The sequence below is a fragment of the Corylus avellana genome, chromosome ca10 (assembly GCF_901000735.1).
Source record: "Corylus avellana chromosome ca10, CavTom2PMs-1.0".
NCBI lineage: Eukaryota > Viridiplantae > Streptophyta > Magnoliopsida > Fagales > Betulaceae > Corylus > Corylus avellana.
In genome coordinates this window covers 15,764,374-15,836,462 of record NC_081550.1, presented here as the reverse complement: position 1 = coordinate 15,836,462, position 72,089 = coordinate 15,764,374, and the positions used below count along the sequence as shown (strand labels likewise).

General features: G+C 35.8%; 1 protein-coding gene and 2 long non-coding RNA genes across 3 annotated transcripts; 2 read left to right on the top strand and 1 right to left on the bottom strand.

Moving 5' to 3' along the window:
- The first annotated feature begins 14,933 nt into the window (after nt 1-14,933).
- On the top strand, nt 14,934-17,216 carry LOC132163017 (zinc finger BED domain-containing protein RICESLEEPER 2-like). The gene is made up of 3 exons (XM_059573216.1): nt 14,934-15,129; nt 15,259-17,064; nt 17,158-17,216. The coding sequence occupies exons 1-3, from the start codon at nt 14,934-14,936 to the stop codon at nt 17,214-17,216; spliced, it is 2,061 nt and encodes a 686-aa protein (XP_059429199.1).
- A 15,173-nt stretch (nt 17,217-32,389) lies between these two features.
- Nucleotides 32,390-44,129, top strand: LOC132164279 (uncharacterized). The gene is made up of 3 exons (XR_009438366.1): nt 32,390-32,588; nt 42,568-42,679; nt 43,577-44,129. It is a non-coding gene; the product is annotated as an uncharacterized LOC132164279 (long non-coding RNA).
- Nucleotides 44,130-44,976: 847 nt separating this feature from the next.
- Nucleotides 44,977-49,235, bottom strand: LOC132164663 (uncharacterized). Its single transcript, XR_009438403.1, has 3 exons — nt 48,933-49,235; nt 47,841-47,952; nt 44,977-45,328 (listed from the first exon to the last, which is right to left on the bottom strand). It is a non-coding gene; the product is annotated as an uncharacterized LOC132164663 (long non-coding RNA).
- Between the last annotated feature and the right edge of the window lie 22,854 nt (nt 49,236-72,089).

Below are 72,089 nucleotides of genomic sequence, written 5' to 3'. Positions count from 1 at the left end.
CCCGCCAAATTTACTACGGGCTGCATGGGGTGGCCGACACCAATTCCTTAAATCCCACTCCAAGCGTGGCTCAACCCTCCCACACCCAATCGGTTTGCTCACTACCAGGGAGCCAAATTCCCTTCAATTTTTTTTTTTTTATTAATTTTTAAATTCAAATTAATAAAAAATTATTATATTGTCGTGGCAAAACGTTGCATTTTAACTAATCTAGCTGCACATAAGGAGTAAATTGCCAAAAAAAAAAAAAAAAAAAAAACTTCATTCAAAAATTTATGATATTTACCCTAAATGTAAAGAATAGGCACCACGATGACAAAAGTGAACGGATGAATGTGGATCTCATCTAATCTCAAAAATTTAAAAATTAAAAAAAAATAATAATAATAAAATAAAATAAAAAATAAAAACCATCTGGCCAATCTCATAGGAGCCATAAATTTTACACAATTTTTCATAAGTTTTGGGGGGAGTGCAGTCTTCCATATTAAATGTGGTTCTGCCCCTGCCAAAAGTACGTAAGAAACAAAAATTTTAATGGTCCCAGACTGTGACAATCAATCAGTCATATTACAAATTCTATGAGATTTCCTCTCGCAGCAGCTAGCTTTGTTAAAATATCTCCTTTTCAAATCCAAAATTGTCTTGTGAATCTCACCATGGTCCATCACTCTGTATTATTCAAAGAGAGTAACCTTATATTTACTTTCATTTTTCTATTTATTTTTTTATGCTTATAAATGATTTTGAAAGTTACTTATAAATAAGAAAAAATTGTGTAAAAAAATAAGAGTAAATATAGCTTTATTAAAAAATATCCAATTCTCAAGGAAACAAATAATAAAAGAAGGAAAAATGGAGTAGATGTTATGGTAGACTTTTTGCCCTAATCATAGGTTGTGTTTGTGAAAGGTTTTGCCCTAATCATAGGTTGTGTTTGTGAAAGGACTTTAAAAATGAAGTAGACTGTAACTGTAATAGATTTGATTGATGTGAAGAAAAAAGTAAGAATGTTTTGTTTGAAAAAATGAAATAATATATATATTGTAATTTTTTTTTAATTTTAAATGATAATAAAAAACTAAAAATGTTATGGTTGATTTTGAGATAAATAGTAAATTTTTTTATTTTATTTTATTTTTTATTTTTCAGTCCTTTCGACAAACAAACCCTACTCTATGATTATGGCAATTAATTTGCTAGTTTTGAGCATGATTCTACAGATTCATGTCGGCAGAAGCAACTACCAACGACCTTAAATGGTCAAAATCGAAGATAGCTTTCCCTTCGTCTATTGAAGAGTCCCCACGATGGTTTTGTCCGTTTGATAACATTTACATTCAAATTAACAATTTAGCAGCTAATAATTTAGTTGTAAATGTACTTGTGAAGTTTGTATTCACATTAAAAAATTGTAAAAAATAATAATAAACCTAAACTCATTATCTTAAACATTTAGATTAAAAATAGTGTCCTAATAATAATAATTTTTAAATCACAGTTTTCCTGATGATGACATGGCACGCTTGCCGAGCTACAACTCCGATACCTAAGTCCGAATGGGAAAGAGAAAAAATATTAACCACAAAGCTTAGATAGCAAGAATTGCGATTACCTTTGCATCAATCATATGACTTGTATTTATAAGCAAGGATAAAGTTCGATTTCCCACATATCAAGGAATCTTATCCCTTAATATCAACTACGCAAATATTTACATGTAGGATCATATTGTTAGCTGTTCCGTGATCTTAGTGGCCTAAAATCAGGGGATAAGCATTTGAGCTTTTGGGTCAAGCTAAGTTAGAGTGTCCAAGTGGGATTCGGTCGTCTTTATGATCTTAGATGTTAACCGGCGTATCTTGATTGATATAAATTATTTGGATTGTAAATGGATATGGTATCCTTTGAATAAACAAAATCACTTATTCATCAACAGCATTATCTTTCAGGATATCTGAGTTATTTCTGATGTAAGACATGTGTGTCCCCACCCCCAAGAATAAATAGTTTACTTTTAATCCTTTCCCTACTATGAGTATATTTACTTTTCCTATTAGAATTATGTTTACTTTCCCTACTAGGATTATGTTTACTTTCCTACTAAGATTAGATTTACTTTCTCTACTAGAAGTAGGTTTACTTTTTCTCCAAGGATTTCTCTTCTATAAATAGGCTTGCCTATTATGTAAAACTCAATCAATTGAATTATTATAAAATCAGAGAATTCTCTCTCAAATACTCTGCGGAGTTTTATCCTTATTTTAGCCTGCGGGCTTGTTTTATCTTTTTGGGTAGAAGACGAAGACGCTTCTCCTTGCAGAATCAAAGACGCTGCTCTTTGATTAGTTACCTTAGTCTTCCGCTACGTCAGTTGGTATCAGAGCAGGCTTTATCCTGATCATGACCAATCAGCGCAACGGTGACGATTCTCTTAACGACGCTGCTCGTGACAGGGAGGCTCCTTGGAGAGCCGAATTCCAAGAGCTCCAGCAGATCCAGCAAACGATGCAACAGGAGATACGACAGGAGATGCGCCAGATGCGGGAGATGATAGAGCGCATGCACATAGGTCCTAATCGTAATCACAGGGACAATGATGCCCATGATGACGATGGGATCCGAGTAAGGCCTATTCCTCATCAACCACTTGCACCTATAAACCGACCACCGGCCTATGACGATCCTAGTGACGATGAAGACTTCGCTGAAGGAGTATTCGGACGAGACATTGAGGTAGATCGAAGGGGAGAATTACGTAGAGGAGTCGGTCGTGGTGGCACAGGCTTCAGAGGTTATGAGCGCGGTAGAGCTGGCCATATGGGGAATGTCTATGACGGCGCTGGCTACCGGGATGCATATGGAGAGCAACCCAGACGTTAGGATCTTGGTAGGGAGGAATCCCACGAATACCGAATGAAGATTGATCTCCCATCATTCAACGGGCATCTTCAAATCGAAGATTTCTTAGATTGGGTGATGGAAGTAGAGAGGTTCTTTGATTATATGAGTATTCGCAAGGATCGCAAGGTGAAGTTAGTGGCATACAAGTTCAAGGGAGGAGCTTCTGCTTGGTGGAAAAAATTACAGATTTCTCGAGCCCGACAAGGGAAGGGACCTGTAACTTCATGGTTGAAGATGAAGCGGCTACTCAAAGAACGGTTTTTACCACCAGATTTTGAGCAACGGCTATTCCAACAATACCAAGAGTGCCGACAAGGAGGTCGGACCGTCCAGGCGTATGTTGATGATTTCTATCGCCTATCTGCTCGGAATGATCTCATGGAGACAGAGGGTCAACAAGTTGCAAGGTTTATTGGTGGACAGCCTGTGGCAATACAAGATAAGGTTTCTATGCATCCTGTCTTTACTTTGAGCGAGGCAGTTAGTTTGGCAACCCGAGCAGAGAAGCAACTGGAGAGACCTAGAGCACCAACATGGGAGCGAAACTCGAGTGATTCGACGAGACCAACACAGGGTTGGGGAAAACAACCTCTAGTCCCGACAGTCACACCAAGTCAACCAGTGACTTCCACGGGAAAAGGAGCCAGTAGCAGTTCAAGCACCCCGAGACAACCAGCCAACAATCCATACGCACGGCCCGGTCTAGACAAGTGTTTCAAATGCAACCAACCGGGACATAGGTCGCTTCAATGTCCCCGAAGGCAGATGGTAAACTTGATCGAACCCGAGCCAAAGGAAGGGTCTGAGAATGTAGATATTGATACACCCGAGTATGAGGAAGAGGAGTTGGCTAACGCTGATGAGGGAATCCCACTTTCCCGATCCTTAGTAATTCAACGTTTACTCTTGACACCGAGGCAAGAGGATCAATCTCAAAGGCACAAGATTTTTCGTACTCGCTGCACAGTCAACCAAAGAGTATGTGATGTGATTATTGATAGTGGGAGCGGGGAGAACGTAGTGTCGAAGGAGATGGTTTCAAAGTTGGGTTTGAAAACTGAGAAGCACCCAACTCCATATAAGATCGGATGGATCAAGCGGGGAACCGAGACACTAGTAACCGAGAGATGTCGTTTCACATTTTCGATCGGTAAGCATTACTCGGATTCTATTTTGTGTGATGTTGTCGAGATGGATGCATGCCACTTAATCCTGGGAAGACCATGGCAGTTTGACGTGAATGCCCAGCAGCAAGGAAGAGCCAATGTCTACACTATCTTTTGGAATGGTTGGAAGATAACATTTCGACCTTTACAGGAAGTCGAAAATTCTACTTATTCTAAGGGAAAGCCGGTCCTCCTATCCACTGGATCAGAATTTATAGAAGAAGTTAAGGAGGCCCGAGACATCATAGCATTGGTGACCAAGGGAACCCCAGGCTCCGTCTCACAAGAAGTTCCTGAGATAATGCGACCGATGTTAGAAGAATTCCAAGACATCATGCCTGAAGAGATGCCCGAGGGACTGCCGCCCATGAGAGATATCCAGCACTATATTGACTTAGTGCCGGGAGCAAGTCTCCCGAACTTGCCACATTATCGAATAAGCCCAAAGGAGAATGCTATTTTGCAAGAGCAGGTAGAGGGGTTAATTCGGAAGGGACACTTGCGAGAGAGTATGAGTCCATGCGCAGTACCGGCCCTACTTGTACCGAAGAAAGATGGGAGTTGGCGAATGTGCGTGGATAGCCGGGCAATAAACAAGATCACGGTCAAGTATCGGTTTCCAATTCCCCGAATAGGTGACATGTTTGATATGCTATCTGGGGCTAAGATTTTTTCAAAGATTGATTTGAGGAGTGGATATCACCAAATCCGTATACGACCGGGAGATGAATGGAAAACTGCGTTCAAGACTAAAGAGGGGCTTTATGAGTGGATGGTGATGCCTTTCGGCCTTTCGAATGCACCAAGCACTTTCATGCGACTCATGAATCAGGTACTGAAACCTTTTATCGAAAAATTTGTCATTGTCTATTTCGATGATATTCTTATCTATAGTCGCAACCGGGTGGATCACATGGATCACGTGAGGAAAGTGTTGGAGGTTCTCCTTGAAAATAAGTTGTTTATCAACTTAAAGAAGTGTAGTTTCATGATGGATCAGTTACTCTTCCTCGGATTTGTAGTCGGTGCCGATGGAATCCGAGTGGATGAAGAGAAGGTGAGAGCAATCCGAGAATGGCCCACACCCAAGTCAGTGGGAGAAGTAAGAAGTTTCCATGGGTTAGCAACTTTCTATAGAAGGTTCGTTCGGAATTTCAGCAGTATTGTAGCACCGATCACCAAGTGTATGAAGAAAGGAAAATTCAATTGGGGTGAAGAAGCTGAGCGAAGTTTCTCAATCATCAAAGAAAAGCTATGCACAGCACCTGTACTTGCCTTACCTGACTTTGACAAGCTGTTTGAAGTTGAATGTGATGCATCAATCATCGGGATAGGAGCCGTGTTATCTCAAGAAGGGAAGCCCGTAGAATTTTTTAGTGAAAAGCTCGGAGAAGCAAGACAGAAGTGGTCAACATATGAGTTGGAGCTTTATGCTGTCTTGAGAGCCCTCAAGGTGTGGGAGCACTACCTGATCCAACGAGAGTTTGTCCTCTATACCGACCATCAAACATTAAAGTTCATCAATAGTCAAAAGAATTTGAATCGGATGCATGCTCGGTGGGTTTCTTACATCCAACGGTTCACTTTTTCTCTCAAGCATAAGTCGGAAAAACTAAAACGTGTAGCTGACGCTTTAAGCCGCCGAGCTACCCTGCTGATCACCATGAAAGCTGAAGTGACTGGATTCGAGTGCCTAAAGGAGTTATATGAGGAAGATGAAGATTTTGGTAAAACCTGGAAGCATTGCAAGGCGGGGCAACCAATTTCTGAGATACATATTCAGGAGGGGTATTTATTTCGTGGGAATCGGCTGTACATTCCGAGGAGTTCCTTACGGGAACAAATAATCCGAGAATTACATGCTGGAGGTTTGGGTGGTCATCTGGGAAGAGACAAGACTATTGCTCTGGTAGAGGAACGGTATTACTGGCCGCAACTGAAGAAAGAGGTAGGTAATTTTGTCCGACGATGCCAGACTTGTCAGGTCGCCAAGGGGCAAACCCAAAATACGGGATTATACATGCCTCTACCAATACCAGAAGCACCGTGGGAAGATGTATCCATGGATTTTGTATTGGGTCTCCCGAGAACCCAACGAGGAGCAGATTCTATAATGGTAATTGTGGATAGATTTTCCAAAATGGCTCACTTTGTTGCTTGCAAGAAAACATCTGATGCTGTTCAAGTGGCCAATCTATTCTTCCGAGAGGTGGTTCGATTGCATGGAGTCCCAAAGTCTATCACTTCTGACCGAGACACCAAGTTCTTGTCTCACTTTTGGCGAACATTATGGAGGCGGTTCGACACAACATTGAACTTTAGTAGCACGAGCCATCCGCAGACGGACGGGCAGACAGAAGTTGTTAATCGAACTCTAGGTAATTTACTTCGATGTATTGCAGGTGACAAACCGAAGCAGTGGGACCTGGCTTTAGCTCAGGCTGAGTTTGCCTACAATAACATGGTGAATCGATCTACTGGGAAGGCACCATTTGAAGTCGTCTATGGAAGAACTCTGACACTTGCAGTAGATCTTGCAACTTTACCTAAGCTACCCGGTGTAAGTGTGGCAGCGGAGCATTTAGCAGAACGGGTGAAAGCTACCCAAGAGGGAGTTCGTCAGCATCTGGAAGAATCCTATGCTAAGTACAAGACGGCAGCAGACAAGGGTCGGCGATCGAAGATTTTTCAAGAAGGAGATTTTGTGATGGTGTATCTACGCAAGGGGCGACTGCCGACTGGTACTTCTGGAAAGCTGAGGAATAAGAAGTATGGTCCATGCAAGGTACTAAAAAGGATTAACGACAATGCATATGTCATCGATCTTCCAGAAGAAATGGCGATATCCTCAACATTCAACGTGGCAGACATTTTTGAATATTTTCCACCAGATGAGTCAAAACTTACCTCGAGGACGAGTTCTTTTCAAGAAGGGGAGACTGATGTAGGACATGTGTGTCCCCACCCCCAAGAATAAATAGTTTACTTTTAATCCTTTCCCTACTAGGAGTATATTTACTTTTCCTATTAGAATTATGTTTACTTTCCTACTATGATTAGATTTACTTTCTCTACTAGGATTAGATTTACTTTCTCTTCTATAAATAGGCTTGCTTATTATGTAAAACTGAACTCATTGAATTATAATCAAATCAAAGAATTCTCTCTCAAATACTCTGCGGAGTTTTATTTTTTTTTTAGCCTGCGGGCTTGTTTTATCTTTTGGGTAGAAGACGAAGACGCTTCTCCTTGCAGAATCAAAGACGCTGCTCTTTGATTAATTACCTTAGTCTTCCACTACGTCTCTAAAATAATCCAATGCTTCAGATTTATGGGAAATCAAATAAACATGACTGTATTGCAAAAAATCATCTATAAATGTGATGAAATAGAACCCCCATGTCTTGCCCTCGTATTCATTGGGTCACAAATGTCTGAACGGACTAATTGCAATGGAAAAGTTGCCCTAGTAGCTTTTCCAAACGGTTTTCTAATTGACTTTCCCATAAGACAATGTTCACATATGGACATAGACACTTTTACGAGATTGCCTAATAAGCTTTCTCTAGCTAATCTAGTCATCTTGTCTTGCTCAATATGGCCAAGCTTAGCATGCCATTTAATTGAATCAACGTTATCAGAAGAAGTCAATAAAGCAAACGATTTATCATAACTAGAATAATCCAAATCCAACATTAGAAAACCGTCTGAAATAAAACCACATCCATAATATGTTGTTCCCAAATATATGTAAACACAATTATCAAATACAAACTGAACACTAAATTTAAACAATGTAACTACATAAAGCAAGTTTCGACGAATCTTGGGAGCTTATAACACATCATGGAGTAATAGAGTGCATCCACCTCGCAAGTCCAGCTTGTAGGTACCAATACCGAGTACCTCCACGCTAGCTCCACTCCTAACTTTTATTTCTCGACTACCAACAGGAACTCGACGATACTCCACAAATTTGATCCGATCTCGAGCTACATGTTCAGTTGCTGCCGAATCTATAGTCCATATAGGAGAGGAGTGAGCAACCAAAACATCACTAGATACATAAACATAGCAAGAAAAGTCAGAGTACCTTCTTAGGCACATTGCACTCACGAGCGAAGTGGCCTTCCTTTCCGCAGTTAAAGCATACTAGCTTAGACTTGTCTTTTTTACCAGCGCGCTTACCTCTCTTGTGCTTGTAAGTCTTTGCCTTCTTGGGCCCTAGTCCAATAGCTCCATGTTTGTCATTGTTCTTGCGCTTAGGCCTATATGCCTTGCGCGAACTTGACTCAGCTTTAAGTTCCAAATGACGCGAAACATCATCAAAAGACTTAATGTTCTCATTGTGCATCAATTTTGGCTCATAGCTTCCTTGGAGCTTGGTAGTGAACGAATCACCGCTTGGACCTGCTGCTCATCAGTAAGTTGGTTTTCGGTTGCTTTGAGCTCGTAGATCATAGATGACATCACCCTGAGATGCAGCTTCAGTGTATGATCTGAGCGCATCTTGTAGGAGTCAAACTTCATGGTCAATTCGCGCAATCTAGTGGCAGAAGTGCCACCATACTTTAACTTCAGTGCTTCCCACATATCTTGAGCCATTGGATATACCTCGAACTCACCAATTATATTGTTATGCATGCTGCTTAACATAGTAAAGCGCGGACATTGATCTTTTTTGCTCCAATTCTCAAAAGCAACAATATCTCTTATGTTTTGTTCGGTATCCGCTTGCTCTGGTTTAGTGAGTGAATGGGACAAGGTCTCCAAGACCTCTTGTTCATTTAGGACATATTGAATCTTTCGATGCCATATGTCATAATTTTTTCCATACAATTTTTTCCGCTTATTCAAATTAGCTACAATGCCTTTTGAAGCCATATTACACACACACACACACACAAAAAAAATTGTTGCGATAATCTAAGTTAAATAAAAATAATTATTAACACGTCGTGAGATCGAAAAATCACTAAGCTTCATAATAATCTCATGTGCCACAAGTGTCATAAAAAATTAATATTTAACTTAATTTTTGCACCAAATTATGTATTGGAGAAAAAATAAATTTAACTCAACCATACTCCCACTTATCAAAAATAATCTAGGCATAATTTACTCATCAAAATAAATATATACCAATTCATGCCAATAAAATAAATATTGAAAAATAGTATGCATTCACATATATTAAGTAAAAATGAATGCTCTAAATAATGTACATCTGCCTATGGCCTAATGGTTTTGGGGTGTGACTTTGAACCTTGAGTGCCTAGGTTCGAATCCACCTCATATTTCACCATTTGGTTTTAAACAAAAAACATATCAAACAGGGGCGGGCTGGCCCATTTGGTTCTGTCCACAAGCATACAGAGCCCTTTGGATCTGGTTCGTGTGTCTTGATTGATCCAAATGGTCAACCTGCAATCCCCAACTGGTGGGTTCGTTTTTCTTTTAAAAAAAAAACGTGTAATGGGCCATGCCCATTTTAGATATATATATTTTTTTTAAAACAAAAAACCTACCCATTCATCTTTTTTTTTTGTTCAACATCACAGTCGCACACACCAAACAACACAGTGTTTCGAAGCATTGCCTGCCTCTGAAGACCACCGCTCCTCCTCATGCAGTAGCCCGACCACCGTTTGCCACGATTCCTCCCTTTTTTTTTTTTTTTTTTTTAAATGCGGCACAATCACTAATCTACACAATGCGGCTCCACAATGACGCCGTATGACAAGCAGACTTCTGCGGCGGCAACAGATGCCGCTGCTTCTATGCATGGTGATAGCTAGGGCTATAAATTAGCTGACACACTCGACAGCTCGCTTGCTACCCGCTCAACTAAGTTCGACCTAAACTCGAGCTCGACACTGTACAAGCTTGCTTATTACTATTGAAACTCGTTCAATTAGCTAGTGACACATACCCGACTTGCTCGATTAAGCTCGACGGGGGCTCATGAGTTCGACTCGTTTAGGGATCGTGAGCTCGACTCGTTTAAGTTGATAATCGCCCTGCTTGCCTGAGCTCGTTTAGGGAACGTGAGCTCGACTCGTTTAACTCAAAAATCGCATGGCTTGCCCGACTCATTTAGGGCTCGTGAGCTCAACCCGTTTTATCTTCCGACCCGACCCAACCCGCACGACAATCGACAATGCAACTAAAAAAAAAAAAAAAACCATGTTATTAATCAATAATAATCATAGCTTCAATGTGTATACAATTAACTAATTAAGATCTAAGGCTATAGTATAACTAACATTATATGGACTATGTTATTATTTATAGGTTTAATGTCCATTGTCCAATTCAAAAAAAAAAAAAAAAAAAAATAATAATAGTAAGAGAAATTATTTATAAACTCCTTAGGTCAACGTGTTTTTTTAAAAAACTCCCTGGGTATTTTTTTGGGAAATTTAGTCATTGGGTCACTCAAAACTACTAGAAAACTCTCTACCGTCAATTTTTGTTAACTGCCGTTAGTCCACTCAAAACTCCCCGTTTTATCTAATTAAAATATTAATTTTTTTTATTAATTTAATTAAAAAAATTATATCTAAAAAAAATTGAAGGGTGGCCAGGGGTGTCACCACCCCCCCAACCCCTATGGGCAGAGCCAGTTCACCGCAGGAGCCTGGTCACCATGGGTGTACTCACAGTTTTGAAGCCAGCCCCTCCACCTACGGTGGCTCACTCACACTTCATGGGTCGCTTTGGTGGAATCTGTGCCACCCCCCAAACCACTGGAGGGTCAAGCCACACCTATTAGGGTTGGGGTGGGCCGTAATATGTCCTCAATTTTTTTTTTTTTAGATTTAATTTTTTAAATTAAATTAATAAAAAATGAATATTTTAATCAGATAAAACGGAGAGTTTTGAGTGGACTAACGACAGTTAACAAAAATTGACGGTAGGGAGTTTTCCAGTAGTTTCGAGTGACCCAATGACTAAATTTCCGAAAAAAAATACACAGAGAGTTTTAAAAAAAAGCGCGTTGACCTAAGGAGTTTATATATAATTTTCCTAATAGTAATCATAGGTTCAATGTGTGTACAATTAACTAATTAAGATCTAAGAGTATAGTATAAGTGTATAACTAACATTATTTGGACTATGTTATTATTTATAGGTTTAATGTCCATTGTCCAATTCAAAAAAAGAAATAATAATAATAATAATAATCATAGGTTCAATGTGTGTACAATTAACTAATTCAGATCTAAGGATATAGTATAAGTGTATAACTAACATTGTATAGACTATGTTATTATTTATAGGTTTAATGTCTATTGTCCAATTCAAAAATAATAATAATAATAATAATAAATTAATAATCATAGGTTCAATGTGTGTACAATTAACTAATTAAGATCTATGGGTATAGTATAATTAACATTATATGGACTATGTTATTATTTACAGGTTTAATGTCCATTGTTCAATTCGAAATAATAATAATAATAATAATAATAATAATAATCATAGGTTCAATGTGTGTACAATTAACTAATTAAGATCTAAGGGTATAGTATAACTAACATTATATGGACTATGTTATTATTTATAGGTTTTTAATGTCCAATGTCCAATTCAAAAATAATAATAATAATAATAATAATAATAATAATAATCATTGGTTCAATGTGTGTACAATTAACTAATTAAGATTTGAGGGTATAATATAACTAACATTATATGAACTACGTAACTGTGTCATTGTTTATAGGTTTAATGTCCATTATTCAATTCAATAATAATAATAATGATCATAATCATAGGTTCAATGTGTGTACAATTAACTAATTAAGATCTAAGGGTATAATATAAGTGTATAACTAACATTGTATAGACTATGTTATTATTTATAGGTTTAATGTCCATTGTCCAATTAATAAGCTATTTAAAAACATTAAATTATATGGTACTAATTAAAAAAAAAAAAATTGTATTAAGTAGTATTTAAGTTTTGAACATTTAAGTACTGTTTAAATTTGTTAACTAATGTCTAATGGTATTGTAAAATAAATGCCAATAATGCTATAATTCCTATAAACTAAAACAACCAAACACATGTTTTTTTTTTTAAAAAAAAAAACTGTTTAGAGTTTTTTTATGGTACTATTAACTAACAACTTGTTATTTTAAATAAACGGTTGTTGTTGGATTGATTGAATTTAATTAAAGATCAACAGTTTAGATCATTTATGGGAAAACAGAGAGGCGAGCTCATCTATAATTGCGCACACGGTATAATTATTATTTTTTTAATTTTGAAAAAATCAAACGTTTATCTAGATTGATTATAGCCGTCCGATTAATTTGCATTAATCCGTAGCCGTTCGATTGTGGAAGTGGACGGCAGCTGTAAACCAGCCCACAAAGATATTTAGTCAGTACTCCACAATACACCATAGGGGTATTAATCGCACAGTCTTAACTTGAGTAAAATCAATAAGATCAGAAAAACGGTCAAAAACAATTCATGTGTAGAAAGGAAACCGAATTCAGTCAGTCATGCCGCAGAGAATCATTTTCGGCTTAACGTTTTTGCACGCAGCGCATGTATAACGAGATTGACGCGTCACGATAGCTTCCTGCCGTTCATTGTTTTTAGATTAAACTGCAGCCGTTGGATTGGAAAAATGGAAGACAGCTGTAAAGCAACTCCCACGTGATTATTATCTGGTGTTCCAAAATACACATGAGCTCACTAATCCAAAATAAATTTTAAAATCAATTTGAGAATCAACGGTCAAGATGAAATATTGAGTATACATTGCACCGGATTCACCAACTCACGCACACGGTGGATTAATTATCCAGTCTCGTTTCTTCACGCAAGCACGACAAACGAGACTGACAAGTCTGACTTGCATTTCAGCCGTCCAATTTTTGGCTATTAAACTTCAGCCGTTAGATCAATCTAATGGATGACAGTTGTAAACCACGCCCAACCTGAGAGTGATCTAGTGTTCGTAAAACACAGTAAGCTTGCTAGAATTAACTGATCGAACGACTAAAATAAAATCAATAAATTAATCTATATAATCGACGGACTATCTGAAAGGGTTACATGAGATTTTATTAGACACGACCGTATTTGATTAAAATCTTATAAACGCATAAGTGGGACATGCGGGCCGCTAGGAAAAATTTACAAAGATTGGATCAAATCCAACCGTTCATTACTAAAATTGAAATCAGATCGAACGGCTGGGACTCGTTTGAGAGAAAACTAACCTAAAAATCATCTATAACTCTCGTCTCTCGCTCAGTCGCTCGCTTTGTTCTCTCCAAGTCTCCATTTCACTTAGAACCCTAACGGGCCAGTAACCAATCTAACTAGAGAGGTAGAAACGATTCAAACAAAGAGACTAGAAAGGGAGCATTCAATGCATATCCATCGCGGATTCGTGGTTGGCTGAATACTTGAATGCTCGCAATAAATCCTTCTCAACCCCCTACCTACAACTCGTTCGTTTCAGATCCTCAATCGAGCCGCTGATGGATCATCTGATATCCATCCAGTGGCTTTCTAACCACTCGTACAAGTTTTGTGGGACAAACTCTCTTGATCTATCGCATGACTCCCTACTATTGCGAACCAGAAGAGTTCTCCTAGCCCGTCCAATCTCGCCACCTAATCCTCATTTTCTTATCTTATTTGCATTGTTTTTATTTGATTATTTGTGTTTTTTGAACTGTTCTTCTATGACATTTTTAGTTGTGGGGTGGAAGAGACAAAGATGATTGCTCTTGATCTGACTATGACGGAAATGGAAATCGAGTACTAGGCTATCAAGTACTCGATTGCCATTTTTTTATTCATTCCCAAATCCCCCCATGATCCATCCCCCTTATATACTCGAGTGTATGAACTTGATGTATCATGTATGCAAGACTTGCTTGCACGTTACTCGAGTTGTTTGAATTTATTTGCTCTTGCTTGCTGCTTGCTAACGAGATTCGAATCAGAAAACATTCTGACTTCTGAAGAGCCTCTTCTGCCTTTAACTTTAAGTTAAGTTTTTTTTTCCTGAACCCTAATTCCGAACTTTTAATATTTTTCGAGTATTCTTGATTTATTATTTCATTCTGTTTTACTATTTTTGTTGTTCAAAAATGCACTAACTAGTAACTAATGTTGCTAATTTTCATCATTTCAAGGAGTTTGGTAACACTGAATTTGCAAGCTACAACAGTTTGATTGTTTGAAGTTTCAGGTGTTTTTTTTAAAATAAACTTGTTCCGTCTGTTTTCATTAATGAATAGGAAACATAGATTATGTTAACATGAATTGCTATGTTAGAACTATGACTCTGACTCTGTTAACATGAATTGCTATGTTATAAATATGACTCTGACTCTGTTAACATGAATTGCTATATTAGAACTATGATTCTGATTCTGTTAACATAAATTGCTATGTTAGGACTATGATTCTGGTAACATGAATTGCTATGTTAGAACTATGACCCTGACTCTGTGAACATTTATTGCTATGTTATAAATATGACTCTGACTCTGTTAACATGAATTGCTATGTTATAAATATGACTCTGACTTTGTTAACATGAATTGCTATGTTAGAACTACGATTTTGATTCTGTTAACATGAATTGCTATGTTAGGACTATGATTCTGTTACCATGAATTGCTATGTTAGAACTATGTTTCTGTTATGTTAAAATGTTTGTTATGTCTATCTATGATTCTGATTTTTTAAAATGAATTAATTAAAATTATTTGCTATGTTAGAACTTAGAACTCATGATTCTGTTTTAACATTTGCTCTTTGATTACTTATTTTGTTATTTTATTTATCGATCTTTTAAATTTTAAAAATTATTAACAGTTATGGAGAATACATTTCAACTCAATGAATTCAATGATGTTGATTTGGGTGATGATTCACTTACTGCCGACCCTACTCTTGGATTTGGTGTGTCTTCTAGCACTAAATGCACACCAGATGAACATGTTAATCTGGTTTCTCCTGTTGTTGTTGAATCTGGGGATGGGGATGGGGCTGGAGCTGGGGTTGGGGCTGAAGGTGGGTCAACTATCTTCCAAATGAAGGAAAGGCAAAAGACTTCCAAAGTCTGGAATGACTTTTTTTCTATTACAATAAATGGTGTAAAAAAATTTCAGTATAATTGGTGTAAGAGGTTGTTTTCTGTAGGAAAATCTAGTACCACCTCCACCCTTAGTAGGCATTTAACTGCTTATGTGAAGTTTGTGGAGTTGAATAGCCTTAAGAAGCCAAAGACTTTGTCATTTGAACCTAGTGATGACAATGATGGTTTTGGGACCTTGACAAACTTTACTTTCAATGAGAAGAAAGTTAGAGAACTTGCTGCCCATATGGTACTTCTACATGAATATCCCTTTAATATGATGGAGCATGAACTTTTTAACAAGTTCATGAGGGCTTGCACACCACACTACAAAAAAATTAGTTGCGCCACTGTAAAAAGTGATTGCATTGCCACTTATAACATTGAAAAGAAAAAGTTGAAAACACTTCTAAGTGGGATTGATAGGGTAAACATAACTACTGATATGTGGACTTCCTCTCAAAGGGTTTTATATATGGTGGTTACTTGCTATTTTGTGGATTCTAATTGGCTCTTCCAAAAGAGGATTTTAAATTTTTGTAATGTACCTCCTCCACATTCGAGTGTTGTTATTGTTGAAGCCTTAAGAGACAATTTTATTGAATGGGGCATTTTGGATAAAGTATTTATAATAATTGTTGATAATGTAAGTGCTAATGTTGCTGCCATTGACATTTTGAGAGATGATTTTGAGTTGAGGGGTAGTTTGCCTACTGGGGGGCTTATGTTTCATGTTAGGTGTTGTGCTCATATTACCAATTTGTTGGTGCAAGTAGGGCTTTCAGAAATAAGGGACATAACAGATTCTGTTAGGCAGGGGATTAAATATATAGTGGCTTCTGAGAGGCGGTTGAATGCATTTAGTGATATAACAAATTGTTTGGAGTTGGGTTGTAATAAACTTATTTTAAATGTTCCTACCCAATGGAATAGCACCTACTTGATGTTGGAGACTGCAATTAGGTTCAAGGAAGTGTTTCCTAGATACCATAGAGTAGAGCAGGCTTTTCTGTGGGTGGTAAGTCCTGAACAGTGGGATAAGGTTGAGAATGTGAACCAAGTTTTAGTAGTTTTCAATGATGTGACCGATGTTGTCTCTGGAAGTGACTACCCTACATCCAATCTGTTTCTACCTGAGGTGTGGAGAATGAAAGAAATTGTGGATATTAAGGTTGCGGATAGGAATGAATATATAAGATTAATGACAGCTAAGATGAGTGATAAATTTGCTAAGTATTGGGGTGACTCTAATATGTTGATGGCCTTAGCTACTGTGTTGGATCCTAGATACAAAATGAAGTTGATTAGGTTCTGTTTTCCTATCATTTATCCACTTGATGTTACTGGTGATTACATAAAGGGTGTGCTGAATACTTTGGAAGAGTTGTATGAGGTTTATGTTGCTGCCCATAATGCATCTATCATTCAACAACAAGCAGTTGCTGAAGTCAGTGCTACTACTTCAATTGCCTCTATTATAAAGGTAGTTCCTAGTGGTAGATCACGGTTTAGGCAACATATTAGAAGCAATGACATCATCCGGCCCATAAAAACTAATTTGAATGTTTATCTTGAAGAAGATGTATTCATTTCTGATAGTGAGAATGGTGAAGATAGTGATGCAAACTTTGATGCTTTGGGATGGTGGAAATCCAATGCCTTAAAGTATCGCATCTTATCTAAGATGGCACAGGATGTATTGGCTGCTTCAATCAGTACAGTTGCTTCAGAATCATCTTTCAGTGTGAGTGGTAGAGTTATTGAACCCCATAGAGCATCATTATCAACTGATACTATTCAGATGCTCTTATGTGGTTTAGATTGGGTTAGAGCAGTTCATGGCATTAAGAAAAAATCTCGAATACCTCTAAGTTCCTTTTGATTATGTTATTTTATTTCTTTCCATTTCCAAGCTATTTTTTACTTATGATTTCACCTTATTAACTTTGTGTTTGTATTTGTAGAAAATGGTGGAAGTGGAATTGCCAAATTTGCCGTGAATGCTGTTTTCTCATTTTTGTGAGGGATTCTCTGAAAAACTAAATTTGTATACTGTTTTTCTTTGCTTATTAAATATGTAATTTGAATGTCACATTATATTTTGATATTATGTTCTGTATTAATTGTTATATTTTGCTGGCTTTGTTGGAACTTGGAATATTGGACATTTGGATAACCTGTTTTAAGCTTTATTATAAGTTATAAGTTATAACTGCATGGAGACTCAGAATTGAGGTAATATACTTTGTTCACTTTTCCAGTTTCCTTTTGTTGTTTTCAAGTTGATCTACATTATATATATTGGTTTTTCTTATGTGTGTTTAGGTTTTAAGCTGTTTAGCTGTTTAGTTGTAGTATTAGTTTATAAGTCTATTAGCCTATATCATGTATCAACTTGTGTCCATTCTGCCCTCCCATTGTTTTTGCAGATCTGGTTTTTGAATAATCATTAAAAGGTCCATGTGAAATTTTTAATTACTAAATCTTAAGTGATAATTCTCCCTTGACATCTTGCAAAGGAGTTAAAAACATCTAACATTTTTTTTTTCATTGAATGCAGTGATTGTGTCTGTGTGGGCCTGTGGCAACTAGGGCTGTGTAATTTAGTTGCATTTTTCTCATTGGTCTAATCTTTTATCTCTTTTTTAATTTGATTATATTAACTTGTTCATGTAACTAATTTTAAATCATTGAATGCAAGTTTTTTATGATTATGTTATTTTATTTATTTCCATTTTTCAAGGTCTTTTTTACTTATAATTTCACCTTATTAACTTTGTGTTTGTGTTTGTAGAAAATGTTGGAAGTGGAATTGCCAAATTTGCCGTGAATGCTGTTTTTGCAGATCTGTGAGGGAATATCTGTTTACTGCTTTCCTTTGCTTATTAAATATGTAATCTGAATGTCACATTATATTTTGATGTTATGTTCTGTATTAATTGTTATACCTTTACTAGCTTTGTTGGAATTTGGAATATTAGACATTTGGACAACCTGTTTTAAGCTTTATTATAAGTTAGAACTTATAACTGCATTGAGACTTGGAATTCAGGTCATATACTTTGTTCATTTTTCCAGTTTCCTTTTGTTGTTTTCAAGTTGATCTACATTGCATATATTGGTTTTTCTTGTATGTGTTTTAGCTGTAGTATTAATCTATTAGCCTATATCATGTATCAACTTGTGTTCATTTTGCCCTCCCATTGTTTTTGCAGATCTGGTTTTTGAACAATCATTAAAAGGTCCATTTGCATAATCTTAAGTGATAATTCTCCATTGACATCTTGCAAGGGAGTTAAAAACATCTAACAATTTTTTTTTTTTCATTGAATGCAGTGACTGTGTGGGCCTGTGGCAACTAGGGCTGTGTAATTTAGTTGTATTTTTCTTATTGGTCTAATCTTTTATCTATTTTTGAATTTGATTATATTAACTTGTTTATGTAATTAATTTTAAATCATTGAATGCAGAGACTCAGAGAGCCAATTTGTGGCAACTGCAAGTGGGAACCAAAATTGATGTATTTTATTTTAAGTAATCTTGTTGTTTATGTTCATTTTGAATTTGCTTGTAATCTTTATTATAGGTTCATTTTGAGTTTGCTTGTAATCTTTATTAAGGTTCATTTTGAATTTGCTTGTAATCTCTATTATAGGTTCATTTTGAGTTTGCCTGTAATCTCTATTATTGGTTCATTTTAAGTTTACTTGTAATATCTATTATAGGTTCATTTTGAGTTTGCTTGTAATATCTATTATTGGTTCATTTTAAGTTTACTTGTAATCTCTATTATATGTTCATTTTGAGTTTGCATGTAATCTTTATTATTTGTAAGTTCATTTTCAGTTTGCTTGTAATCTCTTATTGGTTCATTTTCAATTTGCTTGTAATCTCTATTAAAGGTTCATTTAGAGTTTGCTTTGTAATCTCTATTATATTTATATGTTCATTTCCAATTTGCTTGTAGTTTGTCACATGGCTGTTTGCTGATGTTGATACAATCATACAATTATATTAAATTTTTATGATGAATGTAGTGTTTTTCTTCACTGATTTAGACTTTTAGTGATTTGAATTTTTACCTTTTTCTTTTTTACCATTAAACAAGCCTTAAACGGGCCGAGCCACACATTTAAGGCTCGTGTGACCTGTTAACCGGGCTTGGGCTCAAAAAAATTGGAACCATTAAACGAGCCTTAAACGGGCCGAGCCACACATTTAAGGCTCGTGTGGCCCATTAACCGGGCTCGAAAAAACTAGAAAGAAATTAGCTTCTAATTTTCAAGTTCGAGCCGAACCAAGCGAGTCGAGTACTCTGCTCAGCTCGAATTTCCCATTCTAGTGAACCCAAACTCGATCCTGAGCCAATGCAGTTGTCCAATGAGCCGAGTTCGTGCAATGGTTTTCTAGCTCGGCTCGAGCTCGAGACCGGCTCGATTATTTGCCCTCTTTAATGAGCCGACCCAGTATTGGCAAAGCTCGACTCGGCTTGGCTCATTTACAACCCTAGTGATAGCCACACCACACAGGGCAGCGTGTCAATTTTTTTTTTTTTTTTTGGAGCAATTCTCTTCCTCTTTGGGGACATTGTATTAAAAACTAACTCATCGATAATGAGTGTTGTAAGATGCGGTGGTGCTTTCATCACTACAATTTTCAATCCGGTGATATGCGCGGTGGTGCAATGGTGATGTAGTGAAATACCGTCAGAAGTGGCATATGCAGAGTCACTTTGATTCAGTAAATACAAATATACACAATGTGTGTGTGTGTGTGTGTGTATATATATATATTTTCATGAGAACAATAACAATGGCTCTGATACCAATGTTAGAAAAAGTTAATTATGCACAACGGAATAGAACAATACTTTATTTGCACTGCAATCAAATATTGTTCCACGTGATTCTTCAATTAATTTCATCTTTTTATTAGCGGCTGGAGTAATATTCACAGAATTCATAGTCTAAGAGCACCAATGAAAAATATACTAAGAGAGAGTTGTTTGGTATTTATTTTGTTTCCTCAATCTCTCAACCCATTCAATATGAGAGTATTTATAACATCACCCATTTAGATGAAGAGAGCAGTTTTTGTTTTTTAGAATAATTGACAAAGTCAAGTTCCTACTTACAAGCCATGCGTTATATTGCCTAGCTTTGTATACGTAGGGGCGTGCCTATGTGGACGCCTCTTTTATTTTCAAAAATTGCTTATGCAATCTCATGATGTTATTGATGCATCTTAATTGCACAACTTTGTTTTAGCCTTTGACCAGTTGCCCAGCCCTCATGTTTTAGAGCTTGATCATTATTCTTATATTTCAGATTTGCACAATATGGACTCAACCACTCTTGATTGTATCTCATCTTCACCACCCATAGCTACTACCTCTCATCCAAGTGAGTTTGCACCTTTGCCATCTTCAGCTACCTTATCTAATCATCCTATGGTCACCAGATCAAAGGATGGCATGAGGAGACCCAAGACCTTTTGCTAACTATAAAATTTTTTCTTCCATCAAGCACCCTTTGATGGCCCTTCACTCTCATATCACCTCCACCAATCTGTCTCCCACTCCCTCACAGTTTTCTCAAGCAATGAACTCTCCTCATGGGCAGCAAGCTATGAGAGAAGAGGTCGCTGCTCTTCAAGCAAACCAAACATGGACCCTTTGTCCACGACTTACAAAAATTTTATCACCCATAAATGGGTTTTTAAAGTGAAGCGAAAGGCTAATGTTACCCATGACAAATTCAAAGCACGATTAATGGCTAGGAGTTTTGAACAAATGGATAGGATTGGTTACGGGGATACCTTCAGTCCCATGGTTTAAGTCCTCAACCATAAGTGTTATACTTGCTCTTATTGTCCATTTTCAATGGCCCACGAGACAATTAGATGTTTCTAATGCTTTCTTTCATGGAACATTAGATGAAGAGACCTTTATGGAACAACCTCAGGGCTTTGTTGATAGCAAATTTCATGAGTATGTCTTGCAAACTACACAAATCAATATATGCCCTCAACCAAGCCCTTAGAGCTTGGTTCAACAAGTTGGCTAGTACTCTCCTCAATCTCGGGTTCATTAAGTTCAAAGTTGAATATTCTTTTTTCCTCTTCCATGAATCAAATGTACATCTTTATCTTTAGAACTATGTCGATGATAATATATGATGTTTTCTTTTTTAAGCAAAAATATCAATAATAAGATACCACTTGCAATAGGACGAATCCTTATAGGATAGGGCTATATAGAGGGTGTCGAACCTCAAGGACTGCACTAGTGTTGTAATCAAGTGTTTCAGAATTAAATATAACTTAATTAAAAGATGATTTTTTTTTTTGGAAACTAAATGCATAAAAATGAAAGTAAGAGTAGATTGTGAAGAGAGAGAGAATAGAGGGTTGATTTCACCACTAACCGCATAATAATAGTCAATTATAAATTAATAGGAAAAATTCATACTATACATGATATAAGGCTAGTCTCACTCGAGTAATCAAGAAAATACCATAATCAATGAATAAGTATAATCAATCTTCGGTTGGCATAGACCGTCTGCCTAACCTCTAGATGCGGTACGGTCCGTCTTTCCTAGGTATGGACTATAAAATATTTTAATAAGTTACACATAATCAATGGATAAGCATAACTCATCTTAAGTTAATACGAATAGTGTACCTAAATTACACTAAAGTAAGGTGTAGACAAATTCATCTTCCTTAGGCATTGCCTACCAAATCCTATTGATCATATCTCAATTAAAACTGTTGTCTTACAATCATTCATACAATCACAGAAAATATGAAAGATTGAGTTCAATCAATATAAAAAGATTTCTAAGACAAGAAATTTTTTTCATAATGATTGAATATAAGCATTAAGATCAATTCTCACAGTTATATAATCGTCATGCATATAGAAAATCCTAAATTAAAATATAATTAAACCATTGTTACTTGAAAATGGATACATCAACACCCTATTACTAATTTAATTGCTCATGCTGGTGTTGGGATGACCTTCTACCATGTTCATCTTCTCTTCAACTCTTCAAGCCTCAAAGAAAATATTTTATCTCTATTATTTCTCTCAAACCCAAGCACACTCTCTTCAAAGATTAGAGGGTTAGTTATAGGGTGTAAAACAAACCCTACAAGCCCTAGAAATCTCAGAAAACTCATAACTCAGTCTCCTAGTCTAATTAGGAGACCTAAAAAGGCTTTCTTTATCAATTTCAGCATTTTTTGGACTCTTCAGCACGAGTGCACTCGATCCCACTTGTGGTGCGCTCGAGCGCACTTACGTACATAGGCTGATTTACGCTCGATCCCACTTATGGTGCGTTCAAGCACACTTACACACATGGGCTAATTTACACTCTTATATTGAAGGACGATTTTGGCATAGAAAATGTCTAAATTAGGAAATTTGTATTTTATAATTATTTGTATTATTTGGAATTAGCTTTCCACTGCCAACAATTATTTGTATTTTATAATTGTTGGGATGACCTCCTGCCATGTTTATCTTCTCTTCAACTCTTCAAGCCTCCAAGAAGATATTTTATGTCTATTATTTCTCTCAAACCCAAGCACACGCTCTTCAAAGATTAGAGGGTTATTTAGAGGGTGTAAAACAAACCTTACAAGCCCTAGAAATCACAAAAAACTCGTAACTTAGTCTCCTAGTCTAATTAGGAGACCTAAAAATGCTTTCTTTATCAATTTAAGCATTTTTTGGACTTTTTAACACGAGTGCACTCAATCCTACTTGTGGTGTGCTCAAGCGCACTTACGCACGTGGGTTGATTTACACTCGATCCCACTTATGGTGCGTTCGAGCACACTTACGCACATAGGCTAATTTACGCTCTTATATTGCAGGACGATTTTGGCATAGAAAATGTTTGAATTAGGAAATTTGTAGTTTATAATTATTTGTAGTATTTGGAGTTAGCTTTCCACTGCCACTGATTTCACCTCAATCTGATACTCAAGCATAAAGTTATGGTCAAAATACTGAGACGTGCAGAATCCAAAATTTAATCCAATCCGATTTTAACTCTAATTAGAGAAATTTCAATTTAATCATTTCATTTCATTGATTAAACTTAACCACATCATATAGGTCATCTATCATGATTGGTTAGGCTTAATCACATCTTCTAGGTCTTCTCAAGGTGTGCTTTAAGCCCAAAAAGCAATGGAATTTCTTACATCTTTATTAAAAACCTGAAAACACTAAAACAATACAAAATCAAACAAAGAACAATGCTAAGGAGTTAACATATGTGAGTTAAGAACTTGAATGTGCAACATTTAGCGTTTATCTATATATTCACTGGAAATCATTTGCCGGGTATTGTTCATCTCATTACTTGTTTAAAGTAATTGTTTGCCATGAAAGATCTCAGTCCCTTGCATTGCATCCTTGGAATACATGTGCAACACCTACATGATGGACTACATTTATCTTAATCAAAATATATCTCTAATGTGCATGATCGAGCCAAGATGACTGGTGAAAAGCCTGCCAAGACACTTCTCCCAACTTGTTCTAAATTGTCTAAACACGATGGAGATCCCCTTGAAAATGCTTCAGAATATTGACATCTGGTTGGAGTACTGATAAGCGCCGCATGTTGCACATTCAAGCCCCTTAATTTGCACATGTTAATTCCTTAGCGTTGTTATTTGTTTGATTTTGTTTTGTTTTTGTGTTTTCAGGTTATAAATAAAGATGCAATTAATTCCATTGATTTTGGGCTTAAAAACACACTTTGGGATGATTAAGCGTAGCCAATCATAACAGAGGACTTATATGTTGTGGTTAAGTTTAATCAAATAAAGGAAGGGATTAATTCGAAATTTCTCAAATTGGAGTCAAATTGGATTGGATTCAAATTTGGATTCTGCATATGTCTCGGTATTTTAGCCATAACTTTCAGATCAAATATCCGATTGAGGTGCTTCAAGCGGCGTTGGAAAGCTAACTAAAATTTCTACAAATCATTGTGAAATATAATTTTCCTAATTCGAAGCGTTGCAATGCCAAAATCTCCCCGCAAGATAGGAACGCAATTTTGGGCGAATCCTATTCCGATTTGGACTTAGGTTTTCTTTATCCTAATTGGACTTGGACTTAAATCTCCGAAATTTCTAGGATTACTAGGGCTTCTAGGACTCTCCTAAGCCCTATAAATAGGCCTCTAATCATTGAGAAAAAAGACACACCGCTTCCTAGAGCTAGAAATCAGAAAATTGTCTTTGGACCTTAGAAGATTATGAGTGGCTAAACCCCTTCGTGGGGTGTTGATGTAACCCTATCCAAGCACAATGGTTTGATTGTATTTAATTTCTAGAATTTCAATTTATGCTTGTTGATTGTATAACTATGAGAATTACTACCTTTTGATTCTGTTCTTAATTATTAAATGCAATTGTTCTTAAATTCCAAAATCAATATTTGTGAAATTCTTCTTTTGTCTTAGAAATTATTTTACTCTTGTTGATCTCAAATCATTCTTGTTTTCTGTAATTATGAGAATGATGGTTATACAATGGGTTTCATTGACATATGATCAATAGGATTTGATAGGCCATGCCTAGAGAAGACGGATTGTACTACACCCTAGTTTAGTGTAATTTAGGTAGACAATCTGTGCCAACCGAAGAAAAGTTACACTTATTCATTGATTGCATGTATCCTATTAAAGAATTTGATAATTTATACCTAGGAAAGACGGGTCGTACCGCATCTTAGTGGTTAGGTGGACGTTCCGTGCCAACCGAAGATAGATTATGCTTATTCTTTAATAAGGTAGTTTCATGTTTATTTATAACATGCATAGAATGAATTTCTGGGATTAATTATGATTAACTATTGTTGTGCGGATAGAGGTGAAGTCAATACCCTACACTCTCTCTCTTATTTTAGATCTCTTTTATTTTCATGCACTTTACTTTTAAAGAAAATCAAATCAAATATCATTTTAATTAAGTTAATTTTAATCTTTCGAGTTTGATAATAAAACCCCTGCAGTCCTTGAGGTTCGACACCCTCAATATAGCCCTATCCTACAGGATTTGTATTATTGCGAGTGGTTATTTTTATTATTGCTATTTCTGGACACAAAAATGCCACATCAAGTACTCTAACCAGACCTAACATCTTATTTGCAATAAATCAATTGTGTGAATGTGTCAATTCATGCACTCTCCAACCACTATACACTAAACTACAGCCAAAAGAGTACTTTGTTATCTCAAGGGATCAATCAACCATGGTCTCTACTTCGGTAGCGGATCTATTCAGTTTTAATGCTTATAGTGACTTCGACTGGGTAAGCAATCCAGATGATAGGAGATTCACCAGAAGTTATGCTCTCTTTCTTGGTGTTGGGGCTATCCCACATCTGTTGTGTAAGGGACTGGTAGTCGATTTATAAGTGTAAGGAAAAGCCTCACCCCTTAAGCTAGTTTTTGGAGTTGAGAGAGTCTCAAAGCCACCCAACACTGATATCAGAGCCCCAGGTTCAACCAACAAGTCTCGGCCACACAAACAGTTCATGGGATAAACAGGCTGTCTTTACTTCGACCTAGGGCCCGATGTGTGAGGGGGAGATTGTTGGGGTTATCCCACATCAGTTGTGGAAGGGGCTGGTGGTCGATTAATATGTGTAATGGAATGCCTCACCTCTTGAACTAGCTTTTGGGGTTGAGAGAGACCCAAGACCATCCAACACATGATCCATGCTTGATCAACTAGAGTGCCAAGAAGTAGCCTGTGGTATCCAAATCTAGCACCAAAGCTGAATATCGATCGTTAGCATTGGCCACGACATAATTATTTTGGCTTCGAATGTTGTTTCAAGAACCCATCTTTATCTTCATACTCCTCACACTTTGATGTGACAACTTAGGTGCTTTATCTTTGGCCTCTAATCCCGTACACCACACTCGCACTAAGCATATTGAAGTAGATTATTAATTCATTAGGAAGAAGGTGGTTAACAAGGATATCAACACGTGGTATCCAATCTTGTTCAGATTGCAAACATATTCACTAAAGGGCTTACTACCTCAAGATTTCTTCGTGATAAGCTAAGAGTATGTTCCCCACTCATTAGCTTGCGGGGGGATGTTAGCGCAAATCAAGCAATCTCAACAAATGAAGATTGCACAACTACTGGCCCTACAAAATTGGAAAGAAACTCAGTAATGCACAAGGCAACTCGCAGAGACACAACTGGTATTCATGCAGGAAAGGCAAGTATCATTAACAAGCAACATGTTGAGAGGACAAATATGATGAGGCATATAACCATATTCCATATAAATGGTTTAGGCTAGGAAATCAATAGCTAAAACAATCAACCCAGAGATACCTAAGAGCAACAATTTCAAAGTACTGCCTTATTTGTTACAGAAAAATAGATAAGAAATAATCAAGCTAGACAATTAAAGCAAGCTAGATCAAGTTGAGAATTGCATTTAAAAATGGTGCAATTATTCTATACCTATTAAATTAAAAGGGAAGCTTTTTAGACAACTATAACATGTTCATGCAAAGGATTTAGTTAAATTACAAATGTGAAGAGGGAAAAGTGACTACACTTCAAAAGGGCAAAAAAAAAAAAAAAAACTATGCAAGTATGTATACCTGCACATGTTTTGGCAGCCATGGTACCAGAAATTGATAGCACCATGAACATGGAAATCTTATAAGGGCATATATGTTCATACCTTAAACTCAAAACACATAGGACCACTGCAGTAATTGCACTTGGGAATATCAGCTTTTGATGGTTGGCAACTTGACAAATGACCAATGATGACAGGCCAAATTGCTATAAATTCTTATGCAGCATTGGTTGCAAAATCAATAATATTTGAGGAGAACAAAAATTATATTGTGTAACTAACAAAAGCAATAACTAGTTCATGTGACTCAGCCTGGAATTAAGATAGGGTAACAGTAATGTTATATGTATTGTTACATCAGTCAAGCGGGGCAAGAGTGAGATTTTTTTTTTTTTTTTTAACGAGAACTAATATAAAGATTGATGGACATTGCAATGCACCTCTGTCAAGTGAGATGAGAGTGAGATAATAATGTAATATATAACATTATTTGTTATAATTAGGAAGCATATCATTAACAAGTTTTGAAGAATAGACCATCACTGTTTAAAGTATGGGTGAAAAGGCGATTAATAACTGTTCGCTAACTGCTAACCGCTTTTGAAGGCGATTAGGAAAATTCACTAATCGTCTTTATATATATATATATATATATATGATGTCGTATGTAATAGGATATTATCATATTACTATAAAAATGACGTCGTTTTTTTTTTTTTTTTAAATTAACTTTTATTTTTTAAAAATTTATTTAAAAAAAGAAACGGTTTAATGGTTATTAAGGTTATTAATCGCTATGGCGGTTAGCAGAGGCGGTTAGTGAATTTTACTAACTGCTTACGGTTAACGATTTTAGCCAATAACAACTAACCGTAACCGTTTTTTCACTCTTCGTTTAAAGAATCTTAAACTCCATGGCTCCAACTTCATTCATTAATTTATGGTAAGTCTTATCATGCAATTTGCTGAATGATTTTCTTAGTCTGATTTATTATTAATATAAAATAGAAAAATAGTTTTTTTTTTTTTTTACATGTCCACACAAGCTAGTGACATCCGCTTTATAAGACGTAGTCTCCAGCCGATTAAGCTACCTATTGAAGATAAAATAGTAAAATAGTTAATAATATATTTATAAACAAAATTTAAATATGACAATATTTATATTGATGCTAATATATCTATTTGTCATATTTAAATATATAGCGTCTTCCCAAACACTACTACAAGCGACATGTTACATAACTTACAAAATTATTAACACTTATTGTATAGCACAAGCTGCAATAAGTGGTCTACTAAAATACACATTAAAAACTACTAGAATTTATACAATTGACTTAAAGTAAGTCAGCCCTTCCAACAATTGGGGCGTCATATCAGTCCTATGCGCCATAGATTGGACACACATATAGACAAGCATCTTCTTCCTTTTCCTCAACCACATATATAAAAATTGTATAGGAAAAAGTGTGAGCCTACGATTCAGTAAGTTCAAGCAAACTATTCAATTAATATGAGAGCCATCCTTTATTTGAAAATGTATCTCATCACCAGTATTTACTAAACAGCCATGTATGCAGGGTTTTCACAAATAATTTTTAATAAATCATAAATGTATAGCTAAATTGTAAACTAGGTGATAGACAATTTGATACATAGTAATAAATCAAAATAATCTTTCTTTGTATTTTCTTACTACATAATTAACTTCACATTTCATAATATCAAGCGATAAAACAGTTCATAACATAGATCCCAAGTTCGAGACTAACAAAAGCAATAAAATATGACGTGGCATCCAAAAACATAGGTACCACGCCACGTGGCGCCCACGTGTAAAGGTGACGTGGCGTTCCGTTAAAAAACTTAACGGAATCTTGACAGGGGTACAAAGTGGGTTTATTGGCTTACTACAGGTACCATTTGTGATATTTTTGAAAACACAGGTGGCTATTTGATTTTGGTGCAAACCACATGTACTGAAATAATATTTAATCCTAAAATAAATTAACGAAGGTATATTCTTTGCTATATGATAAAAGAATATAAAAGAATGCTTCTTAAGTTCCATCATTAGCCATATTATTTAATAAGAATATGTTTTTTGCTATACTATATAATTAGTAGTGATAATTATATTTTATATACAAAACATTCTAAATTTCTGACTTTTTGTGACCAGCGAGACTGCAAGAGTATGATTAGGTGTGAGTGTGTGACATTGTGAATTCGTAGATTTTAAATAAAATTATAAATGAATGTATTGTTTGTAGGTATGTTTTTTAAAAATTGTGATTTAAAGATATAGAAAAAATTATATTTCCAAATCGTAGGCAAGAGATATAATTTTAAAAATGCATGATTTTAAAAAAACAAAATTATATCTCTTGCCTACGATTTGGAAATATAATTTTTTCTATATCTTTAAATCACAATTTTACTAAATACTTAACTCTATTTTAAAAAAATAAAAAATTTTAAATAACACATTTTAAAATTATTATTTTTAAATCTCTCGCAAATTTTAAAGGGTTAAATACTTCAAACCCCTTTAGGGTTTAGTAACTTTATTTTTTTCCCATGGGGGTTTCACTTTTATCACAAGACCCCTCTGGGGTTTTGGTAAAGACCAATTTAGTCCATCTGTTAGTTGATCGTTAAGATTGACACATAGACCAATTAAATGTTGATACGTGGTACCTATTTAATTTTAATTTTTATTTTTTTAAAAAAAATTAACAAAAAAAAATGTATTTTTTTTTTAAAAAAAAAATAAAAGGAAAAAACTGGAGTAGCCGAGCCACCCCCAAATGGCCAAGGGGGTGGCCGAAACCACCCCCAGAACCCACTGGGGGGTGGCCGAGCCACCCCCTTGGCCACCCCCAGTTTTTTTCTTTTTTTTTTTTTAAAAAAAAATACATTTTTTTTTGTTAATTTTTTTTTTAAAAAATTAAATAGGTGCCACGTGTCAACATCTGATTGGTCCACGTGCCAGTCTTAACAGTCAATTAATGGTCAACTAACGGATGGACTAAATTGGTCCTTTATCAAAACCTCAGGGGTCCTGTAATAAAAGTAAAACCCTAGAAAAAAAAAAAGTTGTTAAACCATAGGGGGTTTTAGGTATTTAACCCAATTTTAAAATCACATAACCAAGGCTTATCTTATCGCTATAATCAGGCGGGTAGCGTTGCGCGGTAAACTTGGAGCTCTCTTCAACACCGGAAGAAGATCTTCAAGGTCGAAGAACACATCGGTGTCTCCATCGCCAGCCTCACCGTCGACGACCGCGTCCCCGCTCCGAGTGCATCAGCCACTGCTTCACTAATCGCCTACGAGTCCCCGTTTCCCGTCGGTCGCCTCTTCATCCAGCTCGCCGATAAGGCTCAGGTCGGTGGTGGTCAAGCGCGAAACCCATAAGTTTCTGAATTGCTTTCGCTGTGCTTTTCATAGTTGGTGAATGTTGGTTGTTTTGGGGGAGTGGCGTCGTTGGATAGTGGAATTGCGGGGGTTTAGGGTTTTTCTCATTGTGATTAGTTGTTGGATTTATGCCAAAAAGTTCTCCATTTTGCTGATTCCTTTTCTGTCAAGAAATAATTTCGTCCTCTCTTTTCCTCTGTGTATGTGTCAATGCTTGTCTTAAATTTGATCTCTTTCAGTATTAAATTATTTTAGTTGGTTTTTCTTCACCCTGATATGCCTGTATGCTCTTATGCCTTTATAAATGCTCTGTTTTCAATTTTGATGCAAAGTGGTCTCTGTAACAAATCTTTAAGAGAAAAAAATCACTCTCTGTTTCGGCTCTGTTTTCAGACGACTCTGAGGTTTTTCAGTAGTTCCGCTTCTGATCTTGTTCTCACTGAACTACAAAGTTTGGATAGAGAGCTAAGAGCGTGAAAAGTTTGCGCTTTGTGTCGGTTTGGTCGCTAAGAAATTAGGGGAAAACCAAATGGCTGGTAATAGTTTGAACTTTTGGGTTTTATGGTCTGTTTGGTTGCTGAGAAAACGAAATTTTGATTTTTAGTCCTATTATATAATATGCGTATATTTCGGTACGTATAATACGTTCCCTTTTTTCCTCTTATTCTTAAACTTTCAAGAATTGAAAAGTTTAATCCAATGGCCGTTTGGTTCTGAGTATTCATCTTAGGTTTTCACTTGTTTGGAGGCTGAAAAACGAGAGGATCTAGAAGACAATAAAATTAAATTTGACTGGTAAGATTTGTGGTGGTTATTCTGGTTTAAGTTTTTATTTTATGATTTCTCTTCTTTCTCACATTTTCTTGGAAACCAAACAGACGATGTATAAATTCCAGTCTTATGTCTAGTTTCCATGCTTTTTGAAAGAAAGAAAGAAAAAAAAAAAAAAAAATCTGTTATATGCTTCCACGTCAAGGATTTGGTGGGATTATTAAACAAAACCCAGTTTATTTCAGGATACATTTTGGTTGAATTATCAAGCGTCACTTTTGATCTTTGTAATAAATCATTAAAGAACAAAAAAAGTCACTCTCGGTTCAAGTATTCTCTCATGAATTTATAATACAGATATGATTGGTTGCTCTTAAGCTCTTAATTAAATTTTGCACAGTTACTTCTAGTGTTTCTTTCTCGATCAACATATTCAAATGCTCTTTTATATTCAATTCTATTGAGTGCCCTTTTACTATTATGCATTTATTATCTTATTCACAAATGGGGCTGGTAGTTAAGCTTACAGCAAGTTTATCTATCTACAGGGAAAGGGACTTGTTATGACCATAAAATTTCGCATCTTGAATCAAGGGCTAGCTTAATTGGGTGGGGATTATGTCTCATGAAACGGAAGTTACTATTTTGAATATTCTTTTTTTTCATTGTTAGAATATTAATTAAATGATTAATTTATACTTTCTTATATGCTTAAATTTTTGTAATAAACGGTGATTTAACCTGGTATTAGAGCAAATGTCTTGAGTTTGAAACTTGTCTCCATCATTCACCTCCCATTTCAACTCTTATCGGCTTAAACTTAAGGATAAGTGATGATTTAAACATAATATTTGTGGTACAGGTCACGAGTTTGAACTTTATCTCTGTCACTCACTTCTCATTTCACTTAAATATCTTACGTGTTGGGTCTCTCTTATTAAGGAAGAGTTTGAGCCCACACGTGAGGGGGAATGTTGGAATGTTAATTAAATGATTAAATTTATCATTTTCTATTAGCTGAAGCTTTTTGAATAAGTAGTGATTTAACTTAGAATCAGAGAAAAAGTCTTGAATTTAAACCTTATCTCTATCACTCATCTCCCATGTCATTTAAATATTCCACGTGTTGAGTTTCACTTGTTTAGTTTCCCTTGGGGTCAATTACTTATATATAAATAAAAATAATAATAATATTTTATATGGAGACCACTGTTGTAATGGTGGTTTCAGTTTCATTTGGCTTATATGTTTTCATGTTGCATCACTTTTACGCAATTTTCAAACTAGTCTTTTTTTTTAAAAAAAAATTTTTTTTTTAATGAACCATCATCATTGCCAATTTTTTAGCGCAATTATAAGAATATATAAATAAGTACAAGAGAAAATATTGGTTGGGGCTGGCTTTGTGTGATGAGATCAGAGTCAAGACACCTGAAGCAAAAACTTAAGTTGAAAAGGCTCCAAAGAGACCTGCCGTGAAAGCTACCGAAAAGAGTAATAAAGGAAGGGGCACTAGATCCTGTGGCTGAGAAACCTCACCAGCAAAGTTAAGGTTTGAAACTTTTTCTCTATGGTGAAATCTTTTATATATATTGTTGGAGGCCCACATGAGTTTTCTTTAGTCGAAAAAGCATTGCAATTCTTTTAATCTTTGTTTTACATTCCCTTTTGCTGTCACTTTTTCATATTTGTGGCTTAGTTTTAAGAACAGTTCTTGAATTTATTGGACTCCTAAACCTTTTGATGAAAAACATTGTTTTTAGAACAAAAAAGCCAATGGCTAGAAGTGTTGGCAGACCCAAGAATATCAGTAACAGACGCAAAAATGCTGCAGATATATGATTTTCTGCAATTTCCTGCTAGGTTGGGCTATGAACTGTGGGCTAAAAACTTAAAAGTAGTAGCCTATTGATTCGTTTTACTTGTCTTCTGAAGAGAGTGCTATTTTATGCAACTTTTATTATTTTCTGTTGATTTTTTGGATCTAACAGTCTTCATTTGGTGTGATCTTCACGTTCTTCGAGGCGTCTCTAATTCTCGACCTTTGGGCTCCTACAAAATAATAAGAGCGTTAAAGGGGTCTACGGGGAAGGCTCTATAGACCCTTCGATGCTTAAGTTAGCAATCGTATATAGGGTCAAAATGTAACCAGAGCTAGCAATGTATTGAGAAATAATGACCAATGCCCCTTACTGATGCCTAGTGTTCCCTTTTATAGGATTTTATCTGCCTAATTACTTCCTCGATCTTCTCCCTTTAGATAATGGAGAGATAAGGTGAGGTAGATGGGATAATGTAGGATCTTATGAGATAATTGAGGGCTATTGAGAGATAGTAGGACCCATAGTGAATTTTATCCCCAACAATTACCCCCGATTCCCATGGCTGACTTGTCCAGCTAGTCGGGTATCAGGAATCTTATATGTACTTGCAATGGAAGCCCTGGAGCTCCCGAAGCTGGCTCTTCTGAGGCTAAAGATTTGTAAAAAATCTCTAAAACATGTTTAACAGGAAAAAGATTTTTCGCTCGACTTTATTGTCTCGCTTGTTCTCTTTATCTTTTCACAATCTTCACAATCTTAAAAATGAAACTTATGAGTTTAATTTTTGTGATTGCTTGATTGAATGCTCGACAGAGTGCCTTGGCAGAGTGTTTTTAGCCGAGTGCTTGACCTCAGAGAATATCTAAGAACTTTGTCAAGAGTTTTTGTTCTAGGCCCTTTGATTTGGTCCAAGTTCGGAAAGCACTTTGACACTATGTCCCAAATGTTTCCTCAAGAGAGTGCCTTGGGGATATCTTACCGAGTTGTTCTCGGGAGATTGCCTCGACTGTCGTTCGCTGAGGGTTTAGCCTTAGAATTATCCTGCATGGAGGATTTTTAATTCTAAGTTCTGCTGAGTTTGGACAAAGTGTCTTTGGTTGTATCTCTCGAAGAGAATGAGCTATAGCCTCTTTAGCTGTATTTCTCGAAGAGAATGAGTTATAGCCTCTTTGGCTATATTTCCCAAGGATTGGAAATGTGCCTTAGTTATGTTTTTCCGAGTTTGATCTCGAGAAAACTCTTGGGCTTTTTCCCGAAGCAGTGAGATCTTCTGACTGAAGTGCCGAGCCGCTATCTCCCGGTGTGCCGCCATGGTTACTTGGGGTGTGTCCTACTTCTCCTTCAACAAGTGAAGGTGTAGTTTGAGGCCTTCATCATTGCACTTGTGCCAAAAGGTATTTACGCGGAAGCTTCTTGATCCAATCCTAGCTAAGATGACTGCTTCCCTTGCGCTGCTCACCAAGCCGTCTCTTCAAAATTTTCAGGATGATATTCAAACTAGATACCCCCCCATTCCTGGATATGTCTCTCGGGATCCTTTTGTTCGGATTCCTCGGAAATCTCGGGATCATGTGAACTTTCGGGGGGGTTCAGCGATGGTGAGCAAGGGCGGATCAACCATGGACTCAGCGAGGTGCGATGAAGCTTGGCGATGTCGAGGCAGAGCGAGGTTCTGCCATGTTGAGGTAGAGCGATGCTCTCGGCCATACTAAGGTGGAGCGATGCTCTTGACCATGCTAAGGCGAAGCGATGCTCTCAGCCGTATGAGGCGGAGTGAACTCGGCCATGCTAAGGCGGAGCGATGCTCTTGACCCTATGAGGTGGAGTGAACTCGGCCGTATGAGGTGGAGTGATGCTTGTTCGTATGAGGTGAAGTGAACTCGGCCATATGAGGTGGAGTGAACTCGGCCATATGAGGCGGAGTGAACTCGGCCGTATGAGGCGGAGTGAACTCGGCCATATGAGGCGGAGTTGTGCTCGGCCGTATGAGGCGGAGTGAACTTGGCCGTATGAGGCGGAGGTGCGCTTTGCCGTATGAGGTGGAGTGAACTCGGCCATTGTAACATCCCACCCTAATGACACACAATATTGTTCGCTTTTGGCTCCCCTCGAACCAGACTTCCCTGGAGGTCACCCATCCTGGTACTACTCCAGCAGAAGCACGTTTAACTGCGGAGTTCTGATGGGATCATGACCATCACGGCTGTAAAACGCATTGTTGTCATTAAGGGTGTAGTATACATTTAAGCACATTCTCATCTCCATACCCAGGCGATGTGGGACGTTACAGCCATGCTAAGGCTGAGCGATGCTCTCGGCTATATGAGGCGGAGTGAACTCAGCCGAATGAGGCGGAGTGATGCTCGGCCGTATGAGGTGGAATGAACTCGGCCGTATGAGGCAGAGGTGTGCTCGGCCGTATGAAGCAGAGTGATGCTCGGCTGTATGAGGCGGAGTGATGCTCAGCCGTATGAGGCGAAGTGAACTCAGCTGTATAAGGCAGAGGTGTGCTCGGCCATATGAGGCAGAGTGATGCTCGGCCCTATGAGGCAGAGTGAACTCGACCGTATGAGTGCCACAAAGTGTTTTTTCTAAGCCATACTGTGCTCATTTTCCTTTGTTATTCATGATCGTTGCACAAAGTTGAAAGAGGAAACATAGAGCATATTGCACTAAAATTGAGTAATAGCATGCCTTTTATGGTGTATGAAACACTGTAGCTATCAAGCCCAAGCAATCATAATCCTAGGAAATCAGATCTAAGGATGTAGTATTATTCCAATCCGGCATGCGTTTTTTTTTTTACAACCATTAAAGCATATCTTTATCAGAAACATTCTTGGATTATTATCTTTTCATGAAAGCCATGAGCATATGTATTTAGATTTGTAAATTGTGCTTTGATTTTGGTACAAGAGCATTTACAATCATATATATATATATATATATATATATATATATATATTAATGACAATTAATGTAAAAAGAAATACCACTTATTTCACATCTAAATAAAATAAGTTTACAAGGACTTATCTAGCGGAGTGAGGCTCGATCCGCGGGAAGCGGATTGATGCTCGGGCTTCGGGAGCTGGAGTGATCCTCAAATTTTTACTCCTCGGATTTCGCTCCTCAGATTTTTACTTTGGAAAATTTTTCTCGAGTTTGTCTCGAAATTTCATTCTCGGACTCTTGAGGCAAAAGCTAGCAACCTTCAGACGAGCTTGTGACAGGGTAGGTGACCTTCAGTCGAGCAGTTTAGTGACACCAGCCACGAAAGTACTGTTTCTTCTACATACAAGAAGAGGAGTGGGTGACAACTATTGCTTCGACGTGAACTACTTTTTTTTCAAACCTTGTAGAAGGTTCTTTTTTGCTATAGGCTTTATTTTTTAGCTCTCTTCTTTTTTCATTGAAAATTTTGATTCGAAATAGAATGACTTTCATCACTGCATGTTTCGAAATCATTATTTTCCTTAACCTGTTGGCGAAATGGATTAGATCTCTCAGATCTGATGACAGCAAACACCAATTTGGTGTATGCGGATTGCAACATAGTGGATCTAGGATCCATGACTATAGATCTATGTAGATCTGACTCCAGCTGGTTGTCGTATTGCCCAAACGCTTGATTACCACCAAAACGGATTTTGATTTTGCAAGAACGTAGTCTTTTCCCACAGATGGTGCCAAACTGTTGATGCATTTTTTGGATCTAACAGTCTCTGTTTAGTGTGATCTTCACTTTCTTCGAGGCGTCTTTAATCCGCTATCTTCGGGCTCTTACAAAATAATAAGTGCGTCAAAGGGGTTTACGGGGAAGGCCTCGTAGACCTTCCAATGCTTAAGTTAACAATCGTATATGGGGTCAAAATGTAACCGGAGCTAGCAATGTATTGAGAAATAATGACCGATCCCCCGGTGTTCCCTTTTATAGGATTTTATCTGTCTAACTGCTTCCTCGATCTTCTCTCTTTAGATAGTGGAGAGATAAGGTGAGTTAGTTGAGATAATGTAGGATCTTATGAGATAATTGAAGGCTGTTGAGAGATAATGGGATTCATCGTGAATTTTGTCCCTAACATTTTCCATGTGGGGAAGAAAGTTGTCGTGTTATTCAATTTCTATACTGACAAGCCTGGCAATCTTGATTTCAAAATCCTCAGAAAGCTAGTATTGCCTGATGGGTCAGTGGTCATTTTTGTTTTTTAAATATCATCCAATCACATCTAAAATTATAGTTCCACCCATGATCTTTGTAGCTTCCACTTAAAACTCCTTGCCAAATATACCGTCGGCAAACAACTGGTACCGTCGGCAAACAAATGGTATCCTCAATTTCTCACAAATGGTACCGTCGGCAAACAACTTTTCCTTGTTTTCACTTCAAAAAAAAAAAAAAAAAATCATCCTCCTTTCAAAATTATTACCAAACAATTTTTTTCATTTTTTTTTTCCGCAAGAAAATTCAAAACTCATTTTTCGTACGCGTCAAGATTAAAATTTTAGTATAATAGTCACTGCTTAGGATATAAAAGCTCAGTGATCAGATGGGGATTATGCACCTAACACCCCGATGTTAGGAATGAGGAAACAAAGTTGCCTAATAGCCACGCTTAATAGCTTAAAGTTATGAAATGAATAAATTATTAGCAACCTTGCGGTTAAGTAGGGTAACACTTAGCAAACTTCAGGGGATAAGTAGGAGTATAAATTTATTTATGATGTTATATATGTTATGAAATGTTATGCAAAGTTATACTTAAATTATGATGATTTTTAATTTATGTTTTACTTCCTTTTTTATTTATTTTTTATTTTATGATGGGGAGCCTCAACAAGGTAGGACCCTTTAGACCCATTTTTGTAGAGTAAACTTCGGACCCGTGCACAGTACCCTCAGAAGTTTTTCTACACGGATTAGGGTAAATCGCTGGCTTTTTACATCAGGGAGTGTGGCCCCAAGGGGTAGTTTGCACCTAGCAAGTCTTGAACTTAGGATCTATGTTATGAATTGTTTTACTGCTTGATATTATGAAATGTGAAGTTAATTATCTAGTAAGAAAATACAAAGAAATATTATTCTTATTTATTACTATGCATCAAATTGTGTATCACCTAGTTTACCATTTAGCTATACATTTATTAAAACTCATTTGTGAAAACCCTTCATGCATGGCGGTTTAGTAAACATTGGTGATGAGATACATTTTCAAATAAAGGATGGCTCTCATATTAATTGGTTAGTTTGCTTGAACTTATTGAATCGTAGGCTCACGCTTTTTCCTATAAAATAAGATGCTGATTTATATGAGTGTCCAATCTATGACGTATAGGACTGATATGACGCCCCAATTGTTGGAAGGGCTGACGTACTTTAAGTCAATTGTATAAATTCTAGTAGTTTTTAATGTGTATTTTAGTAGACCACTTATTGCAGCTTGTGCTATACAATAAGTTAATAATTTTATAAGTTATGTAACCTGTCACTTGTAGTAGTGTTTGGGAAGACGCTATATATGTATAATGTTTCATGCATAAGTTGGCATTTAAGCCATTTATTGATTTTTACATGAAACAGTAATTACAGCTATTTTACATAATTGAGGTAATGCAACTGACTTCCCCAATAAAGCTTTCCAAGTGGTTTAGCTACTTCTTTTTAGCAAGGAACTTCTCCTTAGGATCTTAGTCTGGATCATCTGAATCAGATTCTTCCTTGGATTCAGTTTCCTCCTTAGATTCAATTTCCTCCTCAGATTCGTTTTCTACTCTCACAGAATCCCCGGTTGAATTTTTTGAACTGACTTCTTCCTCAGCATAGAATTTCTCTTATTTGTTCATCAGTCTATTCAAAGGGTTGTCCATAATCTAGAAATCTTCGGATTTTGTTCAGAATTGGCCCACAACCAACTGGCCAAGTGCGCATGACTCGTTTCGTCCTTTTGTAGGTTTGTATTGTCATAGTAATTGTTTGCAGAAAATGTCTACAAGTGAAACTAGTAGTAAAAAGGCAAAAGGACGAAACGAGTCATGCGCACTTGGCCAGTTGGTTGTGGGCCAATTCTGAACAAAATCCGAAGATTTCTAGATTATGGACAACCCTTTGAATAGACTGATGAACAAATAAGAGAAATTCTATGCTGAGGAAGTCGGTTCAAATAATCCCAACTAGGGATTCTGTGAAAGTAGAAAACGAATTTGAGGAGGAAATTTCTGAGGAAGAAACTGATTCTGATCCAGACTAAGATCCAGTTGGTTGTGACAACTCTGAAGAAACTTGCCATGCGCACTTTTTCCGAGCAATTCAGACATCACAACAACTTAAATTAAATTCTAATAATAACTAAAATTGACATAAACTAAGAATTATACCTAGCACTCCCACCTGAAATAGCTCCTAAGATTTAAAGTCTAATTATTATTATTATTATTATTTTAAGTTTAGGACATAATTGGTATAAGGTGTAAAGAATGAAATAGTGGAAAAGTGATATTTACAGCTGTTTTTTTTTATTTTGTGTAGTCGTGAAGCAACTTGTAGAGCATTTGAGAACGGTTTAGAATGTTTTAGAGTTTGTGAAGACAGTAGGCTGTGCAACCAGTTTTTCTTCTTTCCATATTTTTATTTTTGTTTTATTAAAAATATAAGCCCACCTTTTCAAGACGGTCCAAAAAAGTTTTGTTTCAAACTCCACCAGTTCACAATATAGCAATCAGCCACAATTTGAACCATTATTATTATTATTATTATTAAATATCCAACAAACACTTACCCATTTAATAATATATGTTGCAGGTGTATTTTTAGTGTTTCAACAAACATTGTAGGTGTGATAATATATATTATAACTTTTGTATAATTCCTAAAGCTTCAAAAATTTCATTTCTCGTTTAGCTTTTAGTTCAATCGGTCTATTTCTCAGTTTAAATCGATAACATCAACTTAGACATCAAATGTAATTTTTTTTTGAATATATTTGCTTTAACTAAAGATCAATATTTATACTAAAATATTCTTAATCATCATAATAAATTTCTTGGATGTTACACCCAAAAGCTGTGGGGTGGTTCGGCCACCCTCTATGGTGGCAAAAAATATTCATAGTCGTCATAAATTTTTTTATTTTTTTAAAAAGATTTTTAATGTTTTAGTATAAATTTAGGAAATTTTATTATTTTAAAATCTGAGGTTGCAAAAAAAACACAAGTATCACCTATAGTGGCATGTCTTCCAAGGGACATGTGTCGCATTTTAACGAATAGTGATCTAGAGCTGTGTTAAAAAATTAGATAGAAGTAACAACTTGGTATTTCGTCTAACAACAAGTAACATATGTGACACTTTTGAAATCGAGAAGTCTTGTTTGATTTTGGCCCTAACCAGAAGTACAAAAATTGCGTTTAACCCTTTTAAAAAATAAGGTCAATAACTTTTTTGATATCTCGGTTTTAACGTTTTTATTTTTTCTCCCTAGGTTTTAAAACCACACAAATTTGGTATCTCATAGGCTTACCTATGGGAAAAAAACAAAATCAATACATCAGTTAGTTTCTGTCAGTCCCAATTAATGGAATTCCATCTTATCTCCATTAATATCGCGACACATATTCTAAAAATTAAAAATAATTTTTTTTTTTTTTTAAAAAAAAAAAACTAAACCTATAAAAAAATTAAAAAAAAAATAAAAATTTTATGGGGTGGCTGGCCATCCCCATTTTGGCCTTGGGGGTGGCTCCCAATGCCGGTTTGGGGGTGGCCGAACCATCCCAAGGGCCAAAAAGGGGGTGGCCGAAAACAACCACTTTGGCCTTGGGGGTGGCTCGGCCACCCCAGGAAGCCACCCCATGGGGTGGCTGCCGCCTTCGTAGCCCTTTGGAGTGGCCGGCCACCCCATAAAATTTTTACTTTTTACTTTTTTATTTTTTTATTTTTTAGAACACGTGACGTATTATGAGAGTGAAACGTGAAATTCTATTAATTGTGACTGACGAAAACTAACAAAAGTATTGATTTTATCTTTTCTCATTACTAAGGTACCAAATTTGTTTGGTTTTAAAACTTAGAGAAAAAAAAAACATAAAAACGTTAAAATTAAGATAGTAAAAAAGTTATTAACCTTAAAAAATTATGATAACATCTTGTGGATGGTAAGATATCACTCGCAAACCAATTTTAAGAAAAAAATAAATAATAAATATAACATTTCACTTTGAGTAATGATTCAAGTTACGCGGCGTGCGTGAACAGTAACGCACGCCGCTGACGTGGCATGTGCCACGTCGTAACCCTGTTCATAAAAAAACAAAAAAAAAAAAAACAAAAACCTGCGTTCAAAACTTCAAAACCCATCCCATTTTCATTTCCCTCCAGCTTCTTCTGCACCAAAACCCAGCCCCGATACCCAATTTCTTCCCAAAACCATTTTCTCCCCCCACCGGCGTCGTGATCTCATTTCTCCACCGTGCGTCCATCTTTCTTCCAAGGCCCTCATTTTCCCCCTCAAAATTCTTCCCCCAAAATTCTCCCTACCCTGCGATCGAGGACCTGCTCCACAACCGCCGGAAGTTCGCTGCTCGTTGCTGCCCAAGACCCATCTCGACGCAGCCGCTCGTTGCCGCCCACGCCGCCGTTCATCGAAGCCCTCTCTCTTTGCTTCCTCCTCTGAAAGGTTTCAGCTCTCTCTTTCTCTCTTGCTTAGGGTTTATGCACAGAAAAGCAAAGCTATAACTCTTTCTCTCTCTCTCTCTCACTCAGACACACAAATCCACAAATGGAAAGACAAAGAAATAGGTTTTATTTCTTTATTTTCATTTATTTTTCTGGGTGAACAGCCGAATGGGAATGCGATTTGGAGTTGATTTTTGTTGTTCTTTGTGGATTTTGGGTGTGAGTGGCCGACTTGTTGAAAAATTGGCTCATAGTAGTCAAAAATGAAAGACTTTGTCTCTTTGTCAAAGTTGTCATGCTCCTTATCTCCAAATACACCGTATGAGGACTTCTTCAATAAGGAAGTCTCTGCACCTAAGAGTTTTAACTGCACTTAGCCTTGCATTAACTCTTTTGTTATTCCTTTTGTCAACAAAGGAAGCAACTGCATTAACTCCATTCTTTCTTCATTTGTCAACAAAAGGAGTAGCCATTGTTTTTTGACTTCTTGTACATTGTGCTTATAAATATCCATTGGCTTCATTGCAAGAAAGAGGTCGAGAGAGTGTGCTGGTTTTTCTGTAGAGATTGAAAAACATTTGTATTGCTCTGCAGAAATTAGGAAGAACCAGTATTGTTTTGAGTGTGAGGAAGATTTGGGTGTATTTGGGGATTTGGGTTTGTGAGTGTTTTAATACTCTTTTGTGTCTCCCCTTTTGAATAAGTGAAATCTCTCTATTATTGCACCGTGGATGTAGGCAAGTTGCCGAACCACGTAAATCTTGTGTTCTTGTTGTTATTGCTATTTATTTTTCCTTTAAACGCTATATCATGTTTGTTTCGCTTGATTGATTGTGTGAGAGATTCGCGACCTTTCGCACAACACGACTATGTGCTTGGTTTGAGAAGTTTTGTTGTGATCTTTTGGAGGAGCCCAATGGGCTTTTGTTTGATGAAGTTTGAGTAGCTTTTGTTGTTTAATTTTGGTTCTAGAGGGCCAAATGGAGTGAATATGTTTTTGAAAATTCTTTTGGTTGATTTTGTTTGGGATGCTCTAGGTAAGCACCGAATGGGAGGGAGGAAGAATTTGGATTCTTTCTCTAACATTGGCCGAATGGATGTTGGTTGTTGCAATTCTTGAGTACTACTAGTGAAATGTGATATATAAAGGTGAGCCCTTGGATTGGCAATTAATTGCATTGCTCCAGATTTTTAGTGTGGTATTAATGCCTTCTATTTTGCAGTGTAGTCCCTTTTTTTTTTGGCATCGTCAATGCTGTTTTTTCTATTTCAGGGTTTATGTTCATATTTAGATAATTATGTGTTGCAACCAGCTTTTCCATAACATCACTATCACTTTTTTTTCCCCTTCTTTAAGGGATTTCTTTGTATATTTCCTGTATACTTGGGGTTTTCCTTGTATTAATAAAACTTTCGTATTACCTATCAAAAAACATATTAAAAGCCCGGTATGTTGTATCAGATTACATGATTTCGTATTACTCTACAGTTAAATTGTTTCTTGACTCTCATTTCTTCTCATCCTTTGGCTCGTCTCATTTCTTCTCTTGAGGACCAAAATGTTGCCCCAAGAATTGAATGATAGGTCATGTCTACAATTTGGTTTAGCATATTTTGTCTATTTGATGCGTTGTTCATGGGTCCTTGGCATATACATACATTCATAGTAAAAATGATCATAATTTATGTCAAATTTATATGATTTTTGCCGTGGGTCCTTTACAAATTCATGCAATTTCTATCATTTACTGCCCTTGACACTTGTGATTAATTTGTATTTCAAATGGCTCTCATTTCTATCTTTAAACCACACTTGTAATTTATCATTTCTATCATGTTGTAAAATTTTCTTGTGTCTAGGCATTTGTGGAATTCTCTACTTGCAACACATTCTTTCTTTTCATCCATTACTGTCTGGATGGAGGATTTATAATTAATTTTAGCAGAGTTTTCAAATAAAATTACACCGTAGAAATCAAACATGTCGGCTTGTTAAGACTAAGCTCTCTTTTGTTGCTTTTTGAGTAATAGACTTATTTGATATAGGTACTCTGGACTTGTTGGAAATGCATCTCAAGTAATCCTAAGATTTTGGAAGAGGTCAAAGAAGAGAAAGGAGCTCAAACAGTATGATGTCCACAAAGATATAGAAGTTCAAAGAATGCAATAACTGGATGGAAGAGAGTTTGTAAGCGGTGATCTTTACCTTGCTCTTTTGTTATAATAAATTAGTCTTGGGTTACTTACCAAAGAGGGAAAGAGTAAATGGTTTTGTAAAGGGTGAATATAGAAGTTCAAAGCAATGTGGAATCAATTCAAGGAAATTAGTTATTAGCTAAGTTGTTGAGGAAGATTCAAGTTCTCACTAATTTAGTCTTTTTCAATTTCTTATTCTATTATATTTTGCAAGGTGGGAGGAGGTCATATGAAAAAAGTGTATGTTCATTTAGTACCCGGAGAATATTTTGTATATTTAATCACAACATTCTAACAATGTATATTTTGTTAGAACTTATACTCTACTAGTCTGAATATGCAAAATTGGTTGGAGTTGCTCCTGAGAAAATGGTGCTTATTGTACTGTACAGGGAGGCACATAGGGTTGACTCTTATTGTATATACTTATTCTAAGGTGAATGCATTTTAATGTAGTTATGAATTTAGGCCTACAAACGAGCCGAGCCGAGTTTTGGCAAACTCGGACCGGCTCGTATTAAAGGATATGTAAACGAGTTGAATTTGAGCTCGAGCTGAAATCCCCTTGTTTGAACTCGGCTCGCTGGGTATATATGGTAGCTCGAGCTCAAGCTTGCTAGAAACACACTTTTGAGTCGAGCCAAGTACTCGAGTGGCTTGAGCTCGAGGTAGGGCATTTTTGGCTCTGCAACAAAGAAGAAGAAAAAAAAAAAAAAAAAAGAAAAGAGAGAGCTTGAGGATAAGAAAGTGTAAAAAAATAAAAATAACATATTTAGAAAATTTTGAGAAAATGGTTGAAGGAGATGAAAAATTGGTAGGGAATGGTGATTTCCATTCCCCCACAAAATGTGAGAAATGTTTAAATTTTGCAACAAAAAGTGAGTGCTAAATGATCAACCTATTTGTCTATGTTTTGTTAAAAATGATTTTGGTAATCAATTTTTGCAAATAGAGAATCACGTTATGTGGCTTACCAATCTTTGACCCAAAGCTTTCCTAGCTAATATTACCTAATATTTGAGTAGTCATTGTAATTGCCACACGACTAGCCATCTGAACGATAGTCCAAACAAAAATTCAAATTCTTATTAACTAGAAATTTGCTACCTTTCTTTCTTCGGTTCATGTTTTGAAGATTAACAATGAAAAGGATGGCCATTTAAAATGAATCTATCTTCATTGCTTATGGACTTCAACAAGAATAATATTAAACTAAAATCATGGGCACATACGTGAGCAAAGTGCTTCCACAAGTAATATGACTTAAATAATTTGTCCAAAGAATATGACTTCAATAATTTGTCTGCTTCTCTGGACATTAATCACAATTACAAAAGTTGCTACCAACTGTTCAAACTTACCAAAACCATATACCATTCCAATTGTTCCAACTTACAAAAACATTCCAACTATTTAAACTTGCAAAAATTATACATCATTTCAACTTGTTCAACACTTACAAAAACTATACACCACAATCAGCCAACTATAAACTCAAAATCTTTTAACATTTACTAAAAGCATTAGCTAAAAATAAGAGAGCCTCCGTACAAACAAACCAACAGGCTCAATCACTTGGTCAAAGAGGCTGAAACGCATATTCTGCAACAAAAGAAATTCGTAAGTTAGCAAAATAAACAAACTTGTTTTTTTTTTTTTTGAAAAAAAAAAAGGAAAAAAAAGAAGAAGGTAGATTACAAGGGTGTCCTACACTGGCTCAAGGTTTGGACTTCTAGCAGGTTCTTTCTTCTTTTTTATTTTTTTTAAAAAAAAACTATCAACAAGGTAAGTGGGGCGTGTCTAAAAAAAACAGTGGAGTGGGGGTGAGGCAACACACCACCATGCGTCTTTTTTTTTTTCCCCAAATTACCTAAATACCACTTAACTATTATGGATATTACACACGCTATCTAGACTTTCACATGAAAGCATTTGTTTTATAATTTCACTCATCTTTAGCAACTCATCCATCTCACAATCATTGTTCTATATGCATGTTCATTGCAGTGACATATTACTCAATAATTGCTCAGTAGTTGAATGAGATCACTACAATATAAATAGAACATTTGACTAAATCAGTGAATAAAAGGAAACATGGCTCTAAATTCTTGTATAAGATCTAATGCAATGAAACAAAACTAAAGAAAAATAATAGAGAGGCAAACAAAACTAAAGATCGCATTTTATGGGACAAGTGAACAAGTAGGAAAAGGGAGGAACTTCAATGTTGACACTACTAACATGAATTAAACAAGAAGCGGTGAAATGTGAGCATGTCAATCTATCCAAAACTAATAATAGTAAGATCACAAAAAAGGTAAAACAACTGATTAAAATATGGTGTTAAGAATGCTAATCAAATCTTAACCAACCTTTATTGCCAAATAAAAACAAATTTGTATGTGAATCCACAACATTGATTCTCACCAAACTAGAAACGAAAAGCATATTAAGTGACAGCTGATGAAATGGAGATAAATCCATGGTCTCTTTTGAAAATATAAATTATTGTCATACCATTTAAGAACAAGGTAATTAGAGAAATAAGCAAAACAACACTTAAAACCTAATTGCCAACATACAGATAGTCACCTTAGGGTACATCTAAGTTTTTAAGACATGAATACTTCATAAATTAGCACAAACTATGAACTATATTTCTCATACCAATCAAGTATCTACCTTTACATTAAAAATAATCCAAAGGAAAATAAATAGATGGATGAAATACAGAAGCATGTGGTTGTTGTATCTTTACCAGATAATTTTTCATGTAGACCCTCACCTTTATTTCTCATAAGCTAATATTTTGCAACCTAACAAATGCTATAGTGCAACAAGCTAACATTGTATTTTTCATCTTGTAGTCTAGCAAGAATGATAACGATGCAGGTCGATAAAAGTTTAATAAGACTAGAGAAGACCCAACATTTTTTATGTTAGTTCATTCTCTTTTGAACACAACATATGCACTTTTTACAATATACTGCAAGCGGAAAAGCTTATTTCATCTAAACAAAAGGCCCAGATAACTTCAATCCTATAGTCTTTTTTATTTATTTTTTCCTTAACAACTTCAATCCTACAGTCATTGTAAGGTAGCATGCTCTCTTCAAAACGACAAATCATGTAATCTGAATACAACAAACCAGGCTTTTAGCAATTCTAGGCAATATGTTTTCTAATAGGTAATACGAAAGTTTTATTAATACAAGAAAAACCCCAAGTATACAGGAAATATACAAAGCAATCCCTTAAAGAAGGGGAAAAAAAAAGTGATAGTGATGTAATGGAAAAGCTGGTTGCAACACATGATTATCCAAATATGAACATAAACCCTGATATGGAAAAAACAGCATTGACAATGCCACAAAAAATGGACTACACCGCAAAATAGAAGGCATAGATCTTGACTTTCCTATAACTTAATGATGCTGGGGGTTTATACAGCTTATGCGGGACCAGCAGCACAAAGGAGTTTGTGGAGCAGTGCATTAACAATGCGGAGTGCTTGACTTTTGGAGTGAGGAAGCAGAGCAGAGGCATGGGTGGCTACCTAATCAACAGCAGATAGCAGAAGAACTTCTGGCTCTTGGCTTAGGCCTAGACTCCTCCTAGCCATTATGACTAATACATACGGGAAGATAATTTCTAATATTAGCTTCTTAGCTTTACTCTCTGTAACTACCAAGTACTGACTAGATCTCTCTATGTATTAATCAAGTGAAAATAAAAGCTCTACCTATCTCTCTCCCAACATTGACGACCACTCTTTTCGCCTCACTCTACTGGGTGGTGGGTATGCCTTGGGGCTATTGCAAAACAATTTTACAATATGCCTAATTCATCAAATTCTAATCCTGTTTCTCCTTTTTATTCTCTATTCAATTATTGTTAATGGAGTTGGGCTCATTCCATGAGCAAAAATACATGTAATTGTGCAGTCTTGGGTGGTGAAGGTCATAAAATGCCATAAGCATATGAATTAATGGAAAGTTATGGATCTCAACACATTCAGACCAAAATTATGACAATATATAAGAACCTGAAGGCATTAATACCACACTAAAAATCTGGAGCAATGCAATTAATTGCCAATCCAAGGGCTCACCTTTATATATCACATTTCACTAGTAGTACTCAAGAATTGCAACAACCAACATCCATTCGGCCAATGTTAGAGAAAGAATCCAAATTCTTCCTCCCTCCCATTCGGTGCTTACCTAGAGCATCCCAAACAAAATCAACCAAAAGAATTTTCAAAAACAAAACATATTCACTCCATTTGGCCCTCTATAACCAAAATTAAACAACAAAAGCTACTCAAACTTCATCAAACAAAAACCCATTGGGCTCCTCCAAAAGATCACAACAAAACTCCTCAAACCAAGCACATAGTCGTGTTGTGCGAAAGGTCGCGAATCTCTCACACAATCAATCAAGCGAAACAAACATGATATAGTGTTTAAAGGAAAAATAAACAGCAATAACAACAAGAACACAAGATTTAGGGGAGACACAAAAGAGTATTAAAACACTCACAAACCCAAATCCCCAAATACACCCAAATCTTCCTCACACTCAAAACAATACTGGTTCTTCCTAATTTCTGCAGAGCAATACAAATGTTTTTCGATCTCTACAGAAAAACCAGCACACTCTCTCGACCTCTTTCTTGCAATGAAGCCAATGGATATTTATAACCATAATGTACAAGAAGTCAAAAAACAATGGCTACTCCTTTTGTTGACAAATGAAGAAAGAATGGAGTTAATGCAGTTGCTTCTTTTGTTGACAAAAGGAATAACAAAAGAGTTAATGCAAGGCTAAGTGCAGTTAAAACTCTTAGGTACAGAGACTTCCTTATTGGAGAAGTCCTCATACGGTGTATTTGGAGATAAGGAGCATGACAACTTTGACAAAGAGACAAAGTCTTTCATTTTTGACTACTATGAGCCAATTTTTCAACAAGTCGGCCACTCACACCCAAAATCCACAAAGAACAACAAAAATCAACTCCAAATCGCATTCCCATTCGGCTGTTCATCCAGAAAAATAAATGAAAATAAAGAAATAAAAACCTATTTCTTTGTCTTTCCATTTGTGGATTTGTGTGTCTGAGTGAGAGAGAGAGAGAGAAAGAGTTATAGCTTTGCTTTTCTGTGCATAAACCCTAAGCAAGAGAGAAAGAGAGAGCTGAAACCTTTCAGAGGAGGAAGCAAAGAGAGAGGGCTTCGATGAACGGCGGCGTGGGCGGCAACGAGCGGCTGCGTCGAGATGGGTCTTGGGCAGCAACGAGCAGCGAACTTCCGGCGGTTGTGGAGCAGGTCCTCGGTCGCAGGGTAGGGAGAATTTTGGGGGAAGAATTTTGAGGGGGAAAATGAGGGCCTTGGAAGAAAGATGGACGCACGGTGGAGAAATGAGATCACGACGCCGGTGGGGGGAGAAAATGGTTTTGGGAAGAAATTGGGTGTCGGGGCTGGGTTTTGGTGCAGAAGAAGCTGGAGGGAAATGAAAATGGGATGGGTTTTGAAGTTTTGAACGCAGGTTTTTGTTTTTTTTTTTTTTGTTTTTTTTTGTTTTTTTATGAACAGGGTTACGACGTGGCACATGCCACGTCAGCGGCGTGCGTTACTGTTCACGCACGCCGCGTAACTTGAATCATTACTCTGAATTCACTTTTTCACCCGACACAAGCATTTGGGGATGGTGGGGTCGAGGTGTCAGTTTGGCCTCTTGCCGCTTAATTATAATACGGACTTTCTGCAATTTTACTATTGATGCACGTTGTTGTACTGTATGTAGAACTAAAAGTTATGCTACTTTTGTTTTACGGTGAAATAATTTTTAAAAAATATTTTTAGTATTTTTGGCTGTTTGGTGTGACCAATGGCAGAGTCAAAATTGTAGTTACGGGGTTAATTTTTTTTTTTTTTTTAATGAATGGAAAAAATTAAATAGTTTAACAAAATTCAATAATTGTTTAAAATATATAATTATAACCCGGATTTGCTCTCTATCACTAGGAAGGATAAAGTTTTTCTCCAAATTAGGTTGGAAGAACTTTCTTCGACTCAATCTATAAAAATAATATGTGTCACTTTTTTTAATAGCATGTGAGATGCACATGAATTTTAATATTATTTATTCCAACTTTGTCCATACTATTAAAAAAACATGTACATTCCACATGTTCAAATGACACATATTATTTTTATAGATTGGATTGAAGGAAGTTCCTCCAAGAAAAATGCTGTCCTTTGTTAAATATATCTCAACGTGAACTCTTTTAGAATTTAATTTAAGCTCAATTGAATTATGGTTGTTCTCCATATCTTAAGTAACTATAATTATTTACTTCATAGAAGTAAAAATTGTAAAAAAAATTATATATATTTATAAAAAGAAATTAATTTAATTCAAAATATAAAATCTTAATCAATATAAAAGTTTAATTACGTGCCTGAAATTTAAAAAAAAAAAATGCAATTGATATGAATTGTTGAGTGGCTTGAAGAAGAAAAAAAAATAGCATACTGAAAACACGATTTCAGAATTTAGAGTTTTGTAGAAGTCTAAATCGCTATTCACAAATTTATTTTTTACTGTTAATGTCCTTTGTCTACTGCCCGGCCTTTCCTTCTGGATTGAAACCTTACATACTCTAGGCTTTTATTTTTAAAATTGCCTTAATTATTATTATTTTTTTCTGCAAGTAAGGTTGTTTTATTATTATTATTATATTTGGACTTTGGAAATCCTTTTGGAATTTGGTTTCTCAACCCAATCAACTGACGGGTTAAAAAAAAATAAAGTGTGGGATGCAGGCTTTAAGGGTTTTTTTTTTTTTTTAAAGAGAGTTTTACGTTGGGCCCATAAAGAGTCAAACAATAAAACTGTAGGCTTTTTTTTTTTTTTTTTTTTTTTTTTTTTAGTTTAAAAATATAGGCTTTACGTTAGCGTGCGTGTGGTAAAAAAATTCAAACAATAAAACTTAACTAAACGGTGCGTTTCATGAAAGGGTATCATGTGTCGTCGAGTTCTTCCCTTTTCTCTGAACTAAACCTTAACGTTGAAAGGTAGAAACTATGGCAGAAAAAACTTTAGAACATCCTGGTGCTTCTTGATTCGCTTGTGCCTCTTATGTGGTTGTCAATTGCCCCTGATGCACGGCTAATGGTGGGCAACTAGAAAATCTGGAGGATTTTCTACCTAGGTAAGGACAATTTTTGGGGGTTGAGGGGGGCATTTGATCCCTCTCTACCCCCTCCCTCCACCCCGGGTGTGACGTAAAATAATAATTAACAAAAAAATATTTTTGTTTGAGTGAAAATTTTTCTTTAATTTTCAGAAAATTGTTTTCATTTTTAAAAATTGTAAATCATTTTTCGAGTTTGAGCATCTCATTCTCAAATCAACAAACCCCTCCGAAACCCACCAGGAACTGCCCGAGAGACCCTTTCAAGACTTAACCGAGACCCAACCGGACCTACCTGGGACCCCGCTGGGACTCGCCTGGGACACTACCAAGACCTACCTAGGACCCCGTCGGGACTTGCCCAGGACTTGCCAGAGATTCCGTTGGGACTTGCTCGAGACCTATTCGCGACCCCACAAGGACTTGATCAGGACTTGATCGAGACCCACCTGAGACCCCGACAAGACCCAACCGGGACCTGCCCGAGACCCCGCTAGGACTCAACCAGGACCTGCTTGGGACCCCACCATGACCCGCTCGGGACCTCACCAGGACTTGACTGGGACTCGATTGGACCTACCCGAGACCTTGTCTGGACCCGATCGAGACCAGGCTGGGACGCACCTCAAGACTCGACCAGGACCTCGACAGACATCGACTGGCACTCAATCGAACCCCACCAGGAATTGACGTCGGAAAATATTTTCCTATAAATTACAGTATTTGGAATGTGCGAAAAATTAAGTTAGGTCCCGAGCAAGTCCTTGTCGGGATCTGACGTCGAAAAATGTTTTCAGCAAAAAACATTTTTCGGTATTTGGTGTGTACACAAAATCACTATATATATATATATATAGCTACTGTTCATAGCATTATTCAAGCACTATTCACCCGACAGAGCACTGTTCATCTACAGTATTCAACTTTTAATTTTTATTTAAAGCTCATTCTGCTCTTGTAAACGCAGCTCGGGTTTTTCCGAACTTTGAAATACTCTTTTCTCTTCCCCCTTTCTGATCATCAGTGAAATCTCACAATATGTATGTCAGAGTTTCATCTATGTATTACAGAATATTCATTCAATGAAAGCTTCTTCAAGCTAATTTTACAGCATCATATTTTCGTAAGTCTTTATTTTCATATATCTTATTTTCATTATGTATATTCTTGAATATATGTTTCCAATTGAAGTAGATTCAACATTTCATATTCATATTTATGTTTATATCTTTGTGTATCCTCATAGATATTCTGTTCATATTCAGCCCAGAATCTTATCTGCAGTTTAAATTCATCATTAGGTCTTCAATTATTCTGCTTATGTCAACTCGTTCTACGAGTCCCCTCTTGGTATCAGAGCCATGTGTAGATCTGTTCATCTTGATGTCTATTCATATATTTGTTAACTCTAGAAAACAAAATTGTAAAGCAAGTATATTTTCAGATGTTATCTTTAACAAAACCTTTAAGTTCTATGGGATGTACGCTTTGTGCCGTTAGCGCAGTTATGTCGGGTAGGCTTGTAAGTTGGGAGGACACACAGTAGGACACACGAATAGCTATTCCAGAACACTTAAAGATCCGTTAAAGATAAGCATTTGGAAATAGAAAGTCTTCAATTTTGTTGTCTTGTCCTTAACAAATATTTTGAATTATGTCTAGGTTGTTTAGATCCACATCTTCTATGAGCTCTAGATCTAGTTTACCTTTTTTACCTGATATAATTAATGAAGAAGAATATAACATTCCCGAAGCAAATATAGATTCACATTATGGGAACATACCCAAGGTTCCAACTAAATAAATTTATAAATCAAGTTTTTCACCCTTGTCTTTTAACAATGATTACAGCGTTAAAACAATTGAACAAGTCTATGCTTTAAATAAACATCATGATACATGTCAATTACTTTCTAAAGAAGTAATTAAAAAACTTAAAGAAAAGAAAATGAATTTCCTTCACGTAGGATTAATCCAAGTTGTGGTAAATCCCCTAGTCCGTCTAGGAATTAATGCCTCTGTACTTTTGTGTTTAAGAGATGCAAGACATAAAGATTACAGCACTAGCATGTTAGGAGTCGTTGAATCTAGTCTTCATAAAGGACCAATTCATTTTGACTGTTTCCCTGACTTTACTTTAAGTTTAAGTGATCCACAGATCTTAAAAGCTCTAACTTTGAACATTAAAACAGCAGGTTACAATATGTTAGAAGAAAGCCAACCTTTAGCATTAATTTACAGATTTTATTATAAGTCAATGAAAACAAATCTTAATATGCATGCTCTTGTTAAAAGTCCCAAAAATAAAACTTTACTTATACAGACACATTCTTGTGATGCAAACATTAGAGTACCAAAATCAGTAGTCTGGTCCGAAGTAGAACTCCCATCAAAATGGTTATTAGAAAATGAAAACATTCCAACAAAAACAGAAAATACAGCATTTGATCTAAATTGTTTACAACAATACTTAGATGGTATTGTTGGGTTAAGTTTTGATAGACCAAGACTCAGCAAACCACCTTTCATGATAAAAGAAGCAGCTTTCCAAGATACACCAACAAGCCATAGAAATTCACAAGATACAAGCCGTAGAAACTCTGCCTCTTCCTCCGTTAATATTGAACCTTTAAGAAGAGATAAAAATTTAAAGTTAAAAGGTATAAAAGTAGAATATGTAATAAGCTCCTCATGTTATACAGCTAATCAAGAAATTTTTGAAGAAGAATGACCAAATTCCCCAACACAAACAGATATAAAAGAACCTCATTCACACCCACAGTTAATGACTATAAGTAAACCATTTACTTTAGACCTCCAGCCCTTAATAAAAAACTATAATTCTACTAAGAATACAGAAAAGATAGAAAAATATAAGTTAAAATATACAAAAGAACAAAAAATAAAAATCTTTGCAGAATGGGAAAAATTTATGAATGAACATAAGTTACATATAAAATTCTTTGACTTTATAAAAATTTATGAAAATAAAAAATTAAACATGTTAATCCAGTGGGAAAAGGCGGAAGTAAAACAATAATAGAAGCAAGTCACCCTCCAAAAGAACCAATCTTCATAAACTTTAAAGGATCAAAAATTTTAGCCTCCCCTTTTAAAACTTCCAAAGATGACGAAATAAAAAAGATCATGGAACAAAACAATTACACAAACCAAAGCCTCATAACCATAGAAAAACAATTAGACCGAATAAAAAACAGAATTACACCCCAAACTAAAACTCAAACTGAAAAGAAAAAACCCCATTACGAACAACCCCTCTTAAAAATTTCACAACCCAAAACATTATACTTAAAAGATAAAGACGAAACCTGTCTTGAAAAGGTCAATAATATGCTAAAACAACTTGAAAATGTCAAAAGTAACATGCTAAAATAACTTGAAAACGTCAAAAGTGAAACCTTGCCCTCTAAAACTGTCCAAGTCATTAGAAAAGACAAATAAATAATCACATATGAAACAACAAGTGAAACACAAAGTTCAGAATCTGAACAAACTACAGATCAAGAAATACAACAAATTGAACAACAATTCAGCGAATTCCAAGTTAATAGAATGATTAGACCAACGCCTAACACCCCCAATTGGTACTCTAGACCTACACCACCAGACATTCAATATGAAGCTTAAAAGCTTGGTAGGAAAAATACCTAACTGAAGCAGATCGTACTAAAAAAAATATGCAGTTCAAAAAGATGAAGAAGGAATCCCAATTTATGATGAAGCACATAACAGAGAAATCCCCGATGGAATTAATGTTTTAATTTAGACCATAATGAAACATTTTACAGGAGCTCCTAGTAATGTTACATCAAGAATTCATTACCAATTAAGCAACCTTAGGTATCCAACCTTAAGTGATTTTAGATGGTATAAAGATGTTTTTATGTCAAGACTAATGTTAAGAAGTGATTGTAAAAATGCCTTCTGGAAAGATAAATTCATCAATGGTCTACCCAACCTATTTGCTCATAAAATCCGTGAAGAATTAAGTAATAAAACTGGAATTATAGAATAATATAATCTCACTTACGGAGACATCATAAGTACAATAAGTAAAATATGATTAAAAATGTGTATAGATATAAAGATAAATAAAAACTTGAACAAAGAAAAAGAGAAGCAAAATATGAAATGGGAAATTTTTGTGAACAATATGGTTTACCTCCTATACCACTCTCTAGAAGAAAACATAAGGATAAATACGTAAAAACTAGAAAACCCTACAGAAAAGGTTATAGAAAGAACAAAACCTTTGAGCCAAATGCATATTACAAAAAAAAATAAAATAGCAAGAAAATCTTACAAAAAACCAAAAAACGAAAAATATGACAAAAAGAACGTAAAATGCTTCAAATGTGGAAAGACAGGCCATTACAAAAATGAATGCAAAGTAAAAGATAAAATTAACCAATTAAAAATTTCCAATAAAGAAAAAGAAGATTTGTATAAAATCTTAGAACTCAGAAATTCAGATTCTAGTGAAAATGAAGATGAAATTTTTAACACCTCAAACAGATTATGAGTCAAGCCAAAATTCTAGTAGTTCAGAAATAGAACTAGGTTGTAAAGATTCATGTTGTAAAACAAAACTTAAGTTAAATGTATTAACTAAACATGAAGAAATGTTAATTGATTTAATAAAAGGAATAGAAGATCCAGAAACTAAAGCTAAGTACCTTAAAAAATTTAAGAGTAATTTAATAAAAAATGAAGCAAAAATTGGACCAACAAAAATTACAGAACCACAAATTAGTATTGATAAAATCCTCAACAAATTTAAATCAAAACAAAGGGAAGTAACCATCTAAGACTTACAGCATGAAGTCAATCAAATCAAAATAGAAACAAAAGATTTAAAAGCAAAAAACAAAGAGTTAGAATAAGAAGTAATGATTTTAAAGATTGATAAACAAATTTCTAAACAAAACCAATCTTCTGAAAGTGATCAAGTCTCAGAAGACAAAAAATCTACAAAATCTTCTACTAAAGGTTTAATCTTCAAAGAAACTACAGAAGAAAAATATTTAAACATAATTGATAGAATCCTTTTTCAAAAATGGAACTCTAGAGTAACAATCATTATTAACAAAGAGTTCGAGTTTGAAGTTATAGCTTTGCTAGATTCAGGTGCAGATTTAAACTGTATTCAAGAAGGTATGATACCTACTAAATATTATTCAAAAACTATAGAACATTTATCATCAGCCAATGACAGTGAAATGCAGATAGATTACAAGTTACCTCAAGCACATGTCTGTCAAGATAGTGTTTATTTCAAAACTTCATTTGTTTTAATAAAAAACATGCCCAATTCAAAGGTCATATTAGGAAATCCCTTTTAATGCCTTATGTATCCCTTTACTACAGATCACAAAGGAATTACTACAGAAGTCTTAGGAGAAAAAGTAAAATTTAAATTCTTCAAAAGACCACATACTAGAGATCTCAATATATTAAAAGAAGTTTCAATTTCTAAAACAATTAGCATTTTACAGAATAAGAGCAAGCATTTGAACTCCCTAAAGGAACAAATTAAACATAAAAGAATAGAAGAACAACTATCAAATGACATCCTTTTACAGAAAATTGAAAGATTCAAAGAAAAAATACAAAATGAAGTTTGTTCTGATCTCCCTAATGCCTTTTAGCATAGGAAAAATCATATTGTAAAACTCCCTTATGTAAAAGATTTCAGCGAAAGAAATATTCCTACTAAAGCTAGACCCATCCAAATGAATCAAGATTTAATGGAACTTTGTAAAATTGAAATTAAAGAATTGCTTAACAAGGGAATAATTAGGAAAAGCAAGTCCCCGTAGTCTTGTTCAGCCTTTTACGTACAGAAAAATGCAGAATTAGAAAGAGGAGCTCCAAGATTGGTAATAAACTACAAACCTCTTAATAAAATCTTACAGTAGATAAGATATCAAATTCCAAACAAAAATGACCTGATAAACAGAATAGGTCAAGCCAATGTTTTTTCAAAATTTGATATGAAGAGTGGATTCTAGCAAATCCAAATCTATGAACAAGATAGATACAAAACAGCATTTGTTACATCATTTGGCCACTATGAATGGAATGTCATGCCCTTTGGGTTAAAAAATGCCCCAAGTAAATTTCAAAACATCATGAATGAAATATTTGACCTTATAGCACATTTCTCAATTGTTTATATAGATGATGTCCTCATATTTTCAAAGTCAATTGATGAACACTGGAAACATCTTCATTCGTTTCTCAGTATCATCAAAGTTAGTGGCTTAGTTGTTTCAGCTACAAAAATCAATTTGTTTCAAACAAAAATCAGATTTCTAGGATTCAACAGCAGTTAAGGAATGGTTAAACCTGTTGACCGGGCCATTCAATTTGCAGACAAATTTCCTGATATCATCCTTGATAAAAATCAGCTTCAGAGGTTCCTAGGATCTTTAAATTATGTTGCTGAATTTTATCAAAATCTTAGAAAATATTGTAATCCATTGTATGATCATCTTAAAAGCAACCCTCCACCTTGGACAAATCTTCATACTTTAATTGTTCAAGAAGTCAAAAAATATGTCAAGACTTTGCCTTGTCTTGGCTTTTCTGACGTAAAAGCTTTCAAAATTGTAGAAACAGATGCCTCCAACATTGTATATGGGGGTATTCTCAAACAAAAAATCTCTCCAGATTCTCCTGAACAAATTGCTTGTTTCCATTCAGGAATTTGGAATTCAGCACAAAGTAATTATAGTACTATTAAAAATGAGATTTTATCTATAGTATTATGCATCTCAAAGTTTCAAAGTGATTTGTTAAACCAAAAATTTTTAATTCGAGTTGATTGCAAAAGTGCAAAACATATTTTAGAAAAGATGTTCAAAATATAGCAAGTAAACAGATTTTTGCCAGATGGCAATCAATTTTAAGCATTTTTTATTTTGATATTGAATACATCAAAGGAGATCAAAATTCTATACCTAATTTTCTCACTCGTGAATTTTTGCAGGGAAAAGATGGCTGAAAAGCCACAATCCAGTAAAAACAAAAATAAAACACCTTCCATCAAGTCAGAATCAAGTCACTATATAGTCCTAGGCCCAGGAAATGTAAACCCCTATGACACATGTTCACCCATTAACATGTTAAACAAGTTTCAGGTTCTTGGTTTTTCAAGACCTACTTTTTCATCAACTTTAACATCCCCAAGCCATCCGGACCCCTACCAGTTGGTAGAATGTCCTACAGCAACCATTATCCCTACCCAACAGAACTCTTCAAAACTCATACAGCAGCAAAAATTCTATACCAACCAGCCCATTACCTATACCAATAGATCTAGGTTTGTTCAAAAAAACTATATAGAAAACCTGTTTTTTATAGAACATGACCAACGTCACCTCAAGGATCCTTTGGATCTTGTAAAGAATTATGTCCCTCGTAAATGGAATTTTATTCCATTTCACCCATCTAAATCCATCAATTTCTACAGAGACATTTTACTCCAAATAGCATCAATTACAAAAGACTCTGTCCCAGACAAATTTGATCCAGAACAGAAAAGAATAATCTTTGATAAAATGCATATCACAAAGATCATTTCAGCAAAAGAATGGGGTCACCCAGCTAATCTCAAAGTCCTGCAAGGCCACCATGTTCAATACAACTACTATGATTACATTGAAACATGGTCAAAAGTATTCCTTTATCAAAACAATAATAACAGTCATTCTTGGTATCTTTGTTTTGATAACAATTTCAGCAGTCAACTCCCTATTTGGTTCAACAGATGGTGGCAAAGTCATGGGATGATTCCCGAGATTTTACCTCTAGAACTTGCAGATGCATTACAGCAATTCTCCACAGCCTACAGAGTTAATGAAACAAAAACTCAATTTCCTTCCTTGCTCCATATGGCAAAGAAATATAAAATCCCATGGCTCTTCAAATGGGATTATGCCATTGATCAAGAAATTTGCAAAAGAAACAGATATGTCCACTGGTGGGACAAATTCAACATTCAAAAAATACTTTCATCAATACAGAGAGAATTTCCTTCATTCACCACTCAAAGCCAATTCTTGGCAAGCAAATCACATCTATAGACAGAAATTGCAGCAGCCATGGCCCAGGTTCATTGTAAAGAAGACCTCAAGGACCTTTGCAGAAGCCTTCTCCTTAAAGCTGAAGGCATTGAAGAACAAGGAGAACAAAGCCCAGCTTCGTCCTCTTCTTCAACAAACCAAGTACAGCCCATTTATCAGGAAGCCCAAGACCCCTATGATCTTGGTGAAGATTGAGACTTAGAGAAGCCCAAATACAGTAATCATTGTTTCAAAATACAGCAAACACTGTTCCCAAATACAGCACTGTTCATGTCATTGTTCTGGCGGTCATTACTGTTTGGCGGCCATTACTGTTCAACACTATTCATGCCACTATTCACGTACTGTTCATGGCCGCAGCTACTATTCATAGCACTATTCAAGCACTATTCACCCGATAGATCACTGTTCATCTACAGTATTCAACTTTTATTTTTTATTTAAAGCTCCTTCAACTCTTGTAAACGCAGCTCGGGTTTTTCCAAACTTTGAAATACTCTTTTCTCTTCCCCCTCTCTGATCATCAGTGAAATCTCACAATATGTATGTCAGAGTTTCATCTATGTATTACAGAATGTTTCATTCAATGAAAGCTTATTCAAGCTAATTTTACGGCATCATATTTTTGTAAGTCTTTATTTTCATATATCTTATTTTCATTATGTATATTCTTGAATATATGTTTCCAATTGAAGTAGATTCAACATATATATATATATTTATATATATATATATATATATATTTGTTTTGTTTTTCTTTATTCAATAATATTAAACTCTAAATTACGAAAATGTCCTTGTCGGGTTTTGGGCAAATCCCGACGGGGTCTCGGGCTGATCTTGGTAGGGTCCCGATAGGATCTAGGTGGACGGGTCCGGGCAAATCGCAGTGGGGTCCCGGTGGGACTCGATTATGACACTTCCAAAACTTGGTCGGGACATTTTCATAATTTAGAGTTTAATATGATTTAATGAAATAATATATTTTTTTTTTTTAAAAAAAAGTGATTTTTGTACGCACCAATCACCGTAAAATGTTTTTCAGGAAAATATTTTTCGACAGAAAGCATTTTACTTCGAAACAAACGGAGCCTTAGGGAGAGTTTATTTTTTTAATTAGAATAAATTGTAATATTGGTTTTGGAATTTGAGGTTGTGACAAATGGATCCGGCTTGCAAGCAATCGAAATGTAAATTATTACGGTATTACGTAATGAAACTATGGTTATGTCGTAACACCTTTGTTTTTGGGAATAAAATCAGCCCGGCTATCACCGTGGTTGGTAGTGTTGCGGAGTCACTAGAGGGGTGTCAAGTAGCAAATGCTCGGAAAGAAGGAGCTGCTACAAAGACAAATACAAATGATCTCAGATTGGAAGCACCTAAAAATGATTTTGTGAAAATAAATTGGGATGTTGCTGTGGACAAAAATAATATGAAGATGGGAGTGGGCGTTATTGTTAGAGATGGGATGGGAGAGGTTTTACGACTCTGTCGTCGCCAATAAACCATATTATTGAGCCAGATATTGTAGAGGCTCTTGCGGCTTTGAGAGCAGCCCATTTTTGTCGTGAGCTAGGATTTAATAAGGCGATCTTGGAAGGCCATTCTCTTCAAGTAGTGCAGGCACTCAGGAAGGATGGGAGGAGCTGGTGTCACTATGGACATCTTATTGATGAAACTTGAGGGGTGTTAAATTGTCTCCATAGTTGGAAGGTTAATCATGTTAAACGAAACCTCAATGAGGCAGCTCATCGCCTTGTGAAAGAAGCACTATCTATCACCGTGGAAAAAGGGCTCATTGAGGAAATTCCATTATGTATTTCAGATATTATTTCTATAAAGCATTGTGCTTAATGCATTTTTACTATCTATAATAATTGCTCTATCCTTAAAAAAAATTTTAAAAAAAATAAAAAAAATTTTTAAAAAGAAGAAGAAGAAGAAGAAGAAACTCAACATGAAGTCAAGTATTATGGCATGGGCCTTAATGATAGATTATTTGTCTATATGGAATTTAACTTTCAAAATTTTATTAGATATTCGTATTTCTACTTTATAAAGATTCAGCATACAGGTATCATTTTTTTTTTTTCTGAGCAAGAAAATTATAATATTTTAAAAAATACTACTATAGTAGGTGGTGTACTGGTGTGACCCAAACCAGTCATTGCGAAATGGAAAATATTTTCGAACAAATTCGGTCTCATAATTTTTTATCAGAAGGTTGAGGAGAAGCCGCTTTGATGGTGGTACGTATGTGATATGGGTGAAAATGTGGGCGATTAATAATCGTTCTGTTATGTGACTATGTAAAGGGGATAGATTTTAGGTTTTACGGGAACCTAGACCTTAGATTTTGAGGAAACTAAACCTTTTACATTTTTGAGGAAACCTAAACTCTTTTCAAACACAAGGTTTAAGATTAATTTTCTAATTGATTTATTAATGAGCTTGACGTCTTTAAATAGACTATTACAATGCATAGTGAAAATAAAAGATTAAGTAGAATAAACTATTCTAATGATAATATTGATCTCTAATATTTAAATTCTAATCCCTACTTCTAATGTTATCTATAAAGATGACATATTATCCTAAGTTATTTTAATCTAAAATACCTCTTTTATTAGACCCTTGACATTTGATATCCGTACTTATCCGCTATTTACATATGTGTGATGTGAATAGTAAAAACCATTATCTACGGATGTGGATACGGATTTTAGGGTATGTGAATGTAGATATAACCACATTCGTATTCCCTTTATATATATATATATAGGATAACTTCTATAAGGAGCTAGTGTAAACTAACTTCTTTGTGCTCACCAATCAGCCATTGACACCTCAGCATATTAGAAAAAACCTAAGTTTAAGAAATAAACACTACCACACTAGATTATACCAAATATAAAAAGAAAAATCATTTAAAAAAAAAAAACCAATTAATTTTTTTAAAAAATAAAAATAAAAAGAAAAAGAAAAAACAAAGGGATGGTTGGCTGGCCACCCCATCCCCCACTTGGGGTGGCCGGCCGCTGCCCCAGGCCATAGGGTGGCTGCTCCAACCACCCCTAGCCATCTGGGGTGGCTGCGCCATCCACCCTAGGGCATGTCTGGGGTGGCCGGCGAGCCACCCCTAGGTGTAGGGTGGCTCCATGGCCTGGGGTGGTTGCGTAGCCACCCTAGATATGTAAAGCCATAGAACCCAATTGCACATAAATCAAAGTCAAACCAATTGGCAATACCTGTGGAAGGGGCAATGCGGCCATGAGATCTATGAAGAATGCATTAATTTCCCATATTCAAATCAGTTGTCATACACAAAGGTAGAAAAAAAGTGGATCAACAAAGAGCGCTACTAAGCAAAAGAACATGGAAATCCTATTCCTATGTAGGAAAATATCACTTCCAAGATCAAGAATTCCCTTCTACCATAGCTTATGATTCTCTGGGAAAGCGTCCAATCTCCCAAACGTGGAAGTTTTACTGGTACTTTGTTTCCCATCACCAATACCACCGCCTTCTGGTTTCAACAAAGGCAGATTTGGGGTGGTTGCGCCAGCCATCCCCAGCCCATCTAGGGTGGCAGGCAAGATACCCCATGGCCTAGGTGTGGCCTGCCGGCCACCCCATGGCCTGGGGGTGGGGTCAGCTGCCCCTACCTCCCTTTGGGGTGGCTGCCGGCCACCCCCACCCAAGTGAGGGTGGGGTGCCTAGCCAGCCACCCCTTTGTTTTTCTTTTTTTGTTTTTTTTTTAAAAAAAAAAAAAAAATTAATTGGTTTTTTAATTATTTTTCCTTTTATATTTGGTATAATCTGGTATAGTAGTGTTTATTTCTTAAACTTAAGTTTTTTTTGATATGCTGAGGTGTTAATGGCTGATTGGTGGGCACAAAGGAGTTACACCAGCTCCTTATAGAAGTTATCCTTATATATAATTCATTAAAACGACGTTGTTTTGAATTTAATAAGTTTATGACATTTTGTTTATGTTAGGCTTTTTTTTTACTATCATTATCTCTAAGTCATCCCTCTCACAACCATAGCTTATTTATTTATGTTTGCTAGATTTGTAATTTTTTTTTTTTTTTTTTGGATTTGTAATGCTCAGAATCAAATCTCTATGCACTTAAGCTTCAAGAAGGAATGTCAATTCATGACAAATTTGTTATGTTGAACAAACCATATGCATAGGATGGATTTTTTTTGTGAGTTAAAATTGAACAAATGCTGGTTGAATCTAGAACCTATAAATTCCAGTTCAAACCTTTATGTCTTGTACTTTAATTTTTATGAAAGACACGTTCTCAAAGAGAAAATCTAAAGTGAAATGTGCAAAATGCCAACTTTTTTTTGTGCTTTGCTCATCCATAATTAAAATTCCGAATGTAGTTCTGAGCCTTGTGATAAGACTAAGGGGAAGAATATTGGATGAGGGTGACTAGGCCCTACTAAGGTTTGACTTCTAACCTAACAAGATATGAATTTATTTCATATGGTTTGGAAGTTTTAATGTGCCTTCTTTGTTAATATATGTTTGTCCATTGCTTGACCCTTTACTATGGATTATCACACACAACACATATAGCATAAATAGTGATGGTACATAGTGGCATGACATGAGTTGCAACAATGATTTTGTTTATTCATCTTTTGATACTCTTGCAAGCTTTGAGTATATATTTTTTTTTTTTGGCACATCAACAAGAGTTTCTCCTAATCTGCAATTTTTGATCATTTATTGGATATACTCTTCTTATGAATACTCTTGCTTGAAACATTTTTCCCTTGTTGATATTGAGTCACACATTGAGGGCGAGTTTTTGCTAATGTTTCTTCATGATCTTGCATTACTTCATGCATGTTCTGTTATCTGTGATCATGAGTTTTATTTCTGTATTCCTATTCCACATATGCCTTGATGTATTTTGTGAAGTGTTTCAGGAAACATGAAGACTTTAATTCATTTTGTGATAAAAAGGGGGATGATGAAGGGATTGGTTTGGCATTTTGGTTTTGTCACCGAATTGCCAAAGGGGGAGGTTGTTAGTTCTTGTGTTGGCTTAATTCAATTCCAAAATGCAGAGGTTACTGTCCATGGGCTCAAACACTAATATAGAATACTCAGAATCAAATCTGCACCGTACATAATGTAGATTCATGTGTCATGAACGTCCCTGCAAAATTTCAACTCAATCGGCCCACAAACGCCCATTGATCAGAGTTGGTTATCAAGGCTGGACAACATTTCCAGAATATTGTTTTCTCCCCATTGCAGGCCATGTCTGAACAAGGTGCTAAGCTATCCGAACAGGCTTTCCAGCAAGCATATTTTTGCTCCACAAGGCCTTGTCCGGACACCCCATTAACCTATCCGAACACCCCGTACCTATTATGCCCAAAAACGTGTTTTTTGTGGGCTCAGGTCTAGGGTTTAATGTACTGATATATATATACATCATTATAGAAGATAGAGACATGAATTTTTGCCCCTAAAGAGTTCGTCGGAGGCTGTGCTAAGAGAAATCATATGTGGTGAGCGTTAAATAGAATCTCTTAGAGTTTTAGTTATTCCTTTAATAAATCTACGGTTGAGAAGTCTACTGGAAGGGTCCGGTAAAAGAGAATCACGTTGAAGAAGATTGTAAGGAAAGAGACGAGTTGTAGGCTTGTCGATCTTACAGTGCCAAGGTCTTGCAAAGGGTTGTAAGTGTTCCTAGTGTCTGTAATCTCTAGATAATCTTTTGATAGTGATTTCCTGGGTTTAACTGCCCCGGAAAAGTTTTACTTTTATATCGGTTTCTAAAAGATTTCCTCTTCGTAACTAAAATATCTGTGTCTGCCTCTTTATTGCTTTATATATTTTGGGTGATTAAATTGTTTATTGCTTTATAGTATTAATTCCGCATAAATTGTGATAAACAAGTTTTTGGAGTTGGCATAGCATTTTTTAGTTGGATTTCACTACTGAAAAAACTCTTCTGATTTGTTCTAATTTAATTGTCTTAGATGATCTTCCTTTATTATTATTACTAGCTTATAACATGCGCTATGCGCAAGATTCTTCATTATAATTTAATTTTAAAATTTAAACACATCATTTTTTATTATAAGTTAAAAAGACATCTAAAAATATATTTCACCTCTTTAAATAAAAAAATAAATAAATTAAATCTTTGTTCCTATAAGTATATATCATTTAAAATGAATGGTATAAAGAAAAAAAAATTAGCAAGAAGAATACATGGATTATAATATACTTAACGCAATTAATGACACGTTAATTATATTGAAATAAAATTAACGTAATTAATGACGTCATATAGGTATATAGATAGAATTAACACAATTAATTATATTGAATTATAATTAATACAATTGTTAACATATAATAGTTTGAGATAGTATGAGACTCTCACACTCATGATACTAACAAACTATAGATAAACCCAAGAGGTTATTATATGTAATTAGAATTCATTCCTTGCACTTATCTCTTATCTCTTCTCTTCTAGCAATTTTCTCTTATCTCTTTGTATCTTAGTTTCATTGTAACTAGAATACTTGTATTATTATAAATATCAATACAAACCACTAAGAGTGGTAAGCAATCAAAGCATTCTTACGTAGAAATATTCTAGATCTTTTATGGTATCAGAGCACAAAGAGACTAACGTCTAAAGCTCAATGGCCGAAGTAGCAATTTCCTCCAACCCAGCTCCTCCCAACCAACAGAAACAATCTGGTTGCACCATCTTCACCATCCCAAATATATCTTATACCCTCTCCATTAAATTATCCAAGGATAATTTCACATCATGGCGCACACAAATTCTTGCGTATCTCCGAGGTCAAGACGCATACGATTTCATGGATGGAACCAATTCACCACCGCAGCAAATGATCCCTAACACTAGCACCGCAGCAGATGCATCAGTCACCATGCTTAATCCTGATTTCATGTAGTGGGTCCAGAAGGATCAAATGATCCTAAGTGTTGATCTCTACCCTCACCGAACCCTACGTGGTGCGTGCCGTGGGATGTGCTACTACCCATGCACTTTGGAATGCCTTGATCTCCATGTTTGCATCGAAATCCTGTGCTCGAATCATGCAAATCCATTATCAACTTGCTACATCTAAGAAAGATAACTCTTCTATCACTGAGTATTTCATGAAAATCAAAAATCTCAGCGATACTCTAACTGCTGCCGGACAGCCCTTGAATGATTTTGAGAGCGTATCATTCCTTCTTGTTGGGCTAGGATCTGATTACGATCCTTTTGTAACTTATGTTACCACATGGGTAGTTCCTCTCACTATTGTTGAAATATATGGCCATCTATTGGCTCATGAGATTCAAATTGAACACAACTTGCCCACTGCTGTGGTGCACCTGCCTTTCGCCAATTATTCTGCCCGCTCGAGCATACCATGCTGAAGAGGCTTTCGTTGGAGGAACTCATAGTCTGGAGGCCGACCAGCATACCATGGATGCACCCTTGCGTCTCCAGCACGTGGACGTGGCTCCGTCTTCCACAACTAAGTTGTTGCCCCAGCCCGCCATGTCTGCCAGTTATGCGGCAAAACCGACGACCTTGCCTCTCAATGCTACTCAAGGTTTGATGCCTCCTTCCAGAACGAGTCTGCTACTCCTCCATATGCTCTCTACTCCTCTCCATCAGTTAACTCGGATGAGGACTAGTATCCGAATACGGGCGCATCTCATCATCTCACCAATGAGATGAACAACCTCAACCTTACATCCAGGAATACTCCAGCACATATCACGTTCACATAGGAAACGGTTCAAGTTTGTCTATTTCTCATATAGGATCAGCAATACTCTCGGTTCCCACACTTAGGATCATCTGATCCCTCTGGACCCACTGCATGAAATCGGGATTAAGCATGGTGGCTGGCGCATCTGCTGCAGTGCTAGTGTTGGGGATCGTTTGCTGCAGTGGTGGATTGGTTCCATCCACGAAACAGTATGCATCTTGGCCTCGGAGATATGCAAGAATCTATTTTGCCTTGATGTGAAATTATCCTTGGATAATTTGATGGAGAGGGTATGGGACATATTTGTGATGGTGAAGATGGTGCAACCAGATTGTTGCTGTTGGTTAGGTGGCGGGTTGGGAGGGGAGGGTTGGAGGAAATTGCTACTTCGGCCATTGAGCTTTAGACGTTAGTCTGTTTATGCTCTGATACCACAAAAGATCTAGAATATTTCTATGTAAGAATGCTTTGAATTGCTTACCACTCTTGGTGGTTTGTATTGATATTTATAATCATACAAGTATTCTAGTTATAATGAAACTAAGATACAAAGAGATAAGAGATAATTGCTAGAAGATAAGAGATAAGTGCAGGGAATGAATTCTTTTTTTTTTTTTTGAAAGGGAAAGCATTCCAAACACATTCATTGATGAAAAGATTGCGAACACGAGCTCTTACAAACAAAGCATAAAGCTCTGAAGCAAATCATAGCCGAAGCTAAGGTTACAGGCGTCAAAGATACAAACATAATAATCTACCAATCAAGGCCAATCAATGATAACAACATCCGCTAACCCATGACTAGTTTTCAGGTTTAACAACAGATCTGCACTAGATAGACTCAATCTAACGCATAGGTAGCCCTTATTTCTCGGCCCTGAGAGCAGAGAACCCCATTCCAAAACTCATCATCCTCGACCCGAAAGCCAAGATATCGTTCACATCCACAACCCAAGGGTCTGGACCAAAAGCAAATACCCCACAGAGCCTCAAGATTCAAAAGGGCAGATCAAGAGAGAAGACATAGCCTTATTACAAGCAACAAAAACAGGAAATAAAATGGACAGGGAAAAAAAGGAAGGTGAAGAACAAATATAGGGAAACGGAAAAACAACAAAAAGGAAGCCAACAAAATACAGGAAAAAAAAACAACAGGAAAGAGCACACTAGGCGGATGACAGCAGCTGGAAGAAAAGCCAATCACGTGCTTGCCAGAAACCGAAGCGAAAGATGGCATTGGAAGCTCATCGCATAGGGGAATGTGTGAAACGACCCGGCAGCAGACGGTGGACGGCAAAGCAAGCACGGAGGATATCGGCGGCACACTCAAAAAACTGGGGGGAGAGCTTGAGTGAATCCCCCAAGAGTGGCACCCACAAAGTGTGCCAAACAAGCAAACAACAACAAATAACAAATACACCAAGAAAAAGGGCAAATAACAGGCAAAACAAGGAATAGAAATAAACCACAAAACAAAACAGAAAACAAACCACAACCGGAGATACGGATCCGGTGCAAAAGGTGGGATGGACACGAACGGATCCGGCGAGCAAGATGGAGGGGCACACATTGAGGTGGATCAGACGTAGGACGGAAGGAAGATCGAGCTTTGACAAAACCGATCCAAAGCCAAGTCCGACCCAAAAAAAGACACAGCAAAGAATGATGGCAGTGGAGGAAGGTGGCACGGTGGAGAAAGGCTAGGCAGACACAGCAGCGAAGAAAGAAGGGCTACACCAGAGAACGGAACAAAGGAGGGAAAGGGGTGGCAGAGAAATGGAAGAACCGCAAAAGCCAAGGGGGGAGGGAGGAAGCAAAGGAGTTAGGGGCATTAGGTAAATAGGCTAACTTACAAAGTGAAGAGGGCGAGGGGAGGAGGGAGGTAGCCAACGCCCATCCCTCCTCCCCTAACTAGGGATTTCCTTACCTGTGCAACGCTCGAAGAGAAGAGCTAGGGTTTTTCCAATATCTCTTTTTCAAAAGTAGTTTCTAATGCCTATGCATATTCCTATTCAAGTTATTACGGAAATGACAATGTCTCTTTTAAACTTTTAATTGAAATAATAATTCTAATTACATATAATAACTTCTGAGGTTTATCTATAGCTTGTTATTATCTTGAGTCTGAGAGTCTCTTACTATCTCAAACTTTTATGTGTTCTAACAAGTGGTAAGTAATTCAAAGCATTCTTACATAGAAATATTCTAGATCTTTTAGCAATTAATGACAATAATTAATAACCGGTTATATATATATATATATATATACAGGATCCTCTGGATATTATCCCGTTAGTTATATTGGATGGGTATTTTTGTCTTTTTACTTTTTGAGAGGACAAAAAACTCCTGCAATATAACTAACTGGATAATATTCAATTCAAATTAAATGGGGAGGATCCTAATTCATATAGTATATATATGATGACATCTTTTTTTCTTTTTCTTTTTTTTTTTTTGAGAATCCTAAATGTATTAATATACATATTAAATTGACTAAATATATTAATACATAATAATTTGATTTATATTATTTGTTTCCTTATTTGATTTGGACATTAATAATACTTAATTTATTGAATAATTTATATATGGAAAACTCTTGAAATATAATTAACATAATTAATGACCAATTTTTTAAGAAAAAATCGTTTAAAAAATTATGCCTTAAAAAATTTGTTTAGCCTTTTAAAAAAAAATGAATTCATGCCAACTATAGATAGATGAATACTGGAAGCGAAACAATCAATGAAATAAAAATTTTATAGCAAAATGATTAACAAATGTGATATGAATAATAATGTTCAATCACAACTTTAAAATTGAAAACGCTATCACTTCATATACAGGATAATAACGGCATTTACTTCTCGCAAAAATGCAGATGTAGATACCGACAATCATTATCAGCAGATGGGGACATATATCAAATGGATGCATACCGACAAAACAGTCTTCTTAAACTCTCTCTCAAATAATTGTGAGGTGGCCCACCTTTCTTATCATCCTCTGATGAATAAGCACCACTACAAGGTGGCCAAAGAGTGTACACTCACTTTGAAATCGTAGGATTGTAGACTAGCAGCCTACGGCATTTCTTTGCTTTTTAATGGAAAATTGCACTCGTAGGCTATGTTTGCCAATCGAATATTTTAATATATTTAATTGATATGAAAAAAAAAAAAAAGTGAAAAATTTTATTTTGTAGTAATTTTTTTATTTATTTAAATAGTAATAAAAAGTGATAAATGTGATGTAAATAGTAAACATATTATAACTAATTTTGAGACAATTTTGGTTCGATCCGATCCGGCCCTTCGCCAAACACAACTCAAGAGAATGGACTGGACCAAAATTGTTTAGGAATATGTGATTGATTGATTTTAGTGAAAATGTTTTGTAGGAAAAAATGAAAAAATATATCTTATATGGAAAAATGTAAAAATTTTGTTTTTTAATGATTTTTTTATTTGAATAATAATAAAAAAAAATGATTAATGTGGTATAAAAAGTAGGAATGTTGGAATTAATTTTGAAGTGAAAGTATTTTTTTTTTTTTGGGATTGAGGAAGAGGCTGGTCCAACCTCTTGGCAAACGCTGCCTAATGTCGTCCACAAATTCTTCCCTAAGCTTTTGATGCAATGTAAAATAAAATAATACTTAAAGTCAAAAAAAAAATCAAAAAAGAAATTTAATTTTTAAAGTGATAAATCTATATATTTTTTTTAATTTAAATTTTTTTTTCTCAAATCGTCATACTTCTATCAGAGCTTGCTTGTCCTCTCATCGAAAAATATTTTCAGAATAGATTGGGTAATGAACCATTATCTACTCCTTGTTAGTGCAAAAGAAGAGGATAACTTGAGGCTTTGAAACTAGCGTGAGAGAATGCTTTGTTTATGGAATTTGGATCTTTCTTCGGTTCAAAAGAGAGTATCTAATTAATTATAGTAGATAGATATTTTTATCATCTCAAAAAGAGAAAAGACAAAAATATTATTTTACTATAACTAATTAAATACTTTTCAGTTTAAATAAAATAGAAAGAATTATGTTCCTTGTTTGCTAGGCTATAGCCTACATCATTCCTTCATGTATCTCTCCCCATTTGCTTTGCTGGGAAAATCCTCCAAAACCTCTTGCCTGTCTTGAAATGGACACCAAAAAGGAAAAACAAAAAAAAAAACAAAAACAAAAACGTGGGGTATTGGGATAAATCAGTGAACATTGGTTGAAAGGCACGCATGTATTCAACTTAATTGCTTTTGATAAGTCCCTTTTCAGCTTTTCTTACACAAAGGCAAAGAGCTGGCCGAGGGACGAGCAATCTAATAATGATGACTTCGGTTCATGGACATGCCACGAAATCAGGCAAAAAGAGAGAAATGATTGGGTTAATATTTTTTTTATTTTCTTTTATAAATTAATTAGCCACCGTTATCGAAGCTAATTTCTGAAATGGCACCAAAGTCTTTTCAGATAGTACGAAATGACGTCAAAGGGGTGACATCAGAAATAGGCTTTAAAGGCATGCAATAAATAAAAGATCCTTTAAAATAGGCTTTAAAGGCATGCAATAAAAGATGGCCTTTGTTTGTTAGGCTGCGGCATAGTCTCACGTTTTTCACGACACTGTTTCTCAATTAGTGCCATCTGACGATGCTGCAGTGAGACACGATTAATTATGTATGTGACAAGTTAAGTTATATTAAAAGATAATAAAGCCTTTATGAGACAAGGGAAAAAATTGAAAATATTTGTGTAAGCCGTAAGGTGTTTTGAAGGGGCAAAATTAGAATTATGTACACTTTTAATTTTCAAACCGGATATTACATACTGCATTAGTCTGTTTAAGCACAAATCGTACCAAATACTTCGGCGCCACTCAGAGGTGTACGGTACATATAAAATGAAGGGGTTTGCCAAACACTCTCAAAGACAAAAAAAAAATTCTTTTCGGATGAATTGAAAAGGAAAAATGGCAAAATTGTAAAAAATAAAATAATAATAATAAAATAACAATTTTACCCTTCTAAATAAAGGGATCGATCCTTTCGGTTAAAGAGACAAACAAAGCAACAAAAACAAAAACATAATTGCGTGAGTGAGTGACTGACTGCCCGAACAACAACATGCCTCTCCAGCAGCACCATATACATACATAGATAGTGCCTGCCCCTTTTGGGTGGAGCCCAGTGTCTATAAAGTTTCGAATATTTTTCTTTTTTTTTAAATGATATGAACAAGATTTTCGTCTATATATAG

What these genes read in the sequence shown, in the direction of transcription:
- LOC132163017 (XM_059573216.1), top strand. Translation starts at nt 14,934, where the DNA reads ATGGAGAATACATTTCAACTCAATGAATTCAATGATGTTGATTTGGGT. An exon ending in AGCTGGGGTTGGGGCTGAAG is followed by an intron (nt 15,130 to 15,258) that starts GTGGGTCAACTA and finishes TGTTTTCTGTAG; the next exon opens with GAAAATCTAGTACCACCTCC. An exon ending in AAAATCTCGAATACCTCTAA is followed by an intron (nt 17,065 to 17,157) that starts GTTCCTTTTGAT and finishes TTGTATTTGTAG; the next exon opens with AAAATGGTGGAAGTGGAATT.